This window comes from Coenobita brevimanus, chromosome 109 (assembly GCF_032717465.1).
Source record: "Coenobita brevimanus isolate Jiangsu-jjx chromosome 109, ASM3271746v2, whole genome shotgun sequence".
NCBI lineage: Eukaryota > Metazoa > Arthropoda > Malacostraca > Decapoda > Coenobitidae > Coenobita > Coenobita brevimanus.
In genome coordinates, this window is record NC_137062.1 from 36,770,548 (window position 1) to 36,842,636 (window position 72,089).

At 43.5% G+C, this 72,089-nt stretch overlaps 1 protein-coding gene across 1 annotated transcript; it reads right to left on the reverse strand.

The window, feature by feature from the left end:
- Positions 1-17,224: 17,224 nt before the first annotated feature.
- On the reverse strand, positions 17,225-56,072 carry LOC145417140 (uncharacterized). The gene is made up of 7 exons (XM_080285918.1): positions 55,958-56,072; positions 55,693-55,821; positions 55,380-55,497; positions 37,924-38,024; positions 23,172-23,309; positions 22,012-22,254; positions 17,225-19,635 (listed from the first exon to the last, which is right to left on the reverse strand). Exons 1-7 carry the CDS (start codon positions 56,070-56,072, stop codon positions 17,225-17,227), a joined length of 3,255 nt encoding a protein of 1,084 aa, XP_080142044.1.
- Positions 56,073-72,089: the final 16,017 nt, after the last annotated feature.

Genomic DNA, 72,089 nt, shown 5'->3' on the forward strand with positions numbered 1-72,089 from the left:
TCAGCAAACAGACTTGCATAACTGTTCACTCCATCTACCATATCATTTACATAAATCAGGAACATTACTGGCGTCAACACCGAGCCCTGGGACTCCACTTGTTACTTCCCTCCATCCAGACATCGTATCCTTTATTACTGTCCCTATTTTTCTGTCTCTCAAAAAGTTTTTCATCCATTCCAGGAGGTTCTCCTTCAACCCTCTTATATGCTTTAGTTTCCACATTAGTCTCTTATGGGGTACCTTGTCGAAGGCCTTCTGCAAATCTAATTACTGTACACACAATCCACCCAACCATCTCTCTCCTGAAGCACGTCAATCACTCTTGAGTAAAAGCTCAACAAGTTGGAAATACATGACCTTCCACTTCTAAATCCAAACTGAGTGTCAGCCAAAATATTCATCTCTTCCAGATATTTTATCCATCTGTCTTTCAGAATTCTTTTCCGCAATTTTGCGACCATGGTGATTAGGGACACTGGTCTATAATTTAGGGGTTCTTCCCTGTTTCCTCCGTTATAAATTGGTACCACATGTCCCCTCTTCCATTCATGAGGCACTTTCGCCACCTCCAGAGAACACACAATTCAACTGTGAACCTTATCCCCCAGTTGCTCTCTGAATTCCTTCAGTACCCAATTAGAGATTCCATCAGGTCTTGGGGCTTTCCTTACATCTTGAGTTTCCAGTAATTTATACACTTCGTATACTTCCACTCTTATGTCTTTTATCACTACATTTGTAGCACTCCCTCCCCTTCCACAAACTCCTTTTCACTAGTGAAAACTGATTAGAAACATTTGTTCATTATTTGTGCTTGCATTGCCGCATCTTTATAGATCTCTCCTTCTACTTTCAGTTTGGTAATTCCTACCACCAGCAGTACGTTGCTGCCGATAGCAAATCAACGTGGAGCGGTCGACTTCAGCAAACTTGGGAGTAAACATCACTTTCCTCTTCACGTTGCGTTTGCTTTTCGACGAGAAGTCAGCCGTGTACTGCATGAGTTTGTCTCGGGATCTCTTAATATCAAACAAAGTAGATCGGGCCAGGCTGAACTCGCAGAGGATGCGGAAAGAAGACCACCCTGCATCTACTTTCTCCAATATCTCCTGCTTTTTCTCCAGAGTCAACACCATTCTCTTCCTCTTCTCAGGCGGCGGGGCCATCATCACACACACGAAGGAGAGGTACGAGAGCAGCAGGAGTGCCTGCAGCAGGTAAGGCATCACCACAAAAGCGAGCACGTTGGCAGGATGATGACGAGTGCGCACTTGCGACGAGAGACAGGCGGAAAGTGGGGAGGATGCTGGGGCGCTCTAGCGGACGTCGGAGGAATGACGCACCACAACAAAGCTGTCCCGCGCCCTGCATGCCAAGTTCAAATTACGGGCGGGAATTCCCCCCCCGACCATTTTTAGAATATTGGATCCCGGGACGATGATGTCCGGTTAGTGGGGATGTTCGGATATTGGGCGTTCGGATATTAGAGGGATTATTTATTAACATTAGGGATAGGGTTGTCAGAGGTAGACAGAAAAAGTCCTTGGACGAGGTTATTGAGTGTGACCTTGGGGTTAAGGATCTGAATAGGGAAGTTGCCTGAGATGAGCAGCATGGAAAGCTGCCATTAGGTGACCAAGGCTGACACATGCAAGCATAGTGGAGCCTTTAAAAACTAAACGAAAATGAAACTTTGCCTTTTTGTAATGACAGTTTACCAAAAGTAATTCATTCAAAATATGCATGATACTGGGTAGGGATTTTTTACGTGTTGATCAGGTTAGAATTTTTTGCACGGTTGGTATTGTAGGCTTTCAAGGTTAGGTTTAGTGGCAGTCGTTGGTGGTTAAAATTATGGTGGGTATTTGGGGACAAAACCTCTCTGTTAGGTTAGGATGCACTGGTGCGTCCAGTCGGCGATATTGTGTGTAAACGCACTGCCTTGGGGCATTTTTAATAACCTGTCTTAATATACAGTAGTTATCTTTATAGTATTGGGCTTCCAGAACCTACCTCCCTATTTTACCTGTAAATATATGTAATGTTTTAGGACGAACTTGATTCAGCACGATGTTCTGCGTGACCTACCTAGTGTTGTATGTGGTCTGTACTATTTTGTTACTGATTTTCTGAAGCCATGTCTGATAAGGGAAAGAGTTGGATGATGATGGTGGTTTTAATGTAGTATATTATGCTTTTTGTAATTTTGTTATTGCCTGTGGACTGGGCTGGCTGTAAGGGGTGATGGGGAGGCCAGGCTTAATAAAACAAACTTTATTGAAGGTTATTTAAAGTTTGACATCATTATCATCGTCATCATCCAGATCTTTTTTCCCACCTAAAAATAATAATAATAATAATAATAATAATATGGGCGGCACCCCCCTTCATGGGCAACCCTTTAGACTCCTTTCAGACCTGAGTACAGTATTGTACTGTACAGGGAAAATATCTAAGACATATGACCTAATAAAGTGAACCAAGATTATGGCTTTACCAAATCAACAAGGATATGATTTAACTAAACCAACAAGAATATGGCTGCTCACCGTAACTCAAGAGGACAACAAGCTTGATGGACTTAAGAAGGGGATCCAAGGTAGGGTGAGGCACCTAGTGTGCACCTCCTGCAGCACCCGACCCACCACCTTCCTCGCCACACTCGTCACCACCACTTTCGACATTTTCACTAGCTAATGCACCCACTTTGTTCATAAACCCTTCAGAGTCTTTCTGACACCTCAGACATTGCATCATCCTCTTGATCTTCCCCAGGATATGGCTCTGTTGAAGTTGAAGGGAGTGATTCCTCACTTTCTTGAGGCCGCAGGAAATGTGTGATGAAGGTTTGCTTCCGTCTGTTAACCTGGTTGTGCCTGTCTGTGTAGTAGCAGAAGATTCTGTCCAGTGAAGTCATCACTTCCACCAATCGCAACTGACAGTGTTCGATGTCCTTCAATTCTTCCTTGAACTTATCTAGGGCACACACTACCCAGCCGATCTCCATCATCAACAAGTGTCCATTCTCCATCACTGGTGGTGCTGGCTGTTCTGCTGCGGTCTCCTGCTCTCAGCCCTCTTGCTGTCAGCTCCGGATTTGAGCCACTCTTCTCTGCTGTCTCGCGTATTACGAGTTCAATTCACATGCTATTAAAAATACATTACAATTCGATAAAAAATAGGTCCTCGCGTACAATGAGATTCACTTACTGTGCGCTCGGGTACTATGCATACCTAGTGTAGTCAATTACGATTACACAAAAGTCTGTAATCGATTACAATCGATTACGATTACAGATTACGATTACCCCACGTCTGCTAAATACAGGTAACTCGCACGGTACACGATCTCACGGAACACGCTCGCAATTATACACGGTAAGGGCTGGGATACATATAAGACAACGTAAGATTAAAGAACCATTATGAAAACTGCAAATTAACGCAGAAGAGGCCTTTGAAAGATCAAATTCTGTAACGTCACCGCAGCGCGCGGTTTGTTTTGATTATGTAACGATCTAGGCGGGACCTACTGAAGGGGAGAGGGAGAGAGAGAGAGAGCGTTTAAACATATGGCGGAGAGAGACCCCCTAATACTCCCACAGGGCCCAGTGGATGCAGCCAGTGCGGAGACTCCGGAGAGAGTTTTGTTTTATCCCAATTTTCGTTGCCAGCAAGCACTGCTGCAGTAGAGAGGATTTTCTGTTATTAATATAAAACACTAATTTTGCATAATAAGAGGATTTTTAAAATAATTATTGGTGTTGGGCTACTTTTGGGCTGGTTTTCAGTTGGGTTTCCACGGGCATGGTGCGACTTGGCAACCTTGTCAGTGAGTGAGACATTCCCGAGTACAGTAGGACGTTATCCCGTGCTCCGACTCCTTTGCTCTGTGAATAATGCCTAAGCGATCATCTAACAGTGCTGTTGAGGATGGTAAGCCTAAAAGGTCTCGTAGTGCTCTGACAGTTGCTGAGAAAGTGAAAGTTTTAGATCAGTTAAGGTCAGGTATGTCTGTGAGTAGTGCAGCACGTGCAGTGGGACGAAACGAGTCCAGCATTCGCACAATTAGAGCCAAGGAGAAGGAGATTCGTAAGGCCTACTCTGACTTGACCCCCACAACAGCGAAAGTGTGCTTTTTCCCCAGGGACAAAACCCTGGTGAAGACAGAAAAGGCTCTGAGTCTCTGGCTGGAGAATATGGTTCAACGCAGAGTTCCTGTGGACGGCGCCACATTGTCTGAGAAGGCTAAATCCCTCTACGTGTCTTTTCGGGCTGAATTTCCTGTGGAGAATCAAAAGGAGTTCACTGCCAGCCCTGGGTGGGTGGCAAATTTCAAGAGGCGCTTCAACCTTAAGAATATCAAGATTACTGGTGAGGCTGCCTCTGCTGACATAGGCGCCGCCCAAGAATTCCCGAAGGAGCTGCAGGAGATCATCATGGAGAAAGGCTACCTTCCAGAACAGGTGTTCAGTATGGATGAAACGGGCCTGTTCTGGAAAAAGATGCCCAACAGGACTTATATCCAGAAAAAAGCGAAACAGGCACCAGGGTTCAATGCCTTAAAAGACAGGATCACCATCATGTTGTGTGCCAATGCTGCAGGACATATGCTTAAAGCAACAGTTGTCTACAGAGCGCAGAGACCTCGGGCACTAAAGGGGAAGAACCTGAACTGCCTTCCTGTACACTACATGTTCAATAAAAAGGCCTGGGTGACGGGCCTTATTAGCACAGAATGGCTTGAGCGCTATTTCGTCTCGGATGTCAAGGACTACCTCGAGAGCAAGAAGTTGCCCTTCAAGGTCCTGCTGATTATTGACAATGCCCCAGGCCACCCACAATCCCTCATGGACGTGAATGAGAATGTTCAGGTTCTTTTCCTTCCGCCAAACACGACTTCGATACTGCAGCCCCTTGACCAAGGGATAATAGCAGTGTTCAAGGCATTCTACACCCGTTTGACCTTTGCCAGGATTCGAGAATTCATCGACGACGACCTCAATGCTGAACTTACTGAATGTTGGAAGCAGTTCAAGATTTCAGACTGCATCACGTACATCGACGAAGCATGCCGAAGTCTGAAGTGTGAAACTATAAATGCCTGCTGGAGGCCTTTGTGGCCCGAGGTCGTGAAGGATTTCAAGGGCTTCCCCGAGGTCGGTCCTGAAATAAAAAAGATCGTCGATTTGGCTAGGAGTGTCAGAGGCGAGGGTTTCTCTGACATGCTGGAGGAGGAGGTTGAAGAGCATATAAATGAGCACCGGCAAGAACTGACAGATGACGACCTTCAGGAGCTCGTCAGGTCTTCTGAGGAAGATGAAGATAGTCATGACGATGACGAGGAACAAGCTTCCCCTAGTGGGTGGACCCTGGATTCCTTTGCCCACTTTTTCAGCCAAGCCCGTATTCTCCAGGATATTGCCATAGAGAATGACCCTAACATGGACCGAAGTATTAAATTTAAAAGGATTATTGACGAAGGGATGCAGGCATACAAGGAGCTGTATGACCAGATGAAGAGGCAGAGGAAACAGCTCCCTATCACGATGTTCCTTAAGTCACGATGTCCCATGGCTCCAGCAGATTCCCAACCTTCGTCTTCAACACCTTCAGCACCTTTATCAGGAACCCCTTCAGCACCAGAGTCTTCAGAGCCCCAGCCATCCACTTCTGGTTATAAGCCAACTCCGAAGAAGGTGTAGGAATGCTGACAATTTTCCACCGTACAGTATTTGTAAGTTAAATATTTACAGTACTGTACTGTTCTGGTAAGTTTATGTGCAACTTAAAGTACTATTAAATAACGTTAAAGCAAGAAATAAAGTCTTATAACCAGTTTACCTGATAGGCGTCAAAATATTGCCTTTTTTATTTGTTCGTTTTTTCCACAGTACTGTACAGTATTTGTAAGTTAAATATTTACTGTTTTCGTATGTACTGTACTTGTAAGCACTTAAATAAAGTTAAATCATTAAATAAAGCCTTGTAACCAGTTAACCCGAATTATATGATTACCCATGATCGGCGTCGGAATATTACCTTTTTTGTTTGTTTGTTAAAATCTTACTGTACTGCTTTTCTACAGTACTGTATTTGTAAGTTAAATATTTACTGTTCTGGTATGTACTTGTAAGCAATTAAAGCATTAAATAAAGACTTGTAACCAGTTATCCTTATTTATATGATTACCCATGATCGGCGTCGGAATATTGCCTTTTTTGTTTGTTCGTTAAAGACTTGCTGTACAGCTTTTCCACAGCACTGCATTTCTAAGTTAAATATGTACTGTTCTGGTATGTACTTGTAAGTTAAAGCACTCAAAAAAGATAAAGCATTAAATAAAGCACTGGTACCAGTTAACCTGATTTATATGATTACCTATGATCGACGTCGGAATGTTTCCTTGTGTTTACGTACAGTATTTGTGTGTTGAAGTTTTGCTCTGGAGTACTGTATTTGTGAGTTATAACATTAAATAAACCTTCTAACCACTTAAAGTGCTTTCTAGTGATTACCAGTGACAGATAACAGCAAAACAACACATTTGGGGGGTCTAGGGAGCAAAATACGGAGTAGTTTAAATATACGCGATTTCGCCCGTAACGCTGCACGGTAGGAACGAAACCCACGTGTTCCGTGTGAGTTACCTGTATGTCAGATTGACCCCCTGGGGGTAGGGTTTTTTTTTCATGAATACTCCCTCAGTAAACCTGCTTGTCGTAAAATGCGACTAAAAGAGTTGGCGGAGGGTTAGTGCCCCTCCCCGGAAAACAACTAACTAAAAAGACAAACAATAATCCTTGGACAAGGACTGACCAAACGTTGACGACCAAGGACCGGACAAAGGACATGGTTATCGGAACTTGGAATGTAAGGGGAGCAAATGATGAGGTGAAAGAGAGAGAGAGATTGTTCAGGTGCTTGAGGGTGCGAAAGTTGATGTATGCGGAATAACTGAAACGAAATGGAGAGGTGAGAGTGTGAGGGAATGGGAGTATAGATGGGGTATATGTGCAGGAGTAGGTGAGAATGAGAGGGCAAAAGAAGGAGTATGTATAGTTGTGAGTAAAAAATGGAAGAAGAGCATAAGAGAGTATGGATCAGTTGGGTCAAGGATTGTGCGGGTAAGATTGAAAGTTGGAAAACAAATGTGGGTGATAGTGTGTCTGTATGCACCAACGCAAGATCATTCAAGCAGAGTGAGAGAAGAGTTCTGGATAAATGTGGAAGTGTGCATGGAAAAGTTTGGAAGGAATGAGAGAGTGTTTTTGATCAGAGATATGAATGGTAAAGTAGGGAATGTGAAGATGGATGGAATAGTTGGTGAGTGGGGTGTGCCTGCTGAGATAGATGAGAATGGCAATGCTGGGAGGGGGTTGGTGATAGCCAATACCCTCTTCAGGCACAAGATGATTCACAGGTATACATGGTGAGTGATGAGAAGGGTGGGTGGTGAACTGAATGAAAGGAAGGCAATGATTGATTATGTGTGTGTGGATGAAAGGATGCAAAAATGTGTAATGGATGCAAGAGCTTATAGAGGTTGGGGGAGTGGACTTTCTGACCATTACTTGGTGGTGGCCAGAATCAAGGACCAATTAGGATGGAGAAATAGAAGAAGGGAGAGACGGGAAGAAAGAGTTTGGAAGGAGAGTGGAAAGGTTACAAGAGGGTAAGAAAAAGGCAGAGTATAAGAGAGAAGTGGAGGAATGATTGGGCAAATATGAATTAGAGCAGATGGGGGACGTGGAAAGTGTGTGCAGGATATTTACAGAAGAAATATGTGCAGCATGTGATGTGGTGTGTGGGATGAAGAGAAGATGGAGGGGTGTGCAAGGAACAGCGTGGTGGAATGAAGAGGTAAGACAGGCTGTGGCACAAAAGCAGAAAGCATACAATGAATGGATGAGAAATAGGGGCTTGGAAGAAGTTGAGAGGTGGAAGAGAGAGTTATATGTAGAAAGATAGAGAGGGGTGAAAAGATTAGTAAGCGAGAGTAAGAAGAGAGTGGATGAAGAATTTGGAAGGAATTTGAGTGTAAAGTGGAGAGACTGTAAGAAAATGTTCTGGAAGGAGATGAAGAGAGTAAGACAGGGTAGCATTGAAGTTAGCAGGGGAGTAAAAGATAAATAATGGTAGATTACTAGTGGAGAAGGGAGAAAAAGTGAGCAGATGGAATGAACATTTTAAGCAATCGTTGAACATAGAACATGGAAGTAATGTGAGTATAAGCAGCTGGGGAATGGCTGGGAGAAAGAAGGAGGTGAGAAGAGAAGAAGAAATCAGTAGGATAGAAGTTGTGGAAGCAATGAAGAAAGTCAAACTGGGGAAAGCCCCAGGAATTGGTGGAGTGTGTGGTGGTATGCTGAAGCATGGGGGAGAGATAGTAGTAGAATGGATGTGGAAGATGTGCAGATTGGATTGGAAGTCAGGTATAATTATTCCCTTGTGCAAAGGGAATGGGGAAAAATAAGTGTGTGGTAATCATAGGGGCATTTGTCTTGTTAGTGTAATAGGAAAAGTGTATGGTAGGATACGTATTGACAGAGTTAAAGAAATAACAGCGGAATTAGTTGGAGAAGAAGAGGGTGATTTTAGGATGGGAAGAGGTTGTGTAGATCAGATATTCATTCTTAGATCTTTAGTGGAAAAGTTTCTGGAGAAGGGAAAGAAGATGTATGCGGCTTTCATGGATTTGGAGGCCGAGGATGAGATGGAGGGATGGGGTGGAGAGGTATATGAGAGAGGGTGGTGTGAGTTGGGAGCAGGGCAGTGAAATGGTGGGGGACAGGGCGACGTGGAGATGATTTTTTTGTGGCCACCCCATGCAGGATTGAGTCATCTAGCAATACATAGATAGATTGATAGTTTCTGAACACGGATTGACTGCAGAGCTAATATATAACTCCGATGAAACTGGGCTAATGAGGCGATGCTTACCAATATCAACTCTTGCATGTTGCCATGAGAAAGTAGCAGTTGGATTCAAACAAAATAAGGATAGAGTGACTGTGCTTGTCCGTGCAAATGCGGCGGGTACACACAAACTCAAGCTGCTGGTTATTGGCAAGTACGGCAAGCCACGGTGTTTTACAGGGTTGTCTTATTTTGCCTGTTTATTACAAAGCACAGAATAATGCCTGAATGGACTGTGAAATTCTCCTTTGGTGGTTTCACCACGTCTTTGTTCCAAGTGTTAAGAATCATCTTAAGAAAATTGGTAAGCCAGAGGACAGTAAAGTGGTGCTTGTGCTTGATAACTGCCGAGCGCTTCCCCCAGCTGATCAGCTCGTAAATGGTAACAGTTTTGCATTGTTCATGCCACTCAGTATTACCAGCCTTGTTTAACCCATGGACCAGGGTGTCATTCAAGACATCAAGATGTTGTACACGCGGGACTTTATGCGTAAAGTCCTAAATGCTGATGGGAAAATTGGCGAGTTTCGAAAGGAGTTCAACTTAAGAGAAGCCATTCACACTCTGGCAATCACATGGAAAAATGTGAGGAAACAATCCGTCAGTTGGTGTTGGCACAAGATATGGCGTAGGGTTATGACTGAATCTGAAAGCTCTGATGACGACGAACAATTTGAGGGCTTCCCGTCCGAAAAAACATCGAGTGAGGATCTTCAGGAGGAGGTATGCGACTTGGCAGGCCACATTGTTCCCCAGGAAGAAGTTCGGGAGTGGATGAAAGTTGATGAAAATATTCCTGTCGCCCATAATTTCACCACCGAGCAAATAATAGATGTAGTGATGAACAGAGGAAAAGAAAACACCAAGGATCAAGAAAGTGACGAGGAAGAGCCTGAAGAGACTAAAATTTTGTGGAGTGATGGAATAAATGCAATGAACACCGTCATCATGTTTGCCGAGACAAAGCCATTTTTTTTCCTCACAATCCATAATGTTTCTACACCAACTCAATAACCAGATGATTACTGAGAGGTGCAAGAAAATTAAACAAAGTGACATTAGAATGATGTTCCAGAAAGCTGCACAGCAGTCATCAAAACTGCCACAGCAGCCAGAACCAGTGCCATCCACATCAGCTGTGGATGTGGAGGATGACTGTCCAGCTGTTCTTCGACTCTAACAATGTTCGTAAGGATGAGTGAGTACTTGCACAATATTTTATCAGTAGGCTGCGGAGTTGCATTATATATTAACTATTCATACAAGGTTTCTTGCTCAGAAAAGCTTAGTAGACTAACACATTGTTTCCCTAGTCGCTTTTTCCCGCCAGCTTAAGTTACTGAAGTCACTTGCCGACAAATATATCATTCATCTAATTGTATTGGTTTTGTAGTTCTGCTAGCATATGACTGTACTTGAAAATTCTCAGTAAGAGGTGGGATATCAACTGCAAATTGGAATGCTGAATTAAAGTTTTCATTGAATGGGCTTCTTAGGAATGAGGGTGGGTGCAGGGAGACGGACAACAGTCACTCAGAAAAAACATGCGTAACCTGCTCCTGATTACATTCGAACATGTGTTCCAGCCAACTGAGGTCCTTCCATATTACGGTACTCCTGACAACATTCAGACAACATGTGTTCCAGCCAGCAGAGGTCCTTCCTTATTACGGTACTCCTGACAACATTGAGACAACGTGTGTTCCAGCCAGCAGAGGTCCTTCCATATTACGGTACTCCTGACAACATTCAGACAACATGTGTTCCAGCCAGCAGAGGTCCTTCCATATTACGGTACTCCTGACAACATTCAGACAACATTTGTTCCAGCCAGCTGAGGTCCTTCCATATTACGGTACTCCTGACAACATTGAGACAACGTGTGTTCCAGCCAGCAGAGGTCCTTCCATATTACGGTACTCCTGACAACATTCAGACAACGTGTGTTCCAGCTAACTGAGGTCCTTCCATATTACGGTACTCCCGACAACATTCAGACAATGTGTGTTCCAGCCAACTGAGGTCCTTCCATATTACTGTACTCCCGACAACGTTCAGACAACGTGTGTTCCAGCCAACTGAGGTCCTTCCATATTACGGTACTCCTGACAACGTTCAGACAACGTGTGTTCCAGCCAGCAGAGGTCCTTCCTTTTTACGGTACTCCTGACAACATTCAGACAACGTGTGTTCCAGCCAGAAGGGATGCTTAAGAAATAAATGTTTATGAGCCATTAGCACAGAATAACATTTATTCGCCCGGCAACAATCGGATTGTGATGCTCCAGAAATACTTATGGGTCTTTTTTCAACAGTAGGCTCACCTTCTCCATGCACGTCAGGTATTTTCAAGAGCGAGCCACCACATGCATTTCTGCGCTGCATTATCTATCTAAACGCAGCCTAGGGGCTTCCTACACAGCCTTGTGCATCTTTTACACACATGCAATCTGCTCGCTGGTCGATTACAGTGCGATCCGTCTCACCAGTCTTACCCCATCTTTTGCTCGTTCTCTGGAGGTGCTTCAGGATGTAGCTTTGCAGGTTATGCTGGGCACTCCCCGCTGGACACGCCTAGTTAGCTTGTGTGGGGAGAGTGGATTTCCCTTCCTTGCTCATCGTTTAGCTTTGCGGGCGACGGCAGTCACTCTATAACTGGTGCAACGCCGGCCCTTCTTGCCAGTCTCTGTCCTCTTTCGGCAGCTAACAGGTCGGCCCGTTGACCCACTACCCCACCACGATTGTGCTAGGGCCACCACCGTTACTGCACACAACTTGGGTGTTGGACCGGAGGTTTGTCGTAAACCTGACCTGACTTGTCCAGGGCTCTCTCCTCCATCTCCCTTTACATCTCTCCCTTATACTGTTTTATTTCCCACGGAGACACCACCTCGCCACTCCTTTCCGACCGTCCTTTGGCAGGAGGGACTCAGTAGGATTGCTGCCTTGGACTCCACAACATCGGCAGCAAATTACACCGACAGGTCAGTTGGCTCTGATTGTTCTGCAGGGGTGGTGTTTGCCTGTGGGAACCTCATGGAATCCTGGCGTATCTCCTCGGGGTCTCTGCTTTCCAGATTTGAACTCTCCCCTGTACTTTCAGGAGGAGGATGTGCCACAGAGGAGTGTTTTGAGTGTAGCATTATTTGCTGTTGCAGTTAACTCTCGTTATTGGACGACGCAGGCTGTATCTAACCACGGGCAAGTACTCAGGATGTGGGTCGGCTTGGCCTTGGCTGAATGCTGGGGGAACCCCCACCTGTTTCCGTGCTCGCCGTACTTCTGAAACATTTTGTCCCCACACCATTGGTTTTGCTTCTTTTTCCTTGATTTTATATTCGTAATCTCTAATAGTTGTGCTTGCTTATGGTGTTGATAAAAACATTTGGCGAACATACATTATGCGCTGATTTACGATGTTTTTTATTTCCTTTGTGTTTTCTCATAGAAATATAAGTTTTATGGTAATTTGTTACTGAGAAAAAGTTTTAGGAAATTTCATTAGTGGCATTTTGGTATATAAACATTTACTGTTGGACAGTTTGGGTGGGTTTTACGTACCACTGTAGGAAATTATCTTATGATCGCGCTGCAGTGCGGGAGTGGTGTTTTGTGCGGCCAAAGTTGTTGCTAAATTATGTTTTCCCATGCCTTTATCTAACCCAGTGTCTGCCTGCATTTTTATTCACGTAATCTCGAATATTTATGCTTGCCTATGGTGTTGATAAAAAGATCAGCGAATATAGATTATGTGCTAATTTATGATGTTCCTGCTTTCCTTCTTCTCTCTCGTTTGCTCATAGAAATATACGTTTCATGGTCATTGTTACTGATAAGGAGTTTTAGGAAATTTCATCAGCTACATTCTGGTATATAAACATTTACTATAGGACAGTTCAGATCGGTTTTATGTACCACAACAGGAAATTACCTTGCGGTCGTGCTGCAGTGTGGGAGCGGTATTTGGCTAAATTATATTTTCCCCTTCCCTTCTTTATGCCTTCTTCTGCCTGACTTTTTATTCACATAATCTCAGATAGTTGTGCTTGCTTATGGTGTTGATAAAAATGTTTGGTGAATATAAAATATGTGCTAATTTATGATTTTCTTCTCTCAATCAAGGGGCGATTTTGTTCGATGCAGCTGGCGTTGTCCAGCATCGAGGGGGTGAGTTTTGCACCACTACCCTAACTGTCAAAAGGATTAATGGCATTGTGGAGAAGAGGGAGTGAAGAGCTTCCTCTTTGTGGATGATGTCTCTGTCTCCTTTGCTGCATCCAGTATGTTGGTTGCAGAATGCTGGCTGCAACTTGCAATAAATCATTCTGTTACCAAGGCACCGATACATGGCTTTTAGATTTTCCTCATCTGAGACCATTCCAGTGCACTTCTGCCAGTTACATGGGGCCCATCGTGACCCAGATTTGTTTTTAAATGGCCAAAGGATTGCTGGTATGAAAGTGAGGTTTTTAGGCCTCATCTGTGACCCCTGTCTTATTTGGATCCCACATTTAAAGCAGATAAAGGCTTCTTGCCTGAAGGTTGTGAGTCTTTTAAAGGTTCCAGCTCATACTAGATAGGCTGCTGACAGACATACCCTGCTCCTGCTCCATCAAGCTCTAGTGTTATCCAATCCTCTCAGCATTTTGGCGAAAGCTTTGCCATTTCACTTGACATGTCAAAGACTTTTAGTTGAGTCTGGCATAAATCTTTAATTTCCAAACATCCCTCTTATGGCTTCTATTCTTCTATCCGTGCCTTCATCTCAAGCTTCCTTTCTGGTCGTTCTATAGCTGTGGTTGTAGACGGCCACTGTTTTTCTCCTAGAGCTATCAGTAGTGGTGTTCCTCGGGACTCTGTCCTATCACCAGCTGTCTTCAATTTTTTTCATCAATTACCTTCTAAGCTGTACATCTAATGCTGATGATTCCACCCTTTACCTTTCTATTTGCTTCCTGCAGCATCCATCTCAGCAGTTTCATCAACAAACAAGGGGTGAGGCTATGGTACACCAAATGTCTAACTTGGCTTATATCGCTGACTGGGGTAAAAGTAATGTTGTTTTTAATCCATCAAAAACTCAGTTGTTACATCAGCCAACCTGACAGTTTTCTGCTGGATAACCCTTCAATTTTTAACAATGTCCAGCTCAATCCTTCATCATCTTTAACCTGTTATCCGCGGGGCGTCACTTTGGTGACGCTTGGGAGCAAGGGATCATACCACTTGGCGTCACTTTTGTGATTCTGTGTTATTTTGAATTTGCCCGGGCTTTCAAGTGGTGGCTTGTATCATCTACCAGTACTGCCAGTGTTCAGCACTAGTCAGCACTCCTAATCTCATCTGTATTCCCATCCATTGTTGACAATTTAGCCATTTCTCCCCGTTCTTGACTCCCCTCCCTACCTCCGCTCCATTATCCTCTCGTCTCGCCTGCCCGGCCGTGCTATGCTAGGTAAATCCTCCCTGGAATTTTCCACTGATTTCATCCATTGAAATAAGCCCTCCAAACTATTTGAGAATCATAGAATAGTGTTTCTAGTGATAATATCAGGCTGTGGTAATCATATTACGGGTTGTCGGGAAAAGTGAAGTGGAGACTTCGTTACCCAACTTCAGAGGTCTCCACAAGTCCTACGGTACTCGACGAAGGCTCAACAAACATCCTAGGAGAAAGCTGAAGGTATGTGCCATAAGCATATGTAATTTTAATATTGCAGGACTAATAACTGATTTTTGGCAAATATTTTTAGAGAGTCTGTCGGAGCGCGAATATGCGCGCGGGACACGCAAGTCAAAGCAAAACAAGCCTGCGGTTTAGGGGTTAAACGTACTTGGGGTTTCATTCTTTCTGGATTTATCAATTACATCTCTTGTAAAATCTGCTTCCAAAAGATTAGATTTTCTAAGCCAACTCTGTACCTTCTTGACTCCTGTACAATTGTTAACCTTTTACATGGGTTTATTCGTCCATGTAGAGTACAACTCTCACGTATGGGGAGACTCCCCATGTACATTCCATCTCAACAAGGTGGAGTCAAAGGTTTTTCGTTTCATTAACCCGCCTCCTCTTACTGGCTCCCTTCAACCTCTGTCTCTACCACGCTGTTGCATCTTTTTCTCTTTTTTGTCGCCACTTCAATGGTCACTGCTCCTCTGAACTGTATGCTTGCATCCCTCATCTACTATGACAGGCACGTAGTACCTGTCTAGCAACAAACTCTCATCACTTTTCAGTCCAACTCTCTGTTGTAAGAGTTAACCATTACCCCCAATTCATCATGTATACAATAGGTCAACTCTGGAACTGCCTTTGTCTGTATTTCCTACTGGCTATGACCTCCGGTCTTTCAAATGCAGTGTGTCCAGGCATCTCAGAATGAATGGGTCTTGAATTTGGGTCTTTGTTATTTTGATTTTGTTTTCTTGGAGGTAACAGTTTGCGGGCACTTTGCCTTAGGTTCCTTCAGCTGCCCCTGCCTGGTTATGCACCTTGAACTACATCACACAGGCCTTTGTTTGGCTACAGGACCCTTTTGCACCTCCCTTGTCCCAGGCCTGCTTGTGTATGCAGAAGTATTGAGGCTGAAGCTACAGTGTCAGTCCTGTATAGCGAGGTGCTGGTGCAGAGTCCAGAGGCTTCCTGAAACACCAACATATGACACATGTTTCGTGTTCTTGTGTATTATGTCGTTTGCCGTGAAGATATACTGGTTAGGCAGGGTAGTGAAACAAGAGATGGGTGGAGTGAGACAGCGGTGTTTATTCTCTAGCTTTTGAATCTGACCCTCAACACAAAACAAAATGAGCAGTGTGGGTAGCGCGCCAAGCGCGGCTAATTCAAAATACAGAACATCTTCCTCCTTTTGTAAAAGACACATAATCAATCCTGACATGCAAAGCATGAAACACCTTTTCCCTTTAATAAATAAAGGATAATCAATCATGATAAGATTAGGTATTCATGAGACAGTTGAACATATATCAAGCGTCGGGTGCTGCACGCCATTTACATTCTTTGGAAATAAAGTGCCGTATAGAACTCATAATTCCTTACAGACTACACATATTAAAAAAAAAAAAAAAAAATGAATAATTATTATTTCCTTGAAGGGCAAGATTAATCATAGTGCATAATGGTACACTGTACAGTACATTATTCCAACAAGTCCAGTCTCCTTGGTGCTTTAACTCTCCTACCTGACCGGATTACATAGTCACTCACTAAAGGAGATCCAACACAGTCCCCACAGCTCACAGTCTCAGGTTCTAAGGATGCATCACCTGCCAGTGTTGTCTTATCATCATTGGGCCGACTCTTGTGTGTTCTGGCTGGTGTAGATGATTGCAGCTGTTGACGGTTTCTCCTGTATGTACCTCCATCCTTCGTTGTTACGTCATAAGCTCAGGGACTAAGTTGCTTCTCTACAGTGGCTTCCTTCCACTCCTCCTTTGGATCGTCTATTGGTTGTACTCGCACAGTATCTCCAACGGACAAGGGTTTGAGGCTTCTTCTATGCATGTAGTGTTCTGCAGTGCTGGCTCTTTTCTTCTCCATGCATTCTCGTTCTCCAGCAATGATATTTGGCTGCAAGCGAGCATTAATAGCAGGGATCAATGTCTTGGTGCGACGCCCCATAAGCCGCTGAGCAGGACTGGTTGCCATACCTTCTTGAGGGGTATTGCGCATGTTCAGCAATCCAAGGTAGGGGTCTTCTTTGGCCCGATGGCACTTCTTCATCATGAGCTTGACAGATTTTACAGCGGCTTCAGCTGCACCATTGGACTTGGGGTTTCCAGGACTAGAAGTTTCATGGCAAAATTTCCACTTCTTTGCAAATGACTGAAACTGATGAGAGGAAAACTGTGGACCATTATCACTGATCACAACGTCAGGTATGCCATGTCGAGCAAAGTGGTGCTTAAGTTTTGTGACGATGGCTTCTGAAGTTATCTCTGGAAGGTAGTCAACTTCAGTGAACTGACTAAAGTAATCAACAGTTACCAGATAGTTTCGGTTTTGGATGGTGAACAAGTCAGTTGCCACTTTTTCCCAGGGACGTTCTGGAAGTTCATGTTGATACAGGGGCTCAGGGGATTGCTTAAGTGAATAGGAGGAACAGACATCACAGGAGTCCACAAACTGACGAATTTCCGAAGACATCCTAGGCCAGTAGATTAACTCCCTTGCACGTCGTAGGCAGGAGTTTATACCCGAGTGGCCAGCGTGCACCTTCTCCATCATCTCATATCGCATAGAGCTAGGGATTACCACCCTCTCTTCTCTAAGAATAACACCATCTTATACAGACATCTCCTCTCGATAACTGTAATATGGGGCTAGGCAGTCTGGAAGGTGACCTTTCTCATCAGGCCACCCTTGAACGATGACATCCTTGAGCAGTCTTAACGTTGGGTCCTTTTCTGTGGCATGCCGTATTTCTTGAAGGCGAGATTCCCTGAACTGGGAGTAGGCTAGACTGTTAACTGAGAAAGAGTCATCTCCTGTGTCAGGCAGGGGAGCACGTGAAAGAGCATCAGCAATGGGGATTTCTTTGCCAGGACGGTAAAATAGTTGATACTGGTAGTTTTGAGCGCGAAGGAGCATCGCCTGGAGTCGTCGTGGGGCACGAGATAGTGGCTTGTTTGCTATGAACACAAGAGGTCTGTGATCTGTGAGGACCCTGACCGATCTTCCATATGTGTAGTGATGAAATTTCTCTAATCCGTATACAACGGCTAACATTTCTTTTTCAATTTGAGCATAATTTCTTTCAGAGTTAGATAAGGAGTGACTGGCAAAGGCTACAGGCTTCCCATTTTGCATTAATGCTGAACCCAGACCATATTCACTAGCATCGTTTTCTAGGGTAAGCTCATCACAGGGGTTGTAAAATGTGAGCACAGGGCTATTGGTGATCATACACTTAATTCGGTTGAATGCTTCTTGTTGGCTTGCTGACCAAACCCAAGACACATCCTTCTTTACAAGATTATGCAAGGGGTACAAAACAGATGCTGAGTTGGGCAGAAACCTAGCAAGATACTCGTAATTGACCATACCTAGAAAACGCCTTAGCTCCACAACATTAGTAGGTGCTGGATACTCACATATGGCTCGGATTTTGTCAGGATCAGTTACCAGGCCATCTTTTGTAATACAGTGACCCATAAATTTTACATTGTCAGTTCTCAGAGTGAGCTTGTCTTCATTCAGTTTTATATTCATTCTCTGACACCTCTCAAAGAACTGCTTCAAGTTGGCGTCATGCTCTTCCAGAGATTTCCCGTGAATTATCACATCATCAGCTATGCAAATTACACCAGGTACACCTTGTAAAGTTTCAAGTAGTCTTTTCTGAAAGATTTCTGATGACACTGATAAACCAAAGGGTAGTCTAACCCAGCGGTATCTCCCAAAACACGTTTGAAAAGTGGTTAGGTAGCTAGATTTTTCATCAGTTTTGATGTGCCAGTAACCAGAAGCAAGATCTGCTTTAGAGAAGACTTTTGACTGGCTCAACTCATGCAATGTATCCTCAAGTACAGGAAGAGTATAACGCTCTCGGAGCAGTGCTTTGTTGAGTTCACGAGGGTCTATACAAATTCTGATGTCACCATTCTTCTTTGGTACAACCACAATCTGGCTCACCCATTCAGTCGGCTCACTAACTGACACAGTGACACCTAAGTTCTCTAGTCTATTAAGTTCAGTTTTCAGCTTTGGTCTAAGTGCAACAGAGACCCTTCTATCAGGCATGATGGTTGGCTTCACCTGGGGGTCTACTGACAATGACTGTAGACCTGGCAGAGTACCTAAACCATCAGTGCCGGTATTACTAAACATGTCACTATTACAGTCAGACTCACTTACTTTCACATTATCCACACGTTCAAATACATCTTCATTAACAGTTATCAGATCCATCTGTTTGCTAGCCCCAAGACCTAAGAGAGGGACTAAATTTCCTTCAAACACCACAAACTCCACAGAATATTTCTTACCATTTTTGGGATTTTTAATGCTTCTCCTGCACACACCCACAGGAGTCTGAACAGAGTTATTCCAGGTAGTAAGGATTCTCTTAGTCTTCTGTACATTTTTTGCATATTGTAGTGGTAGGGCATTAACTGATGAGCCAGTGTCGATCTGAAAAATTACCTCATTATCATCAATTAACATGCAACACTTAACATCTTTCTTGGGAGATTTTACATTTTTTACTGTCATGTAATGTAATGTGTTAACCCACTCTTCATCCGAACTGGACACCCCATGGGGCTGGGCATCTGGTTCACTCTCAGCAACCTGATGTACAGCTTTCTTTTTGAAGTTCGAGGATTTTACAGTGGCATTGACAGAGGCTTTAACACGACACATACTTGCAAAATGGTCTCTTTCCCCACACTTCAGGCATACTTTCCCTACAGCTGGACATTTATTTCTTGCAAACACATGTGAAAGACCACAAAACTTACATTTCCTAGCTACACTGTTGGAACTATTTGCTTGGGCACAACTGTCTGTCCTAGATCTGACCTTGTTCACAGTTTCAGGGACAGGATTCAACACTCGGGTCTGTGAGATGGCACTCTCTGCAGCTTTGCAGGTATCAATACACTTCTCTAAAGTCAAATTTCTTGTTTTAAGTAGCTCAGTACGAACACTGGAGTCATGAATGCCTAACACAATTCTGTCTTTCATCAGGGAAGCTTTACATGTGTCACAGTAATCACAAGTCTTTACAAGAGTTTGCAAATCTGAGTAAAATTTATCAAAGGGTTCCCCTTCTTGCTGGTTCCTTGTATTAAATATGAATCTCACATAAGTAACATTAATTTCACCAATGGCAAACTCATCAAATTTGTTGATTTGAACAGTACAGAGCCCTCAAGAACAATTTCTTGAGAGTTACTGACGTAACATGCGGCTGGACAAGAGGACCACCAAGACATAAAGTAACTTGGTGGTGGGATGAGGTGTAGAAGCTGCAATTAAGGAGAAAAGAAGGCTTTTCTGGGAATGGAAGAAGGGTGGTAGCAAAGAGGAATATTTGGCTGCCAAGTGTAGGGCTAGAAGAGAGGTATACAGGGCAAAGTCTGAGTCACAGAGACAATTACTTGATAACCTAAATCATGGGGAAAGGAAAAATATATTTAGGGTGGCAGGTCAGGTGAAGAGGGATAATCGGGATATCATAGGTGAGCAGTGTGTGAAGAATGATGAAGGAAGGGTAGTGGTGAACAGTGAGGATATTAAAGATGCATGGAGGGAGCATTATAACCGGTTGTTGAATGAGGAGTTTGACTGGGACAGGGAAGGTTTGGAGCCAGCAGATCCAGTGTCTGGCCCTTGGCCTTTGATTGATACTGCTACTGTGAGTGAGGCAATAGGCAGGATGAAGGTGGGGAAGGCAGCAGGTGTGTCTGGGTTGACTGCCGAAATGTTGAAGGCCTCAGGCGATATAGGGGTGAGTTTAGTCACTGACCTGATAAATAGGATTATTTATGAGTGTGTTGTCCCAGATGATTGGCTGAAGAGTGTAACTGTAAATGTGTATAAAGGGAAGGGTGATGCCCTGGAAAGAGGAAATTATAGAGGTATAAAGCGTTTAGATCAGATAATGAAGGTAATGGAGAGAGTTTTAGAAGGTATGATTAGAGAAAGAGTGAATATTGATGAGATGCAGTTTGGGTTTATGCCAGGTTGGGGGACCACTGATGCCATATTCATTGTTCGACAGCAACAGGAAAAATATATTGGTAGGAGAAGGAATCTGTATTTTGTTTTTGTTGATTTGGAAAAGGCCTTTGACAGAGTCCCTAGAGAGGTGGTGAAGTGGGCAATGAGAAAGCTTGGCTTGGAGGAGTGGCTGGTTAGGGTGGTTATGGTCATGTATGTGGGTGCTCACATCCAGGTGAGAGTGAATGGAGATTTGAGTGATGAGTTTTCCGTGAATGTTGGTGTGCATCAGGGGTCAGTCTTGAGTCCCACGTTGTTTATCATGGTACTTGAAGCCCTTTCACGTGACTTTAGAAACGGACTCCCGTGGGAGTTGTTGTATGCTGATGATTTGATGTTGATTGCAGAGAATGAAAGGGAAACGGAGGAAAGGTTTAGGACGTGGAGAGATGGTATGGGGCAAAAGGGTTTAAGGGTAAATGCAGATAAAACAAAAGTGATGATATCTAGGGTTGGTGGCGTTACTGTCAAAGATGAGGGAGAGTGGCCATGTGCAGTTTGCCACAAGGGCATGGGAAGTAATTCCATCTTGTGCAGTGTGTGTGATAAATGGGTGCATGAGAGATGTAGTGGTATCAGAGGTAGACTGCGAGATAATGCTGATTTTATGTGTACGGCGTGCCGGGGTGAGCAGGTGGAGATTGTCAGACGTGAAAGGATTGAACTTGCTGGTGAATCTCTTGAGTGTGTGGAAGAGTTTTGTTATTTGGGAGACATGTTGTGTGCTGGAGGTGGGGCTGGAGCTAGCTCTGTGGCTAGGGTGAGAAGTGGTTGGAAGAAGTTCAGGGAGCTCTTGCCCCTCCTGACATTGAGAGGGCTCTCCCTACGTGCTAAGGGGTCTTTGTATGCAGCATGTGTTAGGAGTGTAATGCTGTATGGCAGTGAGACCTGGGCAGTGAAGGAGGAAGATATTCGCCAGCTCAGACGTACAGAAATGACAATGATTAGGTGGATGTGCAGTGCATCCCTGCGTCCAAGGCCTGGAGGGGCTGGGTTTACAATGGAAGAGTTGAGAGGTAGGATGGGACTGGAGTATATTGGTGTTGTGATGAGGAGAGGTAGATTGAGGTGGTTTGGACATGTGGAGAGGATGGGGGATGATAATTGGGTAAGGAAGGTGAGAAGTGTTAATATTGGGGGTGGGGTTATGAGGGGTAGACCGAGAAAGACATGGGACGAGGTCATTAAGTGTGACCTTAGGGTTAAGGGACTGAACATGGAGGTTGCAATGATCGTGCAGCGTGGAGAGCCGCCATTAGATGACCAAGGCCGACACATGCAAGCATGTTGGAGCCTTTAAAAACGATAACGAATTATATCTTGCACTGTCCTATCAGCTTCATTACCTTCAAACTGAAAACCATTGTATACTTTGAGGGCATCATCTGCTAAATACTGTAGGAACGTAGCTACCTGGATGTTGGTTTCTTCAGTGTGTAGTCTTGAGAGAAGAGCATACATGTTCCATCTCTGTTTGAAAAGCTTCCAGTTTTCTGCAACATTTGTCCCCAAACAGAAGGGCTGAGGGGCTCTGACACCAGCATAACGGCGTTCACTGTCAGTGTCTGTACTCATCTTGGTGGGCGAGGCTAGTAGGTTACAGGAACTTATCAATAGGTTGCAGGTCAAAGGAGATCCGTCTACTCACAGGCTGTACGCAGGAACATCAGTAGATTGTAGGGGACCAGTTCACTCACAAGCAGGAAGAATGTGCAGGTTCCCCAGCAGGCTAACACGCACTTCAAAATTTCGCCAGGAGTAGCAGCAGGTCATATCACACAAATGGCTTATACTGCAGACCGCATTCTCTTCTCAGCTCCACTTCCATCAGCTGCCACCATGTTTCGTGTTCTTGTGTATTATGTCGTTTGCCGTGAAGATATACTGGCGAGGCAGGGTAGTCAAACAAGAGATGGGTGGAGTGAGACAGCGGTGTTTATTCTCTAGCTTTCGAATCTGACCCTCAACACAAAACAGCTGAGCATTGTGGGTAGCGCGCCAAGCGCGGCTAATTCAAAATACGTAACAACGCTGTTTTTAGTTCTGCATAGGACACTTTGCACAACTTCCATACGCAATTTCCTTGCCCCTTTAGTTATCAGACAGAGGAAGTCATGACTGATCTGTCTGCCACTCACTCTGGTCTTTGATGTGGAGACTTCTGTTGTTCCACTCTGGGTGTTACCCTAAGTCAGATTTTGCTGGTATATCGTGGCTCCAAAGTCCGTAACATCAGATGTGGTGGTCCACACCCAGCTTCTAGTTCATTTTACCCTCATGCTGGGTCTGTCCATGTTTACTGACGGCCAGCATTGGATTTGAGGTTGTCTTCCGTAATTTTAGCCAGAGTGGCACCCTACCCTCCTGTGCCTTAATTTTTACTGTGAATCTGTCAGCAATTCTGTTGGCTCTCCACCATATCCTCATCTTTGATGCAATTAGTTTTATGATTTTTAGTGAGTGCAAGGCTGCCTTGTCTGCCGTTAAGCATTTCAACTCTCCTCACCCTTTAGTGTTGGAAATTTGAGGAAAGTTCCACCTCGTGTGCCACCATGCTGGGTGGCAGCCCACATAGGACCGCAGGGAAATGATTGTGCAGGTGAGGCAGCAAGGGCAACAGTGATTCTTGATGTCTCTGTTAGACCTGTCACCAACAGAGATTATTTCCCATTGATTAAGGCTGCAGTCCCTACCTCCTGGCAGCATGCTTGGGGCACATTTCCTGTTCCAAGCAAGCTACAGGAGGTGACCAACCAGTCTCCATTTTTATGGTCTTTGGGGTTGCTTACCCACTTTTATTCAGAACTTCCTCTTTGACAGGAAGTTTCCTGTGTGTGTGCGTGATTTGAACTCTCCCCTGTACTCTCAGGAGGAGGATGTGCCACAGAGGAGTGTTTTGAGTGTCGCATTATTTGCTGTTGCAGTTAACTCTCTCGTTATTGGACGACGCAGGCTGCATCCAACCACGGACAAGTACTCAGGATGTGGGTCGGCTTGGCCTTGGCTGAATGCTGGGAGAACCCCCCCCTGTTTCCGTGCTCGCCGTACTTCTTAAACATTTTGTCCCCACACCATTGGTTTTGCTTCTTTTTCCGTGATTTTATTATCTTCGTAATCTCTAATAGTTGTGCTTGCTTATGGTGTTGATAAAACCATTTGGCGAACATACATTATGCGTTGATTTACGATCTTTTTTATTTCCTTTGCGTTTTCTCATAGAAATATAAGTTTTATGGTAATTTGTTACTAAGAATAAATTTTAGGAAATTTCGTTAGTGTCATTTTGGTATATAAACATTTACTGTTGGGCAGTTTGGGTGGGTTTTACGTACCACTATAGGAAATTATCTTATGATCGCGCTGCAGTGCGGGAGTGGTGTTTTGTGCGACCAAAGTTGTTGCTAAATTATGTTTTCCCCTGCCTTTATCTAAGCCTCTGTCTGCCTGCTTTTTTATTCACGTAATCTCGAATATTTATACTTGCCTATGGTGTTGATAAAAAGGTTCAGCGAATATAGATTATATGCTAATTTATGATGTTTCTGCTTTCCTTCTTCTCTCTCGTTTGCTCATAGAAATATACGTTTCATGGTAATTGTTACTGATAAGGAGTTTTAGGAAATTTCATCAGCTACATTCTGGTATATAAACATTTACTATAGGACAGTTCAGATCGGGTTTATGTACCACAACGGGAAATTACCTTACTGTCGTGCTGCGGTGTGGGAGCGGTATTTGGCTAAATTATATTTTCCCCTGCCTTTATTTATGCCTTCTTCTGCCTGACATTCACATAATCTCAGATAGTTGTGCTTGCTTATGGTGTTGATAAAAATGTTTTTTTGAATATAAACTATGTGCTAATTTATGACGTTTCTTCTCTCAATCAAGGGGCGATTTTGTTCGATGCAGCTTGCGTTGTCCAGTATCGAGGGGGTGTGTTTTGCACCACTACCCTATCCTTCAAAAGGGTTAATGGTATTGTGGAGAAGAGGGAGTGAAGAGCTTCCTCTTTATGGATGATGTCTCTGTCTCCTTTGCTGCATCTAGTATGTTGGTGGCAGAGTGCTGGCTGCAACTTGCAATAAATCATTCTGTTACCAGGGCACCGAAACATGGCTTTTAGATTTTCCTCATCTGAGACCATTGCAGTGCACTTCTGCCAGTTACATGGGGCCCATCCTGACCCATAAATCTGGGCCAAAGGATTGCTGGTATGGAAATGAGGTTTTTAGGCCTCATCTGTGACCCCTGTCTTATTTGGATCCCACATTTAAAGCAGATAAAGGCTTCTTTCCTGAAGGTTGTGAGCCTTTTAAAGGTTCTAGCTCATACTAGATAGGCTGCTGACAGACATACCCTGCTCCTGCTCTATCAAGCTCTAGTGTTATCCAATCCTTTCAGGATTTTGGCAAAAGCTTTGCCATTTCACTTGACATCTCAAAGACTTTTAGTTGAGTCTGGCATAAATCTTAATTTCCAAACTGCCTTCGTATGGCTTCTATTCTTCTATCTGTGCCTTCATCTCAAGCTTCCTTTCTGGTCGTTCTATAGCTGCGGTTTTAGACGGTCGCTGTTCTTCTCCTAGAGTTATCAGTAGTGGTGTTCCTCAGGGCTCTGTCCTATCACCAGCTTTCTTCCTTTTTATCATCAGTGACCTAAGCAGTACATCTAACTCTATCCACTTATACCCTGATGACTCCACCCTTCACCTTTCTGTTCGCTTCCTGCATCGTCCATCTCAGCAATTTCAACAAACAAGGGATGAGGCTATGGTACACCAAATGTTTGACTTGGCTCATATCTCTGACAGGGGTAAAAGTAAAGTTGTTTTTAATGCATCAAAAACTCAGTTCTTACATCTGTCAACCTGACAGTCTTCTACAGGAGTACCCTTCAGTTTTTAATAGTATCCAGCTCAATCCTGCATCATCTTTAACCCCTTAAACGCGGATCGTTGCGTTTGCAACGCTCAGCGAAAAGGACATAATGGCGGGTCGTCGCGTTTGCAATTCTAGTAAATTTTGAATAACCACGGGCAAGCAGGCTCCAGCTGGTATTGTCCATCAGTACCACCACCCTCTAGCTACAACTAGCATACTTTACCTTTGTACTTACTGACCTCAGTTGTTGCCAAGTATCCCGTTTTCCCCCCGTCCCCCCCCCACCACGGCCCGGCCAGCCTGGCTGTGATACATGGCAGCGCTCTGAGCGCTCAGAACTGTAAATCTGCGCTCTCCTCTCACAAGCAGTTTATGCTACTAGGAAACGCTTGTTTCCCCAGTTGTAACACTAGCTTTTTTTCTCACGGTTTGCCCCTGTTTAGCGTCAGTTTACTGCAGGCTTTCAAAGTGACATTATGGCGAGTTCTAGCTCTTCCCAGTCAGTGCAAGCGGCTGACAGGAACGAGAATAAAGTGGCGGGCGTAAGGCAGAATAAAAAGCGCGCCGTGGTGATCTTTTGGAAAGTAATATGATTGAAAATAATGTAGTATACATGTTTTTAGCTGTGAAAATGGAAATGTTTGTTGAGTGACGGGAAGACTGCCGCCACAGTGCATGTCGGCCGTACGTTCCGTTGATTTTAGCCTTATTTTTAATGCTTATTGTACAAATACGGAATCCTAACTACCTTTACGTTGTAGTATAAAGTTTACTGTGACAGATTGAGGCTGTGGTAGAGGGGAAACCGGGTTGCTGGAGGTGTGAAAGTGAAGATTTGGTTACCCAACTTTGCAAGTCTCCACAAGTCCTTGGGTAGTCCACGAAGGCTCAACACCTGTCTCTGGAGAAAGCTGAATGTAAGTACTATCTGCCATACCAAGTATAATGTTCTAGGGTTAATCTCTGATTTTTGGCGAATATTTTCCTACAGGTACTCAGACCGCGATACAACCCGGCCACTCGGGGGGGGAACGACTGTACACGGCTGCGTTTAAGGGGTTAAGCATACTTGGGGTTTCATTCTCTTGGGATTTATCATGGAAAGAACGTATTACATCTCGTGTAAAATCTGCGTCCAAAAGATTAGGTGTGCTAAGCTGACTTCGTGCCTTCTTTACCCCTGCACAGTTGTTGACCTTTTACATGGGTTTTATTCGTCCCTGTCTGGAGTACAACTCTTGTGTGTGGGGAGGTTCCCCGCATACAGCTCTTCTCAGTAGGGTGGTGTCAAAGGTTTTTTGTCTCATTAATCCTCCTCCTCTTACTGGCTCGCTTCAACCTCTGTTTCGTTACCTCACTGTTGCATCTTTATCCTTTATCGCTACTTAAATGGTCACTGCTCCTCCGAACTGTCTGCTTGCATCCCTCGTCTGCTGCGACAGGCACGTAGTACCCATGCAGCAACAAACTCTCATCTCTTTTCTGTCCAGCTCTCTGATGCAAGAGTTAACCATTACTCTCAGTCCTTCATGTATACAACAGGTCAACTCTGGAACTGCCTCCCTTCTTCAGTATTTCCTACAGCTTAAGACCTCCAGTCTTTTAAATGCAGTGTGTCCAGGCATCTCAAAATGAATGGTTCTTGAATTTAGCTCTTTGTTATTTTGTTTTTGTTTTCTTGGAGGTAACAGTTTGCGGGCACATTGCCTTAGGTTCCTTCAGCTGCCCCTGCCTGGTTATGCACCTTGAACTACATCACACAGGCCTTTGGCTACAGGACCCTTTTGCACCTCCCTTGTCCCAAGCCTGCATGTGTTAGGATTTTAATGCTGTACGGTAGTGTGAATTGGTCAGTAATGGAGGTGGATATTCATAGCTCAGCGTACAGATTTTGACATTAGAATGTGTTGATAATGAAGGATAGATAATAGAGCCATTGTATTGTGTTGGAGCGACTTTAAGGAGAGAGAGCAACATTTGGAAACTCCCTGTACTGTTGTTTGCAGATGATACTGTATTGTTAAGTGAGGACAAAGGGGAACTTCAAGTCTTGGTGAATGAGGTTCTAAGAGTGTGTAAGATATGGAATCTAATGGTGAATGTAGGGAAGAGTAAAGTTATGGTCCTCAAGAGAAATGAGGGATGCACAGTGATGTTGGATGATGAGGAAATGGAAAGTGTGAGTGCTTTTAAGTACTTGGATAGTGTGATGAGTAAGGATTGAAGTTTGGAGGGTGAAGTGCTTGAAAATGTACAAGAAGGAAGGAAGGTTGCTGATTTTTTGTAAGCAGTGATAAGAAACAGTGAAGTGGGCATGGAATGACTGGCCTGGTGGGATCAGGATTGTATATATATATATAGTTTAGAGGAAGGATGGGACGTGAATGTGTTAGTGATATGAGAAGAAGGGGTACATTGATGGCGGAGAGGATAGAGGGTGACAACTGAGTGGAGAGGGTGAGAGGTGTGAATGCTGAGGGTAAAGTTGTGAGAAACATACTGTAAAAGAAATAGGTTGAGGTCATAGAGTTTGACCTAAGGAATTAGTGACTGAATAGAGAAGCAGCAGGTTGGAAAGGATTAAACTTGTAATTTCTCTTGAGTGTGTGGACCCCCTGGGGAAGGGGGGAAAGAATACTTCCCCAGTATCCCTGCTTGTCGTAAGAGGCGACTAAAAGGGGCCTTTTTGTCTCCAGTCTTTCTTTCTGTCCTGTCCTCTTCTGTTTTCTATCACTATGCTCTTCTTGATACTTGTATTTACCTAATTGTGATATATAGGATATGAGCTATGCTCGTGGGGTCCCGTCTCTGTTTCTCAATAAGTCCAATTTAGCTTTAAACGCGTTTAAGTTTTTAGACTGGACGATCTCTTTGTCCAGGTTATTCCATAGGTCTATACATCTATAAGGAAAACTATATTTCTTGATATCCTTGAAGCAGCTTGGCTTGCTCAGTTTCATGCCGTGTCCTCTTGTTACTCTCTTATCCCATAAAAACAGATCTTCTTTGTCAATTTTATCTACTCCCATCATGGTCTTGAACACTGCAATCATGCCGCCTCTCTTTCTACTTTCTTCTGAGGAAGGCGAATCCAGCTTTTCCAGGCTCTCTCTGTACGACAGATCTGCCAGACTGGGGACCATCTTGGTTACTGTTCTTTGTATTCTCTCAATCATGTTTATGTCTTTCTTTTTGTGTTGGGACCACACTACTGCTGCATATTCCTACCTGGGGTGAATCATGGCCACTATCAATTTTTTCATCATCTCCTCATCCATATAATGAAAGGCTACTCTTATATTAGTCAGGAGTTTATACGTCTCTCTAACTGTCTTGTTAATGTGTTTTTCAGGTGACAAACTGTCCTGGACCAGCACACCCAAATCTTTCTCTTCTCTCGCTTTTGTGATTGGTTCATTACCCATCAAATAATTCAATGATGGCATCTTGGTACTTTTACCCATTTCCAATATTTTACATTTCTTTCCATTGAATTTCATTTCCCACATCCGGCTCCATTCGTGTATCCTATCCAGATCTTCCTGCAGCATTTTGCAATCCTCCTCAACCTCTTTCTTCCTCATGATCTTTGCGTCATCAGCAAACAGACTTGCATAACTGTTCACTCCAGCTACCTTATCATTTACGTAAATCAGGAACATTACTAGCGCCAACACCGAGCCCTGTGGGACTCCACTTGTTACTTCCCTCCATCCAGACATCTTATCCTTTATTACTGTCCTCATTTGTCTGTCTCTCAAAAAGTCTTTCATCCATTCTAGGAGGTTCCCCTTCAGACCTCCTATATGCTCTAGTTTCCACATTATTCTCTTATGGGGTACCTTGTCAAAGGCCTTCTCCAAATCTAAATACACACAATCCACCCAACCTTCTCTTTCCTGAAGCACGTCAATCGCTCTTGAGTAAAAACTCAACAAGTTGGAAACACATGACCTTCCACTTCTAAATCCAAACTGACTATCAGCCAAAATATTCATCTCTTCAGATATTTTATCCATCTGTCTTTCAGAATTCTTTCACACAATTTTGCGACCATGCTGGTTAGGTACACTGGTCTATAATTCAGGGGTTCTTCTTCTGTGGAGAGGATGGAGAGCAAGAGACTGACGAGGAGAGTGGATGTGAATGATGTGGAAGGGGGGAATGGGAGGGGGAGGCAAAGGATGAGATGGAAGGATGAAGTGAAGATGTATATGAGAGAGGCGGGGTGTGAGCTGGTAGCAGGGCAATGAAATGATGGGGGACATGGCGGCATGAAGGCAATTTGTTTGTTTACCACCCCGTATGAGATTGAGGCATCTGGCAATAGAATACATAGATAAAGAGGATGGATAATGATAGTTGGGTGAGGAGGGTGAGAGGTATGAACGTCAAGGGTAATGTTGTGAGGGGCACACCAAAAATAGTCAGGATGAGGGTGTAGATGTTGCTGTTAAGGAAAGAGGCATTTCTGGGAATGGAAAGAGTGTGGTCACAGAGATGAATAATTAACTGCCAAATGTAGTGCCAGGAAGGAGGTACAAATGGAAACTCCTAGTCTCTGAGACTTTACTGTATAAGCTAAATCGTGCTGAAAGAAAGAAAAATGGTGTTTAACCCTTTAAACGCGGATCGTCGCGTTTGCGACGCTCTGCAAAAAGGATGTAACTTCGGATTGTCGCGTTTGCAGTTCTAGTAAATTTTGAATATCCGCGGGCAAGCAGGCTCCAGCTGGTATTGTCTATCAGTACCACCACCCTTTAACTACAATTAGCATACTTTACCTTTGTACTACTGACCTCCGTTGTTGCCAAGTATCGCGTTTTTCCCCCGTCTCCCCCCCCACCACCACCACCACGGCCCGGCCAGCCTGGCTGTGATACATGGCAGCGCTCTGAGTGCTCAGAACTGTAAATCTGCACTCTCCTCTCACAAGCAGTTTATGCTAATAGGAAACGCTTGTTTCCCCAGTTGTAACACTAGCTTTTTTTTCTCATGGTTTGCCCCTGTTTAGCGTCAGTTTACCGCAGGCTTTCAAAGTGACATTATGGCGAGTTCTAGCTCCTCCGAGTCAGTGCAAGCAGCCGACAGGAGCGAGAATAAAGTGACGGGCGTAAGGCAGAATAAAAAGCGCGCCGTGGTGATTTTTTGGGAAGTAATATGATTGAAAATAATGTAGTATACGTGTTTTTAGCTGTGAAAATGGAAATGTTTGTTGAGTGACGGGAAGACCGCCGCCATGGCGCATGTCGGCCGTACGCTCCGTTGATTTTAGCCTTATTTTCAGTGCTTATTGTACAAATACGGATTCCAAACTACCTTTACGTTGTAGTATAAGGTTTACTGTGACAGAATGAGGCTGTGGTAGAGGGGAAACCGGGTTGCTGGAGGTGTGAAAGTGAAGATTTGGTTACCCAACTTTGCAAGTCTCCACAAGTCCTTGGGTAGTCCACGAAGGCTCAACACCTGTCTCTGGAGAAAGCTGAATGTAAGTACTATCTGCCATACCATGTATAATGTTTTAGGGTTAATCTCCAATTTTTGGCCAATATTTTCCTACAGGTACTCAGACCGCGATACAACCCCGCCACTCGGTGGGGATGGGGGGTCGACTGTTCACGGCCGCGTTTAAGGGGTTAAGGTCTCATATGAGGTGAAGAGGGAAAACAGGGATATCATAGGTGAGCAGTGTGTGAAGAATGATAAAGGAATGATAGTGGCGGACAGTGATGATATTGAAAATGCCTCAAGAGAGCATTATAACCGGTTGCTGAATGACTGGACCAATAGGTTTGGAGTCTGGAGATCCAGTGTTTGGTCCTTGGCCTTTGAATGATGCTGCTACTGTGAGCAGGACAATAGGCAGGATGCAGGTGGGGAAAGTGGCAGGTGTGTCTGGGTTGACAACTGAAATGCTCAAGGCCTCAGTAGGTATAGGACTGGGTTGTTGACGATATTTACAATTATACTGTATATGAGTGTGTTGTCCCAGATGATTGGGTGAAGAATGTGACTGTAAGTGTGTACAAGGGGAAGGGTGCTGCCCTGGAAAGTGGAAATTATAGATTCATGAAAAATAAGTTTTTTTTTTTACCAAGTGGGCAGTGGACTTTGTGAAAGCTACTCAGATCCACCCAAATATATTTATACAGTATTAGCCTCACAGTAGGACGGCCTAACCCAGCCATAGATAACACAGGCTAAACTAACCTAACCTAACCAAGTTATGCTAACCTAACTAATGGTAAGGTAACTAACCCATAGTAATGCAAATATAAATATATTTGTGTTGATATGAGAAGGTGTTGTATTAATAAGAGTCCACCATTACGCCCGGAAAATAAACGCTCTTCGGGAAGTCAAACCCTGGTGAGCTAAAATTCCACTTATCGCCACTTATTTTACATTTATATTGTGATCAATTTACTATTGCTTGAGCTCAGTATTTTTATGTGCATATTTTACATATATATATATTAATAGTGATTCAGGAATACACAGTACTAAGTTTGTCTAAGTTCGTCAACAACTTTGAACTGTCGGTATAGTGAGACAGCCTCTTCCCCTATTTGTGTGTAGTTTTGAAAGTCAGCTGTATATAGGGCAAAGTGTTAGTTCCAGAGACTTTAAGTGGATAACATAAATAGTTGAGAGAATGAAGGATGACAACAGAGGGTGAGAGGTGTGAATGTTGAGTGTAGACTTGCAAGAGAAAGACCAGAAAAATATTTGGGGCAAAGTCAGTGAGTGTGACCTTATGATTAAAGGACTGAATAGAGGTTGATCTGCATGGAGAGCTGGCCAGTGGTGAGCAAGACCAATACACGCAAGGTTGTTGGAGCCCTTATAAACAAAGAAAGGCAGCAGTTGAATGAGTGTCTAAAAGGACAGAAGTGATAGAGATATAGACTTGAAGAAGAAAAGGAAGCCTTGGAAGAAGATGCTTCAGAGAAGTGTGTCTTTGGAAGTGATAGAAAGATGGAAATAGGAATATAGGAGATTTGAAAAGAGAGTAAAGCAAATGGTAGATGAAGCCAGACAGTGAGAGTATGATGAGTATGGAAGAAGGATAATTGATCAGTAGAAGAATGATAAAAGGGAGTACTATGAGACAGGTAAACAAGGACGAGGATACAGGGTTATGAGAGGGGTAGAGCGAAGGAAGTAGCTGAGGCATTCAGTAGGAGGTGGGTGGATGTTGGATATGTGCAAGAAGTCAGGTGTTGGTGTGGATCATGCAGAGTGATTGCCGGGAGGGATTGTGATTACAAGTTGTTTTGGCAGGGTAAGACAGATGGATATGGTGGTGTGAGTGTGTTGGTTAACCCCTTAACCGCGGCTCGTCACTTTCGCGACGCTTGAGAGCAAGGGATCATACCGTGGGGCGACACTTTTGTGATTCTGTGTTATTTTGAATTCGCCCGGGCTTTGAAGTGGTGGCTTGTATCATCTATCAGTACTGCCAATGTCCAACACTAGTCAGCACTCCTAATCTCATCTGTACTCCCATCCATTGTTGACAATTTAGCCATTTCTCCCCGTTCTTGACTCCCCTCCCTACCTCCCCTCCATTACACTATCCTCTCGCCTGCCCGGCCGTGCTACGCTAAGTAAATCTTCCCTGGAATTTTTCACTGATTTCATCCATTGAAATAAGCCCTATGCCCTATTCTTATACCAAATAATATATACAAGAAAGAAATAAGGTAAGTGAGAGTGCCATACACCTAGAATTGGCTAATTATCACCTGACAACACCTCACGTGCACTCGTTCGCTAATTTTCGCTGTTTATTTCCCCTTGAAGTATGCCGGATAATCTATTTTCATAATAAAAATATATATTAGAAAGGACGGGAGAAGCCTAAGTGATATTTACATTCACCTGGAACTACCTAATTATTGCAGACCACCACACTGTATTCTACGCTAAGTAAATCTTGCCTGGAATTTTCCACTGATTTCATCCATTGAAATAAGCCCTATGCCCTATTCTTATACCAAATATTATATACAGAAAAGAAATAAGGTAAGTGATAGTGCCATACACCTGGAATTGGCTAATTATCACCTGACAACACCTCACGTGCACTCGTTCGCTAATTTTTGCTGTTTATTTCCCCTTGAAATATGCTGTATAATATATTTTCGTAATAAATATACACATAAGGAGGGAAGGGAGAAGCCTAAGTGATATTTACATTCACCTGGAACTACTTAATTTATTATGTATTGTCTTGGTTTCCTGCCAATCATTTCATTGCTATATATTAGCAGGTCTCATAGGGCTGAAGTTGGTAGTATTGCACTCACCCTAGCCAGGCGGCAGGAGGCCACCACTATCAGTTCACTGTCGTCTTTGAAAGTGGGAGTATGTCCGATTTGCTCCTGCTAACTTCCGCTGCTTTATAGCCCCATGCAAAGGGCCCTGTAACCTTTACCCCCTACTAAACCTCGTGTGGAAAGAGGTAAGGGGCTGACAGTTGATAGAGAGTGACTATGATCATTTTATTGAGTAAAACAGTGCAAATGGAATTGTAAATAAGGTGTAAATAATGTGTAAACAGCAAGAAAGCAACGAATGTAAATATAAGTGAACAGTGGAAAATAGTTTTATAAGTTACTTCAAGTGACAGTGCATAACACAGTGTAAATAAAATAGAAATGTAAATAATGTAAATAAAGTAGAGAATGTAAATAGAAATGTAAATGAGTGGTATTATAAGAATATGAGTATATATACTAGGAGTAATGAAAGTGAAAGTTTCACGAGCATGTATGAATACTATGAGTTATGAGAGTGAAGGTGAAAGTGACATTCACTCTCAGTGCTAGTATACAGGACGAGAAAGTGAATGCTACGTATTTTACTGAAAGAAATTGAATCCCTACAGTGACAATAAACTACTATTACTGGAGGAAACTTATGGATAAAGACTGTAGATATATATAAGTGTTATATAGTAAATGGAATATAAACTGTGAGTGTTTTTATGAATAATAGACAACACTAGCGGCAAACGATCGGAAGTGGGATGGTCATACGCCCTCGTAATTTTCATTGCTTTCACAGTGTTTTTTTTGGGGAGTATGGATTCCAAACTATTTGAGAATCATAGAATAGTGTGTCTAGTGTTAATATCAGGCTGTGGTAATCATATTACGGGTTGTTGGGAAGTGTAAAGTGGAGACTTCGTTACCCAACTTCAGAGGTCTCCACAAGTCCTACGGTACTCGACGAAGGCTGAACAAACATCCCAGGAGAAAGCTGAAGGTATGTGCCATATGCATATTTAATTTTAATATTTTAGGACAAATAACTGATTTTTGGCAAATATTTTTAGAGAGTCTGTCAGAGCGCGAATATGCCCGCATGACACGGATGTCAAAGCAAAACAATCCCGCGGTTTAGGGGTTAAACATACTTGGGGTTTCATTCTTTCTGGATTTATCATGGAAAGAACATATTACATCTCTTGTAAAGGGAGAGACGAGAGGAAGGAGTAATTGCAAGGATGGTGGAAAGGTTACAAGAGGATGAGAAAAAGGCAGAGTATAAGAGAGAAGTGGAGGAACGATTTGGCAAATATGAATTGGAGCAGATGGGAGACGTGGAAGGTGTTTGTAGGATATTTACAGGAGATATACGTGGAGCATGTGATGTGGTGTGCGGAAGGAAGAGAAGACAGAGGGGGGTGCAAGGAACAGCGTGTTGGACTGAATAGGTGAGACAGGCTGTCTCACAAAAGAAGAAAGCATGCAATGAATGGATTAGAAATAGGGGTGTGGAAGAAGTTGAGAGGTGGAAGAGAGAGTTATATGTAGAAAGAAAGAGAGAGGTGAAAAGATTAGTAAGAGAGAGTAAGAAGAGAGTGGATGAGGAATTTGGAAGGAATTTGAGTGTAAAGTGGAGGGACTGTAAGAAAATGTTCTGGAAAGAGGTGAAAAGAGTAAGACAGGGTGGAAGTGAAGTTAGCTGGGGAGTGAAAGATAAAAATGGTAGATTACTAGTGGAGAAGGGAGAAAAAGTGAGCAGATGGAGAGAACACTTTAAGGAATTGTTGAACATAGAGGATGGAAGCAATGCGAGTATAAGTGGCTGGGGAATGGCTGGGAGAAGGAGGGAGGTGAGAAGACAGGAAGAAATCAGTAGGATAGAAGTTGTGGAAGCAATGAAGAAAGTTAAATTGGGGAAAGCCCCATGAATTGATGGAGTGTGTGGTGAAATGCTGAAGCATGGGTGATTGATAGTAGTAGAATGGATGTGGAAGATGTGCAGATTTTCCTGTGAGGTAGGTAGAGTCCCATAGGATTGGAAGTCAGGTATAATTATTCCCTTGTACAAAGGAAAAGGGGAAAAAGAAGTGTGTGGTAATGATAGGGGCATTTGTCTTCTTAGTATAATAGAGAAAGTGTATGGTAGGATACTTATTGACAGAGTTAGAGAAAGAACAGAGAAATTAGTTGGAGAAGAACAGGGAGGCTTTAGGAAGGGAAGAGGTTGTGTAGATCAGATATTCATTCTTAGATCTTTAGTGGAAAAGTTTCTAGAGAAGGGAAAGAAGTTGTATGCGGCTTTCATGGATTTGGAGAAAGCATATGACAGGGTGGATAGACAAAGATTGTGGAAAGTGTTAAGAATATATTGAGTAGATGGGAAGTTGTTGAATGCTGTGAAGAGTATGTACGATGGTGCGAAGGCTGCAGTGCGTGTGGATGGTGAACTAAGTGAATTTTTCTCTTTGAAAGTTGGGTTGAAACAGGGATGTGTCATGTCTCCATGGTTGTTCAATCTGTACATGGATGTGGTAATAAAAGAGGCACAAGGTAGGGTAGTGGATGTTGGAGTGGCCCTGGTGAGAGAGGATAGTGTTTGGAAACTCCCTGTACTGTTGTTTGCAGATGATACTGTGTTGTTGAGTGAAGACGAAGGGGAGCTGCAAGGCTTGGTGGATGAGTTTGAGAGAGTGTGTAAGAAACGGAATCTAAAAGTGAATGTAGGGAAGAGTAAAGTGATGGTCTTTGAGAGAGGTGAAGTCAGTGAATGTACAGCGAGGTTGTATGGTGGGGAATTGGAAAATGTGAGTACGTTTAAGTACTTGGGTAGTGTGATGAGTGAGGATGGAGGTTTGGAGGGTGAAGTGCTTGAAAGGGTACAGCAGGGAAGAAAGGTTGCTGGTTCTTTGAAAGCATTGATAAGAAACAGGGAAGTGAGCATGGAAGTGAAAAAGTTACTACATGACGGTATTGTGATACCAACTCTAACGTTCGGAAGTGACGCTTGAACGTTGTTGGAAGGACACAAGTCAAGAATGAGAGCGGTGGAAATGAGTTAAAGAGGAGCCTGTGGAGTCACATGGAGAGACAGGCTGACGAATGAGGATATAAAGGAGCGTTGCGGTGTGGATGTTGATGTGAATGGAAGCCTTATGAGGAACACACTGAGGTGGTTTGGCCATGTGGAGAGGATGGAGGGTGAAAGACTGACAAAGAGAGTGTATGTGAGTGATGTGGAGGGGGGAAGAGGGAGGGGGAGGTCAAAGATGAGATGGAGGGATGGGGTGGAGAGGTATATGAGAAAGGGGGGTGTGAGTTGGGAGCAGGGCAGTGAAATTGCGGGGGACAGGGCGACTTGGACGTGATTTGTTTGTGGCCACCCCAAACGGGATTGAGGCATCTGGCAATAGGTAGATAGATGGATAGTAAAATCTGCTTCCAAAATATTAGATTTGCTAAGCCAACTCTGTACCTTCTCGACTCCAGCACAATTGTTAACCTTTTACATGGGTTTATTCGCCCATGTACAGTACAACTCTCACGTATGGGGAGACTCCCCATGTACATTCCATCTCAACAAGGTGGAGTCAAAGTTTTTTCGTTTCATTAACCCGCCTTCTCTTACTGGCTTTCTTCAACCTCTGTCTCTTTACCACGCTCTTGCATCTTCATCTTTTTTTTTGTCTCCACTTCAATGGTCACTGCTCGTCTGAACTGTATGCTTGCATCCCTCATCTACTATGACAGGCACGTAGTACCCGTCTAGCAACAAACTCTCATCCCTTTTCAGTCCAGCTCTCTATTGCAAGAGTTAACCATTACTCCCAATTCGTCAAGTATACAAGAGGTCAGCTCTGGAACTGCCTCCCTTTGTCTGTATTTCCTACTGGCTCTGACCTCCGATCTTTCAAATGCAGTGTGTCCAGGCATCTCAAAATGAATGGTTCTTGAATTTGGGTCTTTGTTATTTTGATTTTGTTTTCTTGGAGGTAACAGTTTGCGGGCACTTTGCCGTAGGTTCCTTCAGCTACCCCTGGCTGGTTATGCACCTTGGACTACAGCACACAGGCCTTTGTTTGGCAACAGGACCCTTTTGCACCTCCCTTGTCCCAGGCCTGCTTGTGGATGCAGGAGTATTGAGGCTGGAGCTGCAGCGTCAGTCCTGTGTAGCGAGGTGCTGGTGCAGAGTCCAGAGGCTTCCTGAAACACCAACATATGACGCTGTTTTTAGTTCTGCATAGCACACTTTGCACGACTTCCATACGCAATTTCCTTGCCCCTTTAGTTATCAGACAGAGGAAGTCATGACTGATCTGTCTGCCACTCACTCTGGTCTTTGGTGTGGAGACATCTGTTGTTCCACTCTGTGTGTTACCATAAGTCAGATTTTGCTGTTATATCGTGGCTCCAAAGTCCGTAACATCAGATGTGGTGGTCCACACCCAGCTTTTAGTTCATTTTGCCCTCATGCTGGTGTCTGTCCATGTTTACTGATGGCCGGCATTGGATTTGAGGTTGTCTTCCGTAATTTTAGCCAGAGTGGCACCCTACCCTCCTCTGCCTTAATTTTTACTGTGAATCTGTCAGAAATTCTGTTGGCTCTCCAGCATATCCTCACCTTTGATGCAATTAGTTTTATGATTTTTAGTGAGTGCAGGGCTGCCTTGTCTGCCGTTAAGCATTTCAACTCTCCTCACCCTTTAGTGTTGGAAATTTGAGGAAAGTTCCACCTCGTGTGCCACCATGCTGGGTGGCAGCCCACATAGGACCGCAGGGAAATGATTGTGCAGGTGAGGCAGCAAGGGCAACAGTGATTCTTGATGTCTCTGTTAGACCTGTCACCAACAGAGATTATTTCCCATTGATTAAGGCTGCAGTCCCTACCTCCTGGCAGCATGCATGGGGCACACTTCCTGTTCCAAGCAAGCTACAGGAGGTGACCAACCAGTCTCCATTTTTATGGTCTTTGGGGTTGCTTACCCACTTTTATTCAGAACTTCCTCTTTGACAGGAAGTTTCCTGTGTGTGTGCGTGATTTGAACTCTCCCCTGTACTCTCAGGAGGAGGATGTGCCACAGAGGAGTGTTTTGAGTGTCGCATTATTTGCTGTTGCAGTTAACTCTCTCGTTATTGGACGACGCAGGCTGCATCCAACCACGGGCAAGTACTCAGGATGTGGGTCGGCTTGGCCTTGGCTGAATGCTGGGAGAACCCCCCCCTGTTTCCATGCTCGCCGTACTTCTTAAACATTTTGTCCCCACACCATTGGTTTTGCTTCTTTTTCCGTGATTTTATTATCTTCGTAATCTCTAATAGTTGTGCTTGCTTATGGTGTTGATAAAACCATTTGGCGAACATACATTATGCGTTGATTTACGATGTTTTTTATTTCCTTTGCGTTTTCTCATAGAAATATAAGTTTTATGGTAATTTGTTACTAAGAATAAGTTTTAGGAAATTTCTTTAGTGTCATTTTAGTATATAAACATTTACTGTTGGGCAGTTTGGGTGGGTTTTACATACCACTATAGGAAATTATCTTATGATCGCGCTGCAGTGCGGGAGTGGTGTTTTGTGCGACCAAAGTTGTTGCTAAATTATGTTTTCCCCTGCCTTTACCTAAGCCTGTGTCTGCCTGCTTTTTTATTCACGTAATCTCGAATATTTATACTTGCCTATGGTGTTGATAAAAAGGTTCAGCGAATATAGATTATATGCTAATTTATGCTGTTTCTGCTTTCCTTCTTCTCTCTCGTTTGCTCATAGAAATATACGTTTCATGGTAATTGTTACTGATAAGGAGTTTTAGGAAATTTCATCAGCTACATTCTGGTATATAAACATTTACTATAGGACAGTTCAGATCGGGTTTATGTACCACAACGGGAAATTACCTTACTGTCGTGCTGCGGTGTGGGAGCGGTATTTGGCTAAATTATATTTTCCCCTGCCTTTATTTATGCCTTCTTCTGCCTGACTTTTTATTCACATAATCTCAGATAGTTGTGCTTTATAATGTTGATAAAAGTGTTTGGCGAATATAAAATATGTGCTAATTTATGATGTTTCTTCTCTCAATCAAGGGGCGATTTTGTTCGATGCAGCTTGCGTTGTCCAGCATCGAGGGGGTGAGTTTTGCACCACTACCTTAACTGTCAAAAGGGTTAATGGCATTGTGGAGAAGAGGGAGTGAAGAGCTTCCTCTTTGTGGATGATGTCTCTGTCTCCTTTGCTGCATCCAGTATGTTGGTGGCAGAGTGCTGGCTGCAACTTGCAATAAATCATTCTGTTACCAGGGCACCGAAACATGGCTTTTAGATTTTCCTCATCTGAGACCATTGCAGTGCACTTCTGCCAGTTACATGGGGCCCATCCTGACCCATAAATCTGGGCCAAAGGATTGCTGGTATGGAAGTGAAGTTTTTAGGTCTCATCTGTGACCCCTGTCTTATTTGGATCCCACATTTAAAGCAGATAAAGGCTTCTTGCCTGAAGGTTGTGAGCCTTTTAAAGGTTCTAGCTCATACTAGATAGGCTGCTGACAGACATACCCTGCTCCTGCTCTATCAAGCACTAATGTTATCCAATCCTTTCAGGATTTTGACGAAAGCTTTGCCATTTCACTTGACATCTCAAAGACTTTTAGTTGAGTCTGGCATAAATCTTTAATTTCCAAACTGCCCTCTTATGGCTTCTATTCTTTTGTCTGTGCCTTCATCTCAGGCTTCCTTTCTGGTCGTTCTATAGCTGCGGTTGTAAACGGCCACTGTTTTTCTCCTAGAGCTATCAGTAGTGGTGTTCCTCGGGACTCTGTCCTATCACCAGCTGTCTTCAATTTTTTTCATCAATTACCTTCTAAGCTGTACATCTAATGCTGATGATTCCACCCTTTACCTTTCTATTTGCTTCCTGCAGCATCCATCTCAGCAGTTTCATCAACAAACAAGGGATGAGGCTATGGTACACCAAATGTCTGACTTGGCTTATATCACTGACTGGGGTAAAAGTAATGTTGTTTTTAATCCATCAAAAACTCAGTTCTTACATCAGCCAACCTGACAGTTTTCTGCTGGATAACCCTTCAATTTTTAACAATGTCTAGCTCAATCCTGCATCATCTTTAACCCGTTAACCGCGGGGCGTCACTTTTGTGACGCTTGGGAGCAGGTGATCATACCACGGTGCGTCACTTTTGTGATTCTGTGTTATTTTGAATTTGCCCGGGCTTTCAAGTGGTGGCTTGTATCATCTACCAGTACTACCAATGTTCAACACTAGTCAGCACTCCTAATCTCATCTGTATTCCCATCCATTGTTGATCGGTCCGCTGCAAGCGCCACTCACGTTCTGCCCTTCTACGTTGTCTACGCAAGGAATTAATGGATGGACCATACCACGGAGAATCATCACGTACAGTGATTGTTTATACTACCTCAGGACAATAATGGTCAAAAATTTACCTAAGCTCATTGTTGTAAATATCAACCAATTCATCAGAAGAAAGACTGGAAGAATCGATGGAATTTAAACGTTGATCAATTTCAAAACACATCAACTGGCGGTCAACATTGTTGTAATTTCTGAACCTGATGACCTTTTTATATGAAGGGGATTTCGGAACATCAAAACTAAGTGTGATCAGAGCATGATCAGAGATGAGGGGGTCAAATGAGTCAACCTCCACATCTGATACGTGCCTGCAACCAACAGGGGACAAGATCAAGTCAAGGACATGTCCTGAGACATGAGTTGGATTACTCACATGATTGAAAAAATTGTTCTGGGTGATCAACTCAAGGAATTCTGAAGAAAATGGTTTTGATTCTGGACTGTCATCCCAATAATTGAAATCACCACAAACAAGAAGTCCTCCCGGTTTAAGAGAAAAACCTTCAAGAAACTGCCCAAACTCCTCCATAAAACCTCGATCTCCGCCCGGATGACCTGGTCGATAGACAATTACAATTCTAATGGTATTCTGATGGAAATTTATTAATACTTCCATAAATTCAAATGAAGATGGGGTCAGGTCTAAGTCAATGAGAGAAACGTTTGCAAGTGCTGCCGAGTAGATGAGTGCTACGCCTCCTCCCGGATAGTCAGCAGCAGGCCTGGCAATACTAATAATAGAATGTGTCTTAGGCAAAGCATTACGAATAATATCAATATCAGACTCATACAACCAGGTTTCAGTCAGGCGCAAAATGTCAAGCTCGTTCTGGTTTAGGGTTTCATTAATATAGTCTATCTTATTACGATGGAACGAATATTTAAAAGACCCATCCTTAACTGGTTCAAGAGGGACGTAGTCAGTTTTTTGAATGGTCAAAATTGGTGTTTTCAATCAATCTATTCTTATAAGAAGCCATAATTGGACAGTCTCTACTTGATGCAAAATGGGCAACTGCCTGTGACTTTGAATTAGCATCTTGATGTTTTAAAGAGGAGCAGTTGATGCATTTGGGAGAATTTCTGTTACTACAGTCCTTAGATTTATGGGTTCCAGCACAAAAGACACATTTAGGTTCATCACTTTTCGTAGAACATCTCTCAAATGTATGACCAAAGCCTTGACAGTGATGACACTGTGTAACCCAGAATCTATCGAAAGCGCGGCATCTTGTAAGATCCACATAGATGTAACTGCCCTGTTCTACAATGGAGGATCTCACCTCTGGCGACATCTTCAAGACAGCAGTTTTGGTGTCATGCCTTGTTCTTGTGAAGAGAAGGTTGAGGGTACAACCTCGATCAACGAGCATCTTGATTTTATTGTTTTTTCTCAGAATATTTGGGATGATGTCAGTCGCCCAAGGAAGAGGAAAGGCCTGTCACAGTCATTTTAGGCAACATTTTCTTTGGCTCTGATATGCAAAAAGTGCCCTCAGAGCCAAAATGATCAGTCAGCACCCCAGTTGCGTCACCCTTGGCCTCAGCTGACGGAAACTTCATTACCAACCCACCAGCCTTGGTCTTAAGACAGCTATCAACCAGTACCAAGTTAAGTACACCTCTGATGTCTTCTGGTCCCATCTGATTTGTCAGGGCATCAGCACCACGCTTTGGTTTCACAATCAGTACATGCTGACTATGAATGGCTTTTTTCTGGCCATGAGCACTGATCCCAATCACGCCCCAAGGCAGAGCCTTCCCTTCCCCCACGAGAGACCCGCGAACAGCATCTGCAAATGACTTGCCCTGGTCTTGCGTGACCGCCATGGGTGATGAGACCTCGGTCTCTAGTGCCTCCAGTCTATTTGATACATCTCTGATTGCTTGAAAGATTGGCCCAATAACTTTATCTTCATACTCTTTCTTGGTACTACTTCCTCCACCAGCCAAGACCTCATCCGCTGGTGCAACACATTGGCTACACAGCCAGCGAAAGCCCAGCTGGTGGCTCTTCTTCGTGAATGGATAGTCGCCTGCATCCAAATTTTCACAAGCTATGTGAATCCACTCACAGCAGTAGGCGCACTTCAGTGCTTGTGCACTTTTTGCTACAGACCTACTGCAGCGAGGTGGTGTTTACTCATGATAGGGGAGAGAAAAAAAAGAAAATGACAACAGCAGCAAAACGTATATACAATACTATCCGGGATAAACCCGGGTATCGCTGCCCCCGTTTGTGTCACCCTAATTTAGGAGAAAAAAAAACAAAAACAAAAAAAAAAAAAAAAAAAACAGGGTGTCTGCGAGGTCACCACGAACAGGTGGGGTACGACTTGACTACCCTTCTAGGAAAGGTAACCCAAACCGAGGTGCCGCAAAAGTGCTGAGATGGTATTGAAACTTTTCCCAATTCGAGCTTTATAGCAGCAGCAAATACGTCACTTAGGCAAGACCTCATTGGTTACGATACTGCCACTGCGCAAAGTGACAGGAAATTTGAGAGGAGCGAGAGAGTGCTTTTGATTGGAGACATGAATGGCAAAGTTGGGAATGTACGAGTGGATGGAGTGGTGGGTCAGTGGGGTGTGCCAGCTGAAGTAGATGGGAATGGTAGTGCTTTGGTGGACATCTGTGCTGGTAAGGGGTTGGCAATAGCCAACACCTACTTTTGGCATAAGATGATCCACCGGTATACATGGAGAGTAATGAGGAGGATGGATGGTGAACTTGTTGAACGAAAGGTAATGATAGACTACGTGTGTGTGGATGAGTGAATGAGAAGACAAGTGTTGGATGCAAGAGTGTGGAGAGGGTGGGGGAATGGAGTCTCGGACCATCACATAGTGATGGCTAAGGTAAAGCTGCAGAGAAAATGGTTGAGGAGATGAAGGGGAAGACAGGAGGAAACAGCTCCTGTGAGAAGAGTGGAGAATTTGCAAGATAGTGAGAAAATGACAGAGTATAAGAGCATAGTGGAAGAAAGATTGGGAAGGTATGAACTAGAGCAGATGGAAGGGGTGGAAGACGTATGTAAGATATTCACGGAATAGATAAGCGCAGCGTGTGAGGTGGTTTGTGTAGTGAGGAGGAGATGCAAGGGACAGCATGGTAGAATGATGAGTTAAAACGAGCTGTGGAACAAAAGAAGAAGGCATATAGTGAATGGTTAGTGAGTAAAAGGCGACTAAAAGGGTTGGCGGAGGGTTAGTGCCCCTCCCCGGAAAACAACTATCTAAAAGAACAAACAAGAAGCCTCGGACAAGGACTGACCAAACGATGACGACCCAGGACCGGACAAAGGACTTGGTAATGAGTACATGGAATGGAAGAGGAGCGAATGATGAGGTGAAAGAGAGAGAGATTGTCCAGGTGCTTGAGGGTGCGAAAGTGGATGTATGTGGAATAACTGAAACAAAATGGTGAGGAGAAAGTGTGAGAGAATGGGAGTATGGATGGGGTATATGTGCAGGAGTAGATGAGAATGAGAGGGCAAAGGAAGGAGTATGTATAGTTGTGAGTAAAAGATGAAAGAAGAGCATAAAACAGTATGGATCAGTTGGGTCAAGGATTGTGTGGGTAAAGTTGAAAGTTGGAACACAAATGTGGGCGATTGTGCGTGTGTATGCGCCAACGCAAGATCGTGCTAGAAGAGTGAGAGAAGAGTTCTGGACAAATGTGGAAATGTGCATGGAAAAGTTTGGAAGGAATGAGAGAGTGTTTTTGATTGGTGATATGAATGGTAAAGTTGGTAATGTGAAGGTGGATGGAATAGTTGGTGAGTGGGGTGTGCCTGCCGAGATAGATGAGAATGGGAGTGCGTTAGTGGACATTTGTGCTGGGAGGGGGTTGGTGATAGCCAATACCCTCTTCAAGCATAAAATGATCCACAGGTATACATGGCGAGTGATGAGAAGGGTGGGTGGTGAACTGAATGAAAGGAAGGCAATGATTGATTATGTGTGTGTGGATGAAAGGATGCGAAGATGTGTAAAGGATGCAAGAGTGTATAGAGGTTGGGGGAGTGGACTTTCTGACCACTACTTGGTGGTGGCCAGAATTAGGATGCAAGTGAGATGGAGGAATAGAAGAAGGGAAAGACGAGAGGAAGGAGTAGTTGCAAGGAGAGTGGAAAGGTTACAAGAGGATGAGAAAAAGGCAGAGTACAAGAGAGAAGTGGAGGAACGATTGGGCAAATATGAATTGGAGCAGATGGGAGATGTGGAAGGTGTGTGTAAGATATTTACAGAAGAAATATGTGCAGCATGTGATGTGGTGTGTGGAAGGAAGAGAAGGCGGAGGGGGGTGCAAGGAACAGTGTGGTGGACTGAAGAGGTGAAACAGGCTGTGGCACAAAAGAAGAAAGCATACAATGAATGGGTGAGAAATAGGGGCGTGGAAGAAGTTGAGAGGCGGAAGAGAGTTATATGTGGAAAGGAAGAGAGAGGTGAAAAGATTAGTAAGAGAGAGTAAGAAGAGAGTGGATGAGGAATTTGGAAGGAATTTGAGTGTAAAGTGGAGGGACTGTAAGAAAATGTTCTGGAGAGAAGTGAAAAGAGTAAGACAGGGTGGAAGTGAAGTTAGCAGGGGAGTGAAAGATAAAAATGGTAGATTACTAGTGGAGAAGGGAGAAAAAGTGAGCAGATGGAGAGAACACTTTAAGGAATTGTTGAACGTAGAGGATGGAAGTAATGCGAGTATAAGTGGCTGGGGAATGGCTGGGAGAAGGAGGGAGGTGAGAAGACAGGAAGAAATCAGTAGGATAGAAGTTGTGGAAGCAATGAAGAAAGGTAAATTGGGGAAAGCCCCATGAATTGATGGAGTGTGTGGAGAAATGCTGAAGCATGGGGGAGAGATAGTAGTAGAATGGATGTGGAAGATGTGCAGATTGGCCTGGGAGGAAGGTAGAGTCCCGGAGGATTGGAAGTCACGTATAATTATTCCCTTGTACAAAGGAAAAAGGGAAAAAGAAGTGTGTGGTAATGATAGGGGCATTTGTCTTCTTAGTATAATAGGAAAAGTGTATGGTAGGATACTTATAGACAGAGTTAGAGAAAGAACAGAGAAATTAGTTGGAGAAGAACAGGGAGGCTTTAGGAAGGGAAGAGGTTGTGTAGATCAGATATTCATTCTTAGATCTTTAGTGGAAAAGTTTCTAGAGAAGGGAAAGAAGTTGTATGCGGCTTTCTTGGATTTGGAGAAAGCATATGACAGGGTGGATAGACAAGGATTGTGGAAAGTGTTAAGAATATATGGAGTAGATGGGAAGTTGTTGAATGCTGTGAAGAGTATGTACGATGGTGCGAAGGCTGCAGTGCGTGTGGATGGTGAACTAAGTGAATTTTTCTCTTTGAAAGTTGGTTTGAAACAGGGATGTGTCATGTCTCCATGGTTGTTCAATCTGTACATGGATGGGGTAATAAAAGAGGTACAAGGTAGGGTAGTGGATGTTGGAGTGGCCCTGGTGAGAGAGGATAGTGTTTGGAAACTCCCTGTACTGTTGTTTGCAGATGATACTGTGTTGTTGAGTGAAGACGAAGGGGAGCTGCAAGGCTTGGTGGATGAGTTTGAGAGAGTGTGTAAGAAACGGAACCTAAAGTTGAATGTAGGGAAGAGTAAAGTGATGGTCTTTGAGAGAGGTGAAGTTAGTGAATGTACAGCGAGGTTAGATGGTGAGGAATTGGAAAATGTGAGTACGTTTAAGTATTTGGGTAGTGTGATGAGTAAGGATGGAGGTTTGGAGGGTGAAGTGCTTGAAAGGGTACAGCAGGGAAGAAAGGTTGCTGGTTCCTTGAAAGCATTGATAAGAAACAGGGAAGTGAGCATGGAAGTGAAAAAGTTACTACATGACAGTATTGTGATACCAACTCGAACGTACGGAAGTGAAGCTTGGACATTGTTGGAAGGGCACAAGTCAAGAGTGAGAGCAGTGGAAATGAGTTATTTAAGAGGAGCCTGTGGAGTCACGTGGAGAGACAGGCTGACGAATGAGGATATAAAGGAGCGTTGTGGTGTGGATGTGGATGTGATAGGAAGCGTTATGAGGAACACACTGAGGTGGTTTGGCCATGTGGAGAGGATGGAGGGTGAAAGACTGACGAGGAGAGTGTATGTGAGTGAGGTGGAGGGGGGAAGAGGGAGGGGGAGGCCGAGGATGAGATGGAGGGATGGGGTGGAGAGGTATATGAGAGAGGGGGGTGTGAGTTGGGAGCAGGGCAGTGAAATGGCGGGGGACAGGGCGACTTGGAGGCGATTTGTTTGTGGCCACCCCAAACGGGATTGAGGCGTCTGGCAATAGATAGATAGATAGATAGATGGGAGGTGAAGAGACTGGTGAAGGAGATTAAGAAGAATGTGGATGAAGAGTTTGGGAGAAATCTGAGTGTGAAATGGAGGGAGAGTTAGAAATTGTTTCGAAAGGAGGTAAAGAAAGTAAGGCAGTGTGAAAGGGGAAATAGTAGTGGAGTGAAAGATAGGAATAATAGATTGTTGATGGAGAAGAGAGAGAAATTGAGGAGATGGAAGGAGCACTTTGAGGATTTGTTGAATGTAGAGAATGAGAGCAGTGCAAGTATAAGTGGTTGGGGAATGGCTGGGAGAAGAAGAGATGAGAGGAGGGAGGAAGGGATCAGTAGGGCAGAAGTGGTAGAAGCAATGAAGAAGATCAATTTGGGAAAGGCCCCAGGAATTGATGAAGTGTGTGGTGAAATGCTGAGGTATGGAGGTAAGATTGTTGTGGAGTGGATATGGAAGTTGTGTAGATTGGCTTGGGAAGAGGGAAAGGTTCCGGAGGACTGGAAATCAGGTATAACTGTTCCTTTATACAAAGGAAAAGGGGAGAGAGAAGTATGTGGTAACCATAGGGGTATTTGCCTTCTTAGTGTGATTGGTAAAATATATGGTAGAATACTCATTGATAGGGTTAGGCATATGACAGAGGAGCTTTTTGGAGAAGAACAAGGGGGATTTAGGAAGGGAAGCGGGTGTGTAGATCAGATATTTGTTCTAAGATGTTTAGTGGAGAAGTATCTAGAGAAGGGAAAGAAAGTGTATGCTGCCTTCATGGACTTGGAGAAAGCTTATGACAGAATAGATAGGCAAGGTATGTGGAAGGTACTAAGAATATATGGAGTGGAGGGGAAATTGTTCAGTACTGTGAAGAGTATGTACGTAGGAGCTGGGGCTACGATTGGAGTGGATGGTGAGCTGAGTGAGTTCTTTGATCTCAGTGCGGGCCTGAAACAGGGTTGTGTGATGTCTCCATGGCTGTTTTATATATACAGTACATGGATGGGGTTGTAAAGGAGGTGCAAGGTAGGGCAGTGGATGTGAGGGTGTCTCTAATGAATGAGGGTGAGATTTGGAAGATTCCGGTGTTACTGTTTGCTGATGATACAGTATTGTTGGTAGAAGATGAATGGGAGTTGCAAGGTTTGGTGAATGAATTTGGGACAGTGTGTAGGAGAAGGAAACTGAAAGTTAATGTAAACAAAAGTAAAGTTATGGTGTTTTAGAGGAATGAAGCCACAGAATGTACAGTGAGGTTGGATGGTGAGGATATGGAGAATGTGAGTGCATTCAAGTACTTGGGTAGTGTGATGAGTAAGGATGGAACTTTGGGGGATGAAGTGTGTGAAAGGGTACAGCAGGGAAGGAAGGTTGTTGGTTCACTAAAAAGAAGCAGTGATGAGAAATAGGAAGGTGAGTATGGAAGTTAAGATGTCACTGCATGATAGTATTGTGATCCCTACCCTGACGTATGGAAGCGATGCGTGGACCTTGCAAGAGGGGAACAAGACATGAGTGAGAGAAGTGGAAATGAGTTACTTGAGAGGAGCATGTGGAGTGACATGGAGGGACAGGTTGACGAATGAAGAAGTGAAGGAACATTGTGGGGTGGATGTGAATGTGGTTGAGAAGATTAGGAGAAATACACTGAGGTGGTTTGGACATGTGTAGAGGATGGAGAATGAAAGACTGACTAAGAGGGTGTATGTAGGTGAGGTGGAGGGAGGGAGAGGGAGACCGAGGATGAGGTGGAGGGATGGTGTTGAGAGTTATATGAGGGAGGGGGGGTTGAGTTGGGGGGAGGGTAGTCAAATGGTGGGTGACATAGCGACTTGGAGGCGTTTTGTCTGCGGCCACCCTTTGTAGGATTAGGGCGTCGGGCTATAGATAGATAGGCAGGAAAGATGGGAGAAATAGGAAGAGAGTAGGACAGACACAGGAAAGGAATGATAAAGGTGAAGGAAGAAGAACTACATCAACTGAGTGGATGATGGTAAGAAATAGACTAGAGGAGACAGACATGGAAAAGGAATGGTAAAGGTGAAGGAAGAAGTAGGCAGCACTACATCAAGTGAGTGGATGATCGTAAAAAATAGGAGAAAGGAGACAGACACAGAAAAAGAATGATAAAGGAGAAGGAAAAAGTAGGCAGCACTACATCAAGTGAGTGGATGATGGTCTGTAGCACCTACCACCAAAGACATATGTTTTAGTAGGCTATTAATTATACAACCCAGTCAATTTTTTGTACAGTCCACAACAAATATGTTTTCAGTTTTGGCTTTCAGATCGTTTGAGTCCAAGGTCAATTTGTTACAAGTTGTTTCACCCCTACTAACCTCAACTAACATAATCTAACCTAACCTAACAGAGCCTAACCTAACTTAACCTAACCTAACAGAGCCTAACCTAACTTAACCTAACCTAACATAGCCTAACCAACCTTAACCTAGCTTTACCTAACCTAACTCAGTGGAGTGACTTGGGAATGAATGGACTTTGGGTCTGAATCAGTGTATTGTAATGCCCTTTGTATCATTATGTTATTTCCCCAGAATATGTGTCATAAATGAAGTGCACAGTTATGAATCTTACTCCCTCTCATAAAATATTCATCGTTTGTTAACCCGGGCTTTCCTTCAGTTGTCCCATCCCTTCACCAAGACCTTGATTTACTTTCTTAGGTTGTAGGTGGTGGCTACCATCATCCACTCATTTAATGTAGTGCTGCCAGCTTCTTCCTTCACCTTTATATTTTATTTTATTTAATATTTGTCTGTGTCTGCCCTCCTCTCTTCCTGTTTTCATCATCCATTTACATGATGTAGTGCTGCCTACTTCTTCCTTCACCTTTATCATTCATTTTCCATGTCTGCCCTCTTCTCTTCCTACTCATCTATTCATTTGATGTAGTGCTGCCCACTTTTTCCTTCTGCTTCATTGTTATTTTTATTTTTTATTTTTTTATTTATTTATTTTTTTTTTATGTGTCCGACTCTGGGTTTATTTTTTATTTTTTTTATTTTTTTTATGTGTCCGACTCTGGGCATAGGCTTCACAGCCTGCTTTCAAGGCCCAGTAGTCCTCCTACATACCATACACCTCTCTACATGTCACCACTTCGGCGCTAACACCCACCGTCCATACTGAATACATGCTAGGGCTGTCTCATACAGGACTGGTGTACTGGTATTAGCGGGGGTACTTTTATGACATGTCGGCGGGTCATCTGGTAGATCAGGAAAGTCTGCTTTTATGAAATTCAAATCCTTAAACTGTTCCCTGCCCCAGCCGGGATTCGAACCTGGGTCCATCAGGACTGCAGGCCACTTCTCTACCGATTCAGCCACCGCCCTCCTCTCTTCCTGTTTCTCCCATCTTTCCTGTCACTTTTTATTACTTTTTTTTCCTTTTCAGGTGGCATAACATTGAGTGACAAGCCTAATGGTTTCCTGTAAGCCAGGAAACCATTTACAGCACTGGGTGGTAACCATATAACCAACCCATACGTATTCCCTACGCGTCAGTAAATGAGTTGGTGGAGAGTTAGTGCCCCTCCCCGGCAAACAACTAACTCAAACATGAATAACCACCCCATGTGGGATTATGGCATCCGGCCAGAGATAGGTTGACATAAAAGCACTAACTCAACGACAGCCACCCCTTACCGGATTATGGCATCTGGTAGAGGTAGATAGATACACCCACTGCAAATTGACTTAGGAGCTACACACAGAATTGCTATGGGAGAGTTGTCTGTCTTTGCTTTGTGTTTCCACCTCTGTCAAGTGAATTTTTTGGACAAGAAGTAATTGGCAACTCCTCTGGTGTTAGCAGGAGGTGGTGAAACACTCAGCACATCAGTGCTTGCCCAGAAGTGAGAGTGGGAGTATATGTTCCTTTCGTTCCATGCTTGCACCTCCCTCTTTTTTCTTATGCATTACTGTTTGCCCTATTATTTTCCTAGAGTTCAGTTGCCATGCCTGGAAAGTACTGCTCAAGGGATGAGAGGGTCCATATCATTGCATGGTGGCAGGATAATGTCCCTATCAACATGATTTGTGAACGTACTGGATGCACAAAGTCGACCGACATGAAGATTCTTGCTGCAGCGCGCAGCCTGCCACCTGATGTTGTACCAGAGCACAAGCATGGTGGTGGAAAGAAGAGGATGACTTCCAGAGTTACAGATACGCTTCTGAAGAGAGAAGTACAGTAATCAAGAATCCTCGACTGACAGCAGCAGAATTGAAGAGAATGCATCCCCAGCTGTTACAAGATGTCTCAATTCGAACTATTCAACATACTTGCAGAAGGAGCTGGGTTTGCCAAGCTGCACTGTAGCCAAGAGGCCACTTCTTACTGACTGCATGAAGAAGCAGCGCATTCAGTTTGCCAAGAAGTATGCACACTGGACATCGGATGAGTGAAGAAAAGTTACGTTTTCTGATGAAAGTACCAGGTGCGTTCTGCCAAGGTTCATCGCCCTGCCTCCCATAGTCAATATGACCCTGCTTACATGGTGCCAACTGTTAAGCATCCACAATCAGTAATGGTATGGGGGTGTTTCTCAGGTGAAGTGGGAAGGGGAGGCCTCTATTTTCTTCCTAAGAACTTGGTGATGAATGGTGGCCAGTACATTCAAGTTCCGAAACATCATTTGTTAAACTTTTTTGCTATTCATGGGTGCGACTTTTTCATGCACGATTCAGCTCCATGTCACAGGTCAAGAAAGGTGACAAAATGGCTTCAGGATAATCGGATTGAGGTCCTCGACTGGTCTGGCAACAGTTTGGATCTAAATCCGATAGAAAACTGCTGGGCAGAGATGAAGAAAATCATGGCAGAGAAGAAGACACCCAATCTGGACAACCTCAAGACTGAACTGACAAATGTTTGGTGCAAAGAAATGTCCTTAGATTACTTTAGAGATCTAAGTGATTCCACGCCAAAACGCAGCCAACTGGTCCTGAAAAACAAGGGAAATATGATTTCATATTAATGAATGGCATTTCATGGACAAGCATTGTGATATACTATGATGTCTGTGTTTTTTAATACCTTGTGGGGGGAGGTCCTAAGTCAATTTGTGGTAGCTGTAGTACTCTTTTGGCACTTTGTTACCCAGGAAAGTTTAGGTTGGGAGCCATTCCATGTCAGGTGGATCAGTGGTCCCCACCTTACCATCTCAGATTTGGCTCATTTTTTAGAGCTTCCTTTTCACCTAAAATGAAGCTTTACAAAGCTTGAGTTTCATATCTATTGTGGTCGTGGCAACAGGCCTGCAACAAAAATGGGTCCTTTATCAGGGACAACGATCACCAAATTTTTTTTCCCATTTTGAAGTGCTTGCCATTGCACACTGGAAGCTCTGACTGTCCTCAAAATTTAGTTCCTGGATCAGTTTTTTGTGTACATTCAGAAAATCTGGTGCCCTGGTCTCTCGAATGCGTAGATTTTTCACTAAAAATTTACCAAAGTGACCAAAAAAAAAAAAGGTTTACTGTATCTCATTTTTAGACACTCAGGGATTTGTAATGCGGTTAACCCAGTAGGTCATACTTTAAAGCAAGAAACTACCATTACTATACAGCGCGAAAACAAAGCTCACCAAAGAAAAGGGTAATTGTAAATGTGTACAGTAAACTCATGATTATGCTAACAGACATTTGATATAGAGGAATCTTGTTATAAGGGAAGTTTTTTTTTTTTTTTATTCATAAATTCAAGGGGAAATCTCTATATAATCAAAGTAGAATTCTGTAAATTCATGTCTATCTATCTATCTATTCTATCTATCTATCTATTGCCAGACGCCTCAATCCCGTTTGGGGTGGCCACAAACAAATCGCCTCCAAGTCGCCCTGTCCCCCGCCATTTCACTACCCTGCTCCCAACTCACACCCCCCTCTCTCATATACCTCTCCACCCCATCCCTCCATCTCATCCTCGGTCTCCCCCTCCCTCTTCCACCCTCCACCTCACTCACATACACTCTCTTTGTCAGTCTTTCACCCTCCATCCTCTCCACATGGCCAAACCACCTCAGTGTGTTCCTCACAACGCTTCCTATCACATCCACATCAACACCACAACGCTCCTTTATATCCTCATTCGTCAGCCTGTCTCTCCACGTTACTCCACAAGCTCCTCTTAAATAACTCATTTCCACTGCTCTCACTCTTGACTTGTGTCCTTCCAACAACGTCCAAGCTTCACTTCCGTACGTTAGAGTTGGTATCACAATACTGTCATGTAGTAACTTTTTTACTTCCATGCTCACTTCCCTGTTTCTTATCACTGCTTTCAAGGAACCAGCAACCTTTCTTCCCTGCTGTACCCTTTCAAGCACTTCACCCTCCAAACCTCCATCCTTACTCATCACACTACCCAAATACTTAAACGTACTCACATTTTCCAATTCCTCACCATCCAATTCATGTCTGATTCCATAAAATCAAGTTGAATTCCACATAACACCCACTTACCACATTTAACGTACATTTATTTTTTCCTTTTGATTTCACTATTTTTTACAACTTAATGAGTTCTTCTAAGTTCTTACCATAGTTACAGTTACTTTGAGTGGTTTATAAGATGCTGCTGCATCAGATCCTGTATATTACCATGGGGACAAATAATTATATTACTGTTTTCTATTTTTTATTTTAATAACCACTGATGAAATGAACTTATTTTTCTACCAACTTTACAGAGACACATTGTAAGTAGTGTAAAAAAAGAAAATGACTTCTCCATGCAATTTGAGTGTAAGAAACTTTTAAATCACCTTAAAAGATAGCACTGTAAATCAAACTTGCAGCTTTTAGGCAATTACTAACATCTCAACAGACAAAAACAACACTAAAAGACCAACTTATAATGAGGACCTACTATATGATTCCTGTGACATTTTTAAGTCAAATAATGTACTCTAAAGACCTCTAATGCATTTGACTTAAGAACATTCAGGTTACAAACATTCAGAGATACAAAGTGCTGTAAACAAGAACTCTCTTTTTAGGGATACAAAGTGCTGTAAACAAGGATTCTCTTTTTCAGGTTATGGTTAAGGTACCCTTAGAACAACCTCTTGGAGTGTCACCTGTTTGTAAGTTGGGGAATTACTTAGACGGCAGTAAGTGGCTACAACACGACATGGTACCGTGATATGTTAAAAGTTATCCCTAATTATTTGTTGTCGTTTTAATCTCCCTTGTAAATTACCACGTACTTGTACTGGCACCTCATTAGGGAGGACATGGTGATTGATGTCTCCTAATTCTCCATCCTCAGGCAAAACCAGTTTAGTTAAAATTGCTACATTATGAAGTACCATGGAAGCAACAATGATAGCTTTAGTGGTTTCTAGGTCTGTTCTAACTTTCTTTCCTAAGTATGCAAATCTCCTCTTCAAAACACCAAATGCCCGTTCAATTGTATTACTGGTTTTGGCATGACTTAGGTTATATGCTTCCTCTTGTGCATTGCTTGGAGAAGACACTGGGGTCAGTAGATAGGTTTTCAAGGGATATCCACTGTCACCAAGTAAGTGATATCGAGGATTTAAATTTGCTTCCAATTCAGCACAAAGCCTACTATTTCCAAAAATCCTACTGTCATGCACACTCCCAGGCCAACGTGAAATGACATTGTGAAATCGTAGGTCTGGGCCACACACAGCTTGTACATTTAATGAAAAGAAACCTTTCCTGCCCCGGAACAACTCTGAGTTTTCAACTGATGGTCTTTGTATTTCAATGTGTGTGCAGTCTGTTGACCCTACAACACCTGGCATTTCTGCAATGTTATAAAACTGCTGAATAGTTTGATGCAGGTCATTGCCAGCAGGAGGTAGTATATAATGCTGGCTTCTACTTGTAATGGCTCTGGACACAGTCTTCAGGCAATGACTGATTGTTGTTTGCGACACATGGCAGTCTCCTATTGTCACTTGGTGACCTCCAGTTGCCATGCATCGTATTCCAATCAGAAGCTGGAGGTGTGGTGGAACATCCAGTTAAGATACAAAATTATAGTGTTTGAAACCTACTGATGTACACAGAAACAAAATTGAAGCATTTTTTGATTAGCAGTGAAGTAGGATTTACACTGATTTTAGTATGTACATACTGTATACGGTACCAAATTTAATACTAGCCTTTTTATATTGAATTGGGAAAAATGTTACCTCTTAAATCATTAGCAGCAGGTAGTTGATGTCTAATTTCTTCAAGGAGATCATATACAGACTCTTTCCTGAGTCTGAAACGATCAACAAACTCATTGTCACTCATTGCCGTGAAGGGATTCATGCGATCTGCAAAGGTGTGTTTGGCAATTAACTTCTACAGTATTGTTTTATTTTTTTTTTATTTCTACAATCTCATTTCTATAATACAGTATAATGAATTATATGAAAAGGAAGTAAGTTAAACCCCACATTTTTCCTGTACCTGTAACAATTCGACGATGGCGACGTTCAGCATATCTCAGGGCATCTGCCTCAGCATCGAGCTCATTCTTTTCATCCCAATCATCCCAATCGTCTAAAATATCGTAGTATGCCATGTTCTCAGATATCTGTAATAACAATGATACAATACAGTTGTGCCATCTTCCAAGTAAATTCATAAAGTATTGGACATGAAGGAAACACAAAATGCTGACTTTAATTTGTCTAGTAAAGTAACTAAAAATAATTCCAAATACATGTCAGGAAAAAAGGTTAATGGCCCTGTCTGATCTGTCATAAGGGTGTTAGAGATGGTCCCATCCAGTGTACTGTCTGTGATAAGTGGGTCCATTGGAGATGTTGTAGTATAAATGACAAGCTCCCTGAAAACAATGCTAGCTTCAAGTGCGGGGTGTGCCTAGGAGCACACAGGGAGACTGCCAGTCAAGAGAGAATTAATTGTTCTTGCAGGGGAGTCCCTTGCATGTGTAAAGATCTGTTATTTGGGTGATATGCTTTTTGCTGGGGGAGGGGTTATTGTAGCTAGAGTGAGGAGTGTATGGAGAAAGTTTAAGGAGTTGCTCCCTCTCTCGACTACGCGGGGGCTCTCCTTCCACGGCAAGGGTTCCTTGTATGCAGCGTGTGCCAGGAATGTAATTTTGTATGGCAGTGAGACTTGGGCAGTTAATAAAGAGGATGAGAATAGTCTTTAAGTGCATGGAGAAGCAAATGATCACATGGATGTGCAGTGCGTCTCTGAGAGCAAGGCCTGTGGGAGAAGTTACAATGGAAGAATAAAGGGGGAGGATGGGACTGGAATATATTGACAGTGATGAGTAGGGGTAGGTTGAGGTGGTATGAACATGTGGAGAAGGTGGGAGAGGACAGTCGGGTGCGGGGGGTGAGGAATGTGGATGCTGGAGGAAGGGCTGGGAGGGGTAGAGGGAAGTTTGACCTAATATTAGGTCACTGCAAGGGGCCTTAGGGAAAGGGGACTGAATCGAACAATTGCACTAAGATCGTGCAGCGTGGAGAGCCGCCATCAGGTAAAACTAGGCTAACGCATGCAAGCATGTTGGGGCTTTTATAAACAAAAAGAAACACACAAATCACAGCACAATGGATGAGGAAATAATATTGCACTAATAAAGGGTGAATTGTAGCTTGTGCAACTTTACAGATTACATGCAAGCTGGATTGGTTTAAACCATGGTTATTTTTGCTCATTTTTGTTGCTTTATACTGTATCATGTTTTTTTCCATCCTGCCCTAGATTGCTTTAAACCACATGTTTTAAACCCTTAAACGCGGATCTGCTCGGCGAAAAGGACACCGGCGGATCGTCGCGTTTGCGATTCTAGTAAATTTTGAATAACCGCAGGCAAGCAGGCTCCAGCTGGTATTGTCTATCAGTACCGCCACCCTTTAGCTATTTTTAGCACACTTGACCTTTGTACCACTGACCTCGGTTGTTGCCAAGTATCATTTTTTTTACCCACCCACGCACCGATGCCCGGCCCCCCCTCATCATGCGATATGGCAGCGCGTGGACAGCTCAGACGTGTCAATCTGCACCTTCCTCTCGCAAGCACTTTATGCTAATTGGAAACGCTTGTTTCCCCAGTTGTCACACTAGCATTTTTTCCCGCGGTTTGCCCCTGTTTAGCGTCAGTTTACCGCAATCTTTGAAGGTGACACCATGTCTCACTCAAGCTCTTCCGAGTCTGTGCCTTCCAGCCCTCCGAAATAGGACTTTTTGATCTCTACCCCATCCAAACCCTTACTAGGAACTGCTAAGGGCCTTAGTGACTCGGCTATAGGCATTGAATTGTTGAAAGCGTCAATGGATTATGGTAGTGACTGGATTATGGTAGTGACGTCGGAGTGTTATCGAGCCTTTCCGAGTCAGACACTCTATCGAGTGCGGAGTCTGAGGTGCCTGAAGTGACAATTCCTGTGCCCAGCACCTTAACAGGCAAGGCTCCAGTGAAAAGGGGACTAGTGTATGGAAAGGGGGCCAAGAGGAGGCGAAGTGGTGACCCCAGTTCCCAGCCATTGTCTTCCTCAGACCGGCCATTGTCCCCTACACCAGGTCACGCTGCCGCCATACCGCCATGCACTCCCAGCCCCATTCTCTCGTCGTCATCTTCTGCTGTGCTTTCTCCAGAGTCTTCGGAGTCTCCTTCACCACCTCGGAAGGGAAGTAAGCAGTCTGGTTTACGTAGAGGTTTCCGTAGGCCCCGTGTTCATGCTGGTAGGAGTAGGAAAGTGTCGCCTAGTGTCAGAGTTAGTGGTAAGGTTACTCGCACTAGGCAACTCACCACTCAGGCCACTGCGAGTGACCTTGAACCTTCTCCTTATCTCCCCACCACCACCACCACCACACCGACACGACCTAGCACAGCCTTTGCCACACGGCCTGCCTCACCCACTGCCTCACCCACTGCCACACGGCCTGCCTCACCCCCCGCCGCCCCCACCACCTCCCAGCCTAGGCAGGGCACTCTGGATGCCTTCGTGTGGTCTGAGGGCTCAGATTTTGTGCCAGAGGATCTGCCCTTTGATGCCAGTGGGTGTGGGATACAGGCTGACTTCCCTGTCCCCGAGGATGGTGAATGTCTGGACTACCTGTTGGCCTTCCTGGATAACGAAGTCATGGAGCAGATTTGTACCGAGACGAACAGGTACGAAGGGCAATCTGCTGCAGTTCGTGAAGGTGAATCTGCAATGCCATCCACGTCGCGGATGGCAGCATGGGTTCCTGTTACGATCCGGGAACTATTTGTATTCATTGGCTTGATGCTTCTCATGCCACATAACTGGAAGCACAAGCTCGAGGAGTGCTGGAGTACTGACGATCTTTGCCCCACACCCATCTTCAACAAGTACATGAGTCGTGATCGTTTCAGGCAACTCATGACGTACCTTCACTTTGCCAACAACGATGAGCCATCCTGGACTGACCCCCTATGGAAAGTGAGGGGAATCCTGAACATGATCAAGGACAAGTTTATGACGTTCCTTCGGCCCTTCAAGAAAGTTGTGATTGACGAGTCCTTGGTTTTGTTCAGGGTCCGTCTTTGGTTCGTGCAGTATATTCCTAGCAAACGCCACCGCTTTGGAATAAAGTTTTTCGTGCTGTGCGACTGCAAGACGGGGTTCATCCTAGACTTCGTTATCTACACCGCCAGCAATGTGGACTTGGACAAGACTGACCCCCTTGGATTCTCTGGTTCTGTGGTGAAAGTGCTTTTGGAAAAGTACTTTGGCTAGTCAGTACTGATCAGCTAGTCAGGTCAGGTGCGGGTAAGGGGATGGGTCTGTTATGATGTGGCAGGGGTAAACCAGCTCTGCTGTCGGGCCCTGCTGCGGATGTCACTGATTGCATTGCGCAGTTGACCCTTGTACAGTGTGGTGCGGTGAGGATCTGTCCGTTCTCCCCTTTGGGGCTAAGATGCGAATGAATGTGTTTGAATGGATGAGTAATTGGGGAGTGTGTCGTCCTGTCTCGGCTACCTCCCTTTCCTTGGGGGAAGCAGCCTAGGTATATAGATAGATAGATAGATAGATAGATAGATAGACTTTGGCGGGAATCATGTCCTGTATACGGACAATTATTTTACAACTCCCAAACTCGCCAAGTACCTTTCAGAACACGGCGTCGGATCCTGTGGCACTGTCCGGAGCAATAGGGCACACTACCCTGCCTTCCCCGAGGCTGAAGGATCAAAGCGGGGAGACGTGCACCTGAAAAAATCGGACAAAATGCTGGCGATCAGGTGGCACGACAAGAGAATCGTCAATGTGCTCACCACAGTTCACAAGGGGGAAATGCAAGCCACAGGGAAGATCGACAGAAGGACTGGCGATCCTGTGATGAAGCCTGATGCTGTTACTGACTACAGCGTCAATATGCGGCTGGTGGACAAGTCTTACATGATGATCGGAGAGATAGACTGCCTGAGGAGGAACCGTCGCTGGTACAGGAAGGTGTTCTTGCACTTGCTTGATATGTGCATGCTGAACGCCTTCATCCTGTATAAGATCAAGAACAGGAAGCCAGCTAACTACTCTCTCCGGTGGTTTTCTAAGACTTGTGTCTATGAGCTGCTTCAGCGTTTTGGGCAGGTACTGCCATCAGGTCCCAGGCGCCACTCACACACACCTCCAGACCGCCTACAGTGCCAGGACTACCTTCAGCGACACCGCCTGGAGCCACTGCCTAGCACTGCCAAGAGGGGAAAAGCACTGAGGAGGTGTCATGTGTGCAGCCACACTACCAGGCAAGACAGAACATTTAGGCGCACCTCCTTGCAGTGCAAAGAGTGTCAGACTCCCCTGTGCGCTTACCCGTGTTTCTTTGACTACCACAGCCTAACTAGATATTGAAAATAAGGGTAAGAATCTTGTAAATAATACTGAGAGTGACAGTGATACTAGTGTTTAGTTTTCTTGTACGTACTGACAGTGACAGTCTGATGAGTGTAAATTAGTGTATGTAGTTGTAAAAGCACTGACAGTGACAGTGATTTCAGTGTAAATAATTGTACATAGTAATAATATAAGTATTGAGAGTGACAGTCACTCCAGTGTAAGAAGTTGAAAGCATATTTTTCTATTCTGTGTTCTGACAGTGACAGTTTGCTGTGTAGAAAATATTATTTTTATAACAAATGACAGTGACACTGATGAATAAGGCATTAAACTGACAGCGAGAGTGAAAGTGAGCGATAGAAATGAAGTGCGAGTGGCCGACAGGAGCGAGAATAAAGTGCCTGCCGTAAGGCAGAATAAAATCGCGCCGCGGTGGTCTTTCTCATTCCCGGTTCACAATACTGGCAGTGACAGTGATTTTTAGGGCCGTAATAGTGCCAAGCGAGCCTTTGGGAAGTACTATGAAGGAAAATAATGTAGTATACGTGTTTTTAGCTGTGAAAAGGGAAATGTTTGTTCAGTGACGGGAAGACCGCCGCCGCGCTGCATGTCGGCCGTACGCTCCGTTGATTGTAGCCCTATTTTCAGTGCTTATTGTACAAATACGGATTCCAAACTACCTGTACGTTGTTGTATAAAGTGTACTGTGACAGATTGAGGCTGTAGTAGAGGGGAAACCAGGTTGCTGGGGGTGTGAAAGTGAAGACTTTGTTACCGAACTTTGCAAGTCTCCACAAGTCCTTTGGTAGTCCACGAAGGCTCAACACCTGTCTCTGGAGAAAGCTGAATGTAAGTACTATCTGCCATAAAAATGTTAATGTCCTAGGGTTAATCTCTGATTTTTGGCAAATATTTTCCCACAGGTACTCAGACCCCGCTACAACCCCGCCACACGGGGGGGATCGGCTGTACACGGCCGCGTTTAAAGGGTTAAACCATAGTTTCATTTTTTTTTTTAACCATGGTTTTCCCCACCATAATTAGGTGCAAAATACTGTAGGTAGATAGGTAGGTGCCACTTTGAAGTGCGGCCTACTCTAGCCTGACCTAACCTAACCTAAACCAATGTACTCTAACCCAACCTAACCTAACACTGCAGTAGCCTGCATCCTAAAGTAGCACTGATAGATAAACACCAGCATTCTAACATATTATCTATTCTATTGTGAATGCTTGTTATGCACGGTGTTATGTTATATAATGAATAAACACAGGGAAGTGGCTCCCATTGTGAGGTATATTTTCGCCTCCACTTATAATTACTACAGGGTGTCTTGTGTTAAAGGTTTTATGTGATACCAGAATATGTATTTACGTGTCATATCTACTTTCTGATCAGCGTAAAGGATTTTCTCTAACACAGTAACCTCTGGACAAGCAAATGTCATACACAGCTACCAAACACATCACTCACTGTACTGCATATGAATAAAAAATACCTACTACAAGGAACCTATCTAATGATCCACAAAGGTAGGCGCCGTTAAGAAACAGCTAAAACCTAACGTTAGGTCATGGAAATGTATCTACCTTATCAAAAAATGTGATGAAAAGTACTGAGGTGATGTACAAGCCAGCTGGTAGACAGTCGAAGGGGTTGGGGAAGAGGTGCCCTGTGCGGTCCCTTCGTTTTCAGCCTCCCTTCCCCTTCCGGCGCGGTGCCAAGGATTCTCTCGCGGACGACGGGGATGTTTAACAATACGGTGGTGGTGGTGGTTGTTGGTGGTAGTAATGGCAATGGTGATAATCCTGTCTGAAATCATACAATCATTATTATTGATGTAATCATCATCATCATCATCCTATAGATAATCTGTGTGTGTGTGTGTGTAAAATATCGAATATTCTGTAAACTAATTAGAGAGATAGGACGATTGAGAGAGGAGTGGGAGGAGACGTGGGGATGGAGGGGAGAGAGGAGGTAAGGAGGGATGGAGGGGAGAGAGGAGGTAAGGAGGGATGGAGGGGAGAGAGGAGGTAAGGAGGGATGGAGGGGAGAGAGGAGGTAAGGAGGGATGGAGGGGAGAGAGGAGGGAGGGAGGAGACAGGGGGATGGAGGGGAGAGAGGAGGTAAGGAGGGATGGAGGGAAGAGAGGAGGGAAGGAGGAATGGAGGGGAGAGAGGAGGAATGGAGGAAATGTGTTTTTCAAGGAGGAGGAAGAGGTGGAAGGAAGATGGATGACAAGTGATGAAGAGAGGAGGAGGAGGGAGGGAGGAAAGAAGAGGAGAAAAAGTAAGAAAGGAGAGAGAGGTGGAGGAAAGAGGGTGGGGGAGAACTAGTGGGGGTGGAGGGAAGGGAGGAGGTGAGGAGGGAGGGGGACAGGAGGAAGAGTGCTTTTCAGGGAGGAGGAAGAGGTGGAACGAAGAAGGAAGGAAGGAAGGAGAGAGAGAGAGAGGTGGAGGAAAGAGGGACTGTGAAGGGAGGAAGGTGGTGGTGGAGGGGGGGAGGAAACTAGTGGGGGGGAGGGAGGGAGGGAAGGAATGTGCCGGCTTTGGGTCAGGCAGTCAGGCTTCAGCAGTCACAGGGGGAGGGTCTGCAATTTTGGTAAGATATTTTTCCTTTCTCTTTCCAGCAATTACCTTTCTCCATTAATTACCTTTCTCTCTCCATTAATTGCTTCTGTGGTGATGATATTGATTTTAATGTGTATTGTAAACAGGCCTGAGTGTTTCTAAAGCATACTCATGATTGAAAGGCTAAGAAAGTATCATGACAAAGCTGGGTGTGAACTCTGGGGTGGGGTGTATGTATGTGGAGCTTGGGGTGTAGGTGTAGTTTTGTGTGTGTGTGTGTAGATTTTGTGTGTGTGTGTAGATTTTGTGTGTGTGTGTGTGTGTAGATTTTGTGTGTGTGTAGATTGGGGTATGTATGTGTGGAGTTTGGATTGTGTATGTATGTGGATTTGGGTGTGTGTGTGTGTAGATTAGGAGTGTATGTGGAGATTGTGTGTGTGTGTGTGTGTGTGAGTAGATTTGGGGGTTACTGTGTGAAGTTTGGGGTGGCTGTGTGTGTGGAATTGTGGTTTTGTTTGTGTATGGATATTTTGATATTGCAATTTTCTTGTGATGGCTTATAAGGAATATTCTTTTTCAGGAGTGTGAGTTGGGGAGAAGGCAGCCTGATAATGAAGAAGAAGAGAGAAAAAGATCTGGAGGGTTCAGTAATTGGCCATGTAGCTGTAGAGAGACTGCTACCACAACTACTACCACTACAACCCCCTACCACAACCACCCCCTACCACAACTACCACAACCATCTTTGGGGGACATTTAATTGGATACTTACTAGGTGAATATGCCAGAACCTTCTTAATTTTATTATTATTATTATTATTATTATTATTATTATTATTATTATTTTATGCATGCTACCTCCACCTGGCTTTTGTGGAGGGGTTAGGTATATAACTTTCCCAGCTAATTTATAAAAATAATTTGAGTTTTTAGTGACAGACCCGCAGCCTTCACGGTTTATGGCCAAGTGTAGTCTGATTGGGAGGGTAATTTTGACTAGTAACCAAGGAGACTTATTCCATACTCATGACCAGGGCTCTCTGTAAAATCTCTAACCCTTTTTCTGTTAATGGCCAAGTGTAGTCAGATTGGGAGGGTAATTTTGACTAGTAACCAAGGAGACATGACCAAGGCTGTTCGTAAAGATTGCTAACCCCTTTTCGGTTACTTTATGGCCAAGTGTAATCATATTGGAAAGGCAATTTTGACTAGTAACCAAGGAGACTCATGACCAAGGCTGTTCATAAAGATCCCAAACCCCTTTTCCGTTACTTTTTGGCCAGGTGTAGTCAGATTAAATCATTCCATAACTAAGGTTCATAAAATTCCATGCAAAGACTATGTAAAGATTCCCAACTCACTTTCAGTTACTTTATGGCTGTGTAGTCAGATTGAGATGGTAATTTGGGCTAGTAACCAAGGAGACTCATTCCTTAACAAAGGCCAAAATTCCATGGAAGAATAGAATAATGTAAAGAGCCTTATGCCTTTTTTCAGTTAATTTATGGCCAAGTGTAGAGATTGGAAAAATAATTTTGACTGTTAACCAAGGAGACTCATGACCAATGCTCTTTATATACTGTATTTCTGACCCTTTTATTCAGTTACTTCTTGGCCAAGTGTTGTCAGATTGGAAAGGTAATTTTGACTAGTAACCAAGGAGACTCATTCCCTAAGACTCAAATTTCATGCGGCAACTTTCCAAAGATCCCTAACTCCTAACTCCTTTTCAGTTAATGCCAGGTGTAGTCAGATTGATGCTTTTGATGTGTATTTTGACTAGTAACCAAGGAGATTCATTCCCTAACCAAGGCTCAGATTCCATGCAGCAACTATTCAGAGATCTCTAACTCCTTTTCAGTCAGTGGTTGGCCAGGTGTAGCTAGATTGGAAAGATAATTTTGACTAGTAACCAAGGAGACTCATGACCAAGGCCCTGTGTAATGATCCCTAGCCTGATTTCAGTTACTTTATGGACAAGTGTAGTCAGACTGAGAGGATAATTTTGACTAGTAACCAAGGAGACTCACAACCAAGGCTCTAAGTAGTGATCCTTAGCCTAATTTCAGTTACACTATGGCCAAGTGTAGGCAGATAGGAATGATAATTTTGACTAGTAACCAGGGAGACTCATTCCCTAACTAAGGCTAGTATTCCATACAGGAACTATGTAAAGATCCCTCAGCCCTTTTCAATAAGCTGATGGCAAGTAGTAGTCAGATTGATGGTAATTTTGACTAGTAACCAAGGAGACTCATGACCAAGGAGGCTCTTCATAATTTTCAGTTTATGGCAAAGCAGTCAGATTGGGGGGGTAATTTTGACTAGTAACCAAGGAGACTCATTCTTGACTCATGACCAAGGCTTTGTAAAGATCCTTAGCCCCTTGTCAGTTAATTGATGGCCAGGTGTAGTCAGATTGGGAGGGCAGTTTTGACTAATAACCAAGGAGACTGTCACAATAGTTCTGCCCAGGTGTTATATTCCTTTGTATATTATTTCACATAGCACATTGGCAGAAAAAAAGCAATGGTATGGCTGTACATTCATCCCATAGCACTTCTTTGTGACTAGCATCATGTTCTAGTGTTTATCTGATTACAATTCAGCATTCAGGATGGAGAGATGGCATTTTAGGCCAAGGTAGAGTAAAAGCAAGCTAGTAACCAAGGAGACTCATAGCACTTGTTCATGACTAGCATCAAATTTTAGTTGTAAATTGGAATAGTAACCAAGGAGACTCATCCTGACTCAAAACCACAGCTCGTCAGATACAACCACATCTTCGTATTTTTTGTGGGAGTGACCAGTCAGATTTTAGTAGTTGTAAATTGGAATAGTAACCAAGGAGACTCATTCTTCATAACTACAGCTCGTCAAATGCAAACACATCTTCGTATTTTTTTGCAGGAGTGACTGATTCAGAAGTGGCTATAGGTATAAAAACAACTTTCACTTTGAATACCTGGCTGTAACAAAATTTTATTAGAATATGATGCTATGCCCTTCTTTTTTGGTTTAAAATATCATAGCATCATGAATTTTGAATTGTAACTGTAGATGAGTAGAATGTTGCTAGTCATGAAGAAGTGCTGTGGAAAGGGTAGTCTATAGCATTACCTTGTTCTGCCACTGAACTGTGTGAGATGGACTGCGTAAGGCAAAATATAGGCCAAGTAGAAGGTAGAAGTTGTGCTATATACTGTATAACTGTCTACTCTAAATGTGAATAATTTGTATTATGTTCCTACAATCATTGCAGTGGTGTTCCTGTGGCGGCCTTGGGTTTGTGTGGGTGTAAGTGAAGTACAAGAAAGCAGGGTTCCAGAGAGATGGCAGCGTGATGGCGGTTCAAGAGGAGTGAAGGGAGACTGCCTGGAGAACTCAGAGTAGCAGAGGGGCCACGACTGCTTGGAGAGGTTGAAATCTGTTGTGATGGGTATAGTACTGTCTCCTGTCTCTCCCGTCTGTTTTTCCTCTCTTGTCTCTCTCATGCCTGTCTCTCATGTCTGTCCCTCTTGTCTGTCTGTCTTGTCTGCCTCTTTTCTGTCTTTCTCTTGTCTGTCACTCTTGTCTGTCTCTCCTGTCACTCCTGTCTGTCTGTTAGTGTAGGCAGGGAACTATGGAGGGTTGAATTGAGCAAGGACACTCATTCTTACATTATAGCCAAGAATGAGATGGAGGGATGGAGTGGAGAGATGGGAGGGGGTGTAAGTTGGAGGGATGGAGAGTAGATACAAGTAGATATGGGAGAGAATGTGTGTAAGAGGGAGGAGTGTGGGTAGATATGGTGGAGGGGGGTGAGAGTTGGAGGGATGGGGATGAGAGGGGGTGTGTGAGTTGGAGGGATGACAGTGAAATGGCAGAGGACAGGGCAGTGTGGAGGAAATTCGTGGCCACACCTTACAGGATTAAGATGTCTGGCAATAGATAGATTAGATAGATATATAACTGAATTTCCAGCAAGCACACTGTATTGATGTGGGAGTGGTAGTTATGTCCAGTGAAAACATATAGTAACTAAGAAGACTCATTCGTACCTCCATAACTATAAAATTAATGAAACTGTAATCAATTAAGTACAAAATTTGTGAGAATGGGCCAGTTCCATCAGGTGAAGGACAGACTACAGTATAGCTAAGTGGCAAGATTATTTTTTCCTTGGTTAAGGAATCTAAGTGAGATGGAAGCACAGATTTTAGCCCATAAATTGGTATATCTTTTTGTCCTTTTGTGGAGGGATACAGCTTAATGCCAGATTGACATTACCTTGCCTGTACACCTTTCCCATAGCCCAGAGGTCAGCAACCCTTAAAGCTACAAGAGCCATTTGTTTTAAAGTTTCATAAAAATGTAGTACTCCTGGAGCCGCAATACAAAAAATTATCAAACCAAAATCTGCACTATTCTAAATCTAAACAAAACATTACGGTGATATTGTTTGATCTGCTTATGGTATAGATCTTATCAAAGTTGAATGAAAAATCTAATGTTGCCTTGCATGTGTAATATGATGCCTTCGTTCTGAAAGAATAAATGGTTATTTATGAAGCTTCTGGAGCTGCAAAAGTGTTCTAAGAGCCTCGTGCGGCTTCTGAGCCGCAGGTTGCCAACCTCTGCCATAGTCCTTCTTTAGCATAATTAACAAGTCATTTAGATACAGGTGTTAGAGCAGTTAACAGAATATACCGTAGACTATGCAAGATAGATTAGGGAACAGTTGATATGTTATGACCCAAGTTTTATCCAGTTTGGGTGAAGGCATTGGTAAAGTATATATCTACAGAGGTGCAGTCATAGAAATTTACTGTCCATTGCATTGGGCATGTGGAGAGAATGGAGGATGACAACTGGATGCAGCAGGGGAGAGGTGTGAGTGTTGAGGGTAGAGTTAAGGGGCAGATTGAGATGGTTTGGGGAGGAAGGATGAGGCTGGAGTGTATTGGTGCTGTGATGAGAAGGGGGTAGACTGAGATGGTTTGGGAGGAAGGATGAGACTGGAGTGTAGTGGTGGTGTGATTAGGAGGGGTAGAGTGAGATGGTTTGGGCATGTGGAGAGGATGGGGGATGACATTTGGGTGCGGAGGGTGAGGGGTGTGAGCATGGAGGGTAAAGTTGAGAGGCAGACTGAAAGACCTGGGATGAAGTCAGTGTCCTCAGGGATAAAGGGCTGGACAGAGAAGCTGCTAGAGATCAAGCAGCATGGAGAACTGCCATTAGGTGATCAAGGCTGATGTATGGAAGCATCTTGGAGTTTTTATAAATGAATGAATGAAGGAAATAAGTTCCCTTTTCCCGCTCCATTAGGCGGGTAAAGATGTTGAGGTATAAATGTAAGTGCTTCCTCTATTATTTCTTTCCCTGTCCTTCCTTTCTGCACCCTTCCTCACTCCAGCATTAGGTGGAAAAGATCAGGATGAAGGAAAATGAAGATTGTTCCTAGCTAGTTTGCTGTTTGCATTTACCTAACTTGAATAGGGAAGTAGCATTATACTGTATAGGAATAAATGCATTGGTTACTAGGCATATTTGGGTGTTGAACATATTTCACTGAGAAACTTATTTACTAGAGCCCTTAACTCAGTTGTGGGTTCATGCTTATCTGGATATGAATCTAGGAGACTTCTTGCTAAAATTCTCCTTCTGCAGTCCACCATCCTCCTCCTGAGAGATAGGTACATATGTGTATGGCAAGAATATTAACTGATAGACTCCTTGAAATGGCTGGTTTGATACAGCCTTCAGTATGTCCTTCAGCCTAAGATTTAACGTGTTGATGGTTGAGGTAGCACTGGCATTGTAGTTCAAGGGTGGAGTTGTAAAGCATGTTTGTACTTTAGGGCAGTATGACGATGGCAGCTCGATGGCAGAGGAGGCCACCCCTGCTGTGGTGTCTGGTGGTAGACATCCACCACCACCACCACCACCAGTGATGAAGGGGAGCAACTTGGCTGGATTCTACAAGATGAGTATATTTAAAAATGTTATACATACTTAGGTGCCAGTCTGTTGAAATAACCATTGGTGGGCCAGTGGTGTGTTTTATACATAACGTATAGTTTTCTATAAATCTTGCTGTGGTGCTGCTTTTGTTAACTGCCAGTTGGTTGCAGAACTGGCCTCAGTAGGTGTTAGTCAAAATGCACTGCAACCTGTGCTTAAATAGCTGAGGAAGCTGTAGTTGCAAGAATCATGCAAAATGTTAAAAACTCAATTTTGCTAAGTGGAATTATTTGCAGTAAGTGTGCTGCAGTTAAATTGGCAGTGCTAACAACCATATCCCAGGAAATGATCACTGCCACCCCTTGTGCCTTAGGTTTCATTCTTAACTTTTCCATATAGTTTTAAGTCTTTGGAGACTTGCAACAGAAGACAGATAGCCATTATTACCCCATCAGTAAATAAAATATCCCCAGAGCTGGATAAAACCATTGGCTGTGGCAGGAGTAAATTAACACACAACAGGAAGCTCCCTGACATCTCTTCTGTAATGATTTATTTTAGGGGTTAAACTTAAGTCAGTTGGAGACCCATGCATTGAAAAGGAAGCTCCCTAACACCTCTTCCTTAGCTATTTATCTAGGGAAATCAGTGGTGTGATAGTAAAGCCTTGTCTTATATGCAGATTTCTAAGTTCCATTGGTACTTGTTCTTCTCTCAAATGCCTTGATTTTATTTTTAATGGAGAGTAACAGTTGGGTGCGGAAGGTGATAAATGGTAAGGTTGAGGGTAGGGGTGAGAGGCAGACTGAAAAAGACCTGGGAAGAGGCCATAGGGTGTGACGTCAGTGTTAGGACTGAATAGGGAGGCTGCCAGAGATTGAGCAGTGTGGAGAGCTGCTATTAAGTTATGAAAGCCGACGCATTCAGGCATGTTGGAGCCTTTATAAACGATATGATAGCAGTATTTCCAGAGTCTATATAAACGATACGAGAGCAATATTTCCAGTCTATATAAACGATACGAGAGCAATATTTCCAGTCTATATAAACGATACCAGAGCAATATTTCCAGAGTCTATATAAACGATACGATAGCTGTATTTCCAGAGTCTATATAAATGATACGAGAGCAATATTTCCAGTCTATATAAACGATACCAGAGCAATATTTCCAGTCTATATAAACGATACGATAGCTGTATTTCCAGTCTATATAAATGATACGATAGCTGTATTTCCAGTCTATATAAACGATACGAGAGTAATATTTCCAGTCTATATAAACGATACGATAGCTGTATTTCCAGTCTATATAAACTATATGATAGCAATATTTCTAGAGTGAATATAGTATTGTGATACCAACTCTAACGTACGGAAGTGAAGCTTGGACGTTGTTGGAGGGACACAAGTCAAGAGTGAGAGCAGTGGAAATGAGTTATTTAAGAGGAGCCTGTGGAGTCACATGGAGAGACAGGCTGACGAATGAGGATATAAAGGAGCGTTGTGGTGTTGATGTGGATGTGATAGGAAGCATTATGAGGAACACACTGAGGTGGTTTGGCCATGTGGAGAGGATGGAGGGTGAAAGACTGACGAAGAGAGTGTATGTGAGTGAGGTGGAGGAGGAAAGAGGGAGGGGGAGGCCGAGGATGAGATGGAGAGATGGGGTGGAGAGGTATATGAGAGAGGAGGGTGTGAGTTGGGAGCAGGGGAGTGAAATGGCGGGGGACAGGGCGACTTGGAGGCGATTTGTTTGTGGCCACCCCAAACGGGATTGAGGCGTCTGGCAATAGATAGATAGATAGATAGAATATAAACGATACGATAGCAATATTTCCAGAGTCTGCTGTATATAAATGACACGATAACAATATTTTCGTCTATATAAACAGTACGATAGCAGTATTTTCAGTCAATACAGTATAAACAATATGATAGCAGCATTTCGAGTATGTAAACAATATGATAGCAGCATTTCGAGTCTATGTAAACGATACGATAGCAATATTTCCAGAATCTGTATAAACGATACGATAGCAGTATTTGCAGTCTATATAAATGATACGATAGCAGTATTTGCAGTCTATATAAACAATACGATAGCAATATTTGCAGTCTATATAAATGATACGATAGCAATATTTGCAGTCTATATAAATGATACGATAGCAGTATTTGCAGTCTATATAAACAATACGATAGCAATATTTGCAGTCTATATAAATGATACGATAGCAATATTTGCAGTCTATATAAACAATACGATAGCAATATTTTCAGTCTATATAAACAATACGATAGCAGTATTTGCAGTCTATATAAACAATACGATAGCAGTATTTGCAGTCTATATAAACAATACGATAGCAGTATTTGCAGTCTATATAAATGATACGATAATATTTCCAAAGTCTATATAAACGATACGAGAGCAATATTTGCAGTCTATATAAACGATACGATAGCAGTATTTGCAGTCTATATAAATGATACGATAATATTTCCAGAGTCTATATAAATGATACGATAGCAATATTTCCAGAGTCTATTAATCCTGTATTTTTTGAACTGAAGATGTAGCCTTATTAACCCCATCAGAGCTGTAAGTCCTCCCGGAGTTTTAAAATGCCTGGTGGTGGCAAGACTAAAACAATAAATCAATAAGGAAGAGGTGTTAGGGGAGGTGCTTCAAGAGTACCAGCCCCTGAGTTGTAAAAATTGCCAAGTAGTAGCAAGAATAAAACCAAAAAATAAATCACTAAGGAAGAGATGTTGGGGGAGTTAGGGAATTGAAAGTACTGTGTAAGTTTGAATTAATCTGACTTATTTTTTTATTTTTTTACAAAATGCCTGTGACTTTCTCCTTCTGCCTGTGACTTTCTCCTTCTGCCTGCATATTTCTCCTGCCTGTGATTTTCTCCTTCTGCCTGTGTCTTTCTCCTTCTGCCTGTGTCTTTCTCCTTCTGCCTGTGACTTTCTCCTGCCTGTGATTTTCTCCTTCTGCCTGTGACTTTCTCCTTCTGCCTGTGTCTTTCTCCTTCTGCCTTTGTCTTTCTCCTTCTGCCTGTGTCTTTCTCCTTCTGCTTGTGTCTTTCTCCTTCTGCCTGTGTCTTTCTCCTTCTGCCTGTGACTTTCTCCTTCTGCCTGTGACTTTCTCCTTCTGCTTGTGTCTTTCTCCTTCTGCCTGTGACTTTCTCCTTCTGCCTGTGACTTCTTTTCCTTTTACCAGTGACTGTATC

Coding starts and splice junctions, on each gene's coding strand:
- LOC145417140 (XM_080285918.1), bottom strand. CDS start 56,072: ATGGCATACTACGATATTTTAGACGATTGGGATGATTGGGATGAAAAG. Junction 55,822..55,957: donor CCATCGTCGAATTGTTACAG/GTACAGGAAAAA, acceptor ACACCTTTGCAG/ATCGCATGAATCCCTTCACG. Junction 23,310..37,923: donor GCAGGCCTGGGACAAGGGAG/GTGCAAAAGGGT, acceptor TGTTGGTGACAG/GTCTAACAGAGACATCAAGA.